This window comes from Mauremys reevesii, linkage group 3 (genome assembly GCF_016161935.1).
Source record: "Mauremys reevesii isolate NIE-2019 linkage group 3, ASM1616193v1, whole genome shotgun sequence".
NCBI lineage: Eukaryota > Metazoa > Chordata > Testudines > Geoemydidae > Mauremys > Mauremys reevesii.
The window spans coordinates 195,465,705-195,526,806 of record NC_052625.1 but is presented as its reverse complement, the minus strand read 5'-3'; the positions used below and the strand labels follow the sequence as shown (position 1 = coordinate 195,526,806).

General features: G+C 44.8%; 1 protein-coding gene across 2 annotated transcripts; it reads left to right on the top strand.

The window, feature by feature from the left end:
- The first annotated feature begins 7,965 nt into the window (after positions 1-7,965).
- LOC120401870 (serotriflin-like) lies at positions 7,966-24,137 on the top strand. 2 transcript variants are annotated; one of them, XM_039532098.1, is made up of 8 exons: positions 7,966-8,013; positions 10,886-10,944; positions 12,467-12,586; positions 13,927-14,017; positions 15,723-15,868; positions 16,612-16,706; positions 21,338-21,426; positions 23,511-24,137. In XM_039532098.1, exons 2-8 carry the CDS (start codon positions 10,888-10,890, stop codon positions 23,636-23,638), a joined length of 726 nt encoding a protein of 241 aa, XP_039388032.1. In that variant the 5' UTR covers positions 7,966-8,013; positions 10,886-10,887; the 3' UTR covers positions 23,639-24,137. The 2 variants fall into 2 exon arrangements, with proteins under 2 accessions (XP_039388032.1, XP_039388031.1); XM_039532097.1 differs by having other exon boundaries at positions 12,464-12,586.
- Positions 24,138-61,102: the final 36,965 nt, after the last annotated feature.

The window sequence follows — 61,102 nt, the reverse complement described above, 5'->3', positions numbered from 1 at the left end:
TCCCTCAGCCCACGCCACTTCCCGCAGCCTCCATTGGCCTGGAGCAGCAAACCACGGCCCGTGGGAGCTGCGATCGGCTGAACCTGGGGACATGGCAAGTGAACAAACCAGTCCGGCCCACCAGGGCACTTACCCTGGCAAGCCGCATGCCAAACGTTGCCGATCCCTGGTATAGACATACTAATGTGCATAAATGATAGAAAGACGGGAAACGATACAGTATGAGAATCATACACACAAACAAATTATGACCAATTAAACTCTGCAATACACTTTTCTAAAAGGGGACAAATCATCTAACCAAACTGAGATGGTGGCTAGCAAATTAGCATGCAAGCCACTGCTGACAACTCAGCCAGGGGCACCGGCATTACAAATGCCAAGTGAGATGAGCCTGGTGAGCACTGCCAAACTTAATTGTTCGAAATCACGAGTCAGGACCCCCCAAAATCAAGTGACTTGAAAAATATATAATATATGGGCAGATGGTCTAGTTATTTGCCTTCTAGTTTTCAACTGTCTACAATTCATGTTTGTATGCTTTTCCTCTGCAGTCATGAGGGCTAGAAACCTTTTTTTTTAACTGAAAGTTGAAATTCTCATAATCACGAGTCCAGGAGCTAGGACTTTAAGAAAAACATCAATCACTAGAGTTGCCAACAGTGAGCCTGGGCAGGGGGAAGAGTATATGGAAAGTATTTTGTAAACCTACAGTGAGAAATGAATGAGGAACAGGACATGAAAAGTTAGTTGTGGGAAATCTATGGATGCTTAAAAGTATTTAGGGGGGAAAAGGGTGTTTTTTGTTGAAATGCTCACAAACAGCATAGTGCCGTGTAACTCTCTCTCTTTTCTGATTCATTTTTCAATGACTGGCCTAGACAAAGCTTTCTGAAACTAGTAATTAAACTGAAAAGGAATTAGGGGATTTCCAGTTGGCTGCAATCTGGCAATTTACATGATGTTTTGGACCAATGTGGGTATGTACAAGTGCACTTGAGGCAGTCAGAGTAGGAGGAAAGCATATTTTTCAATGGCTAAGTGAACAAGGAAGTTGCTGAAGTCCTGTTGTTGCTCAGTTATATAGGGAAGAAAGAAGGAGATTTCTGAAAGGACAATAGGTGCAATTAAAAGCTATTAAGAAGAAACTGATCAGTGATCATTGAGACACTGTTCTAATAGAGACCCTGGAAAAGAGACTTAAGATGTGGAGAGGAAAACAAAATCAGGGGTAAAGGAAAATTTACTTTCAAGGAAAAAATTATTTGTAAGGAAACAGAGCAAAGGCATGACTATTCATCTTGAACCAGACATGTAGGAAGACACAGGGCTACCTTAAGACCCTACTCAATGCACGTCTAAGGAAGCTTGTAGATCCTGAGTAAGGAAAACATTTAAGCATATGTGTTAGCCCATCTCTGTTCACAGGAAGCCAGTTAAGCACATGCTTTAACTTTAAGCTTTTGCTTCAGTTTCACCAAAATGAGTGTCTTGAGCACATACTGACGTGCTTCTATCACGGGGTGCTCTGCTCACCACTGGGACACCTCCTCCTGGCCACTCTGGGCATTAGGTCCTTCAGGTGTTGCACCCTCGGCTCGCGGGATCTCCACCCATCTCTGCAACTCCAAGTCTTTGCAACTTGTCCCTCAAGCCAAGCCATTACACATGCTGCCTCCTCCTGGGGTGTCAAGGTCTTCCAGGGCAAATGGTTCCAGGCACTCTATTTTCCATTGCCTGGGATGTACCACTTCCCCAGTACCTAGTAATGGAACCAGGGCCTGCCCTCTGCTCTGGGGTCCAGCTCAGGGACCCTCTAATCAGCAGCCAAGGTTCATGCCTTGCTGCTTTTCCGCTGAGCCTTTCCTACATCCATGGCTCTCCCCCTTCTCTGGAGCCTGGGTTCTAGGACCCTCGCAGAGTCCTAGAGCCTGAGCTCCAGCCCAAGCCCAGACAGCAACATAGCAGCCCCACAAGTCCATCTCAGCTGGCATAGGCCAGCCACAGGTGTCTAGTTGCTGTGTAGACATACCCTATGTGTACCTTTCCCAGACCTGAGGTAAACCTCTGTGTAGCTCAAAAGCTTGTCTCTCTCTCACCCACAGAAGTTGGGCCAATAAAAATATATTACATCACCTGCCTTGTCTCTCCAATATCCTGGGACCAACAGCTACTACAACGCTGCATACCATGCTGAATATCACAGGTCCCAGTGACTCCTAAACTGAGCTCTATAACTTGCGATTAAAACACTAGAGCATAACTTTCAGAAAGGAGTTCCAAGCCTGATTTAACGTCTCCAAGTGATGAAGAATCTACCACATCCTTTGATAAACTATTCCACTGGCTAATTACCCTCACTTCAAAATGTGTGCGTTATTTTCAGTCTGAATCTTCGTAGCTGGATCTTGTTATGCCGTTGTCCATCACACTAAATATCAGTTCTCTGCATATTGTACTCAAAGACTGATCAAGTAACTTCTGAACTTTCCCTTTGACAAGTTAAATACATTGAATCCCTTCAGTCTCTCTCACTGTACGTGTTTTCCAGACCTCAACGCACTGTTGTGTCTTTTCTTGGAATCCTTTCCCATTTTTCTAAATCCTTCTAAAGTGTAGACACCAAAAATGGGACACAGTATTTCAGTAATGGTCTTACTGATGCGATATACTGAGACAACACCATTATCCTACCCCCACTCAATATTTCCTTGCTTATTCAACCAAAGATCATGTTACCTCTTTGAGCAGGGGCCGCTCTAGGAATTGCGCTGCCCCAAGCAGGGCGGGACGCCGCAGGAGGCATTCTGGCGGTCGCCAGTCCCGCGGCTCCGGGACCTCCCGCAGGTGTGCCTGCGGAGGGTCCGCTGGTCCCGTGGCTCCGGCGGACCCTCTGCCGGCACGCCTGCGGGAGGTCCACTGGAGCCATGGGACCAGCGGATCCTCCGCAGGCACACCTGCGGGAGGTCCACCGGAGCCGCCTGCCGCCCTCCCGAGGCACGCCACCCCAAGCACGCGCTTGGCGCGCTGGGGTCTGGAGCCAGCCCTGTCTTTGAGCCACAGCCTCACGCTGGGAGCTCATGAACATTTAGTTATCTACAATGATTCCTAAGTCTTTTTCAGGGTCACTGCCATTCCAGATACAATTCCCCCATCCAGTAAGTATAGTGTACACTCTTTTTTTTCCTATAAAATAAATAAATAAAAACCTTGCATTAGGTTGCATTAAAATGCATGTTTTCTGGTGGCTGTGCCCCTTTTTTCAAAGTGCTCTATATCAGTGGTCTGTCATCATCAATATTCACCACTCCCTTGATCTGTATCGTCTGCAGATTTCATCAGCCATTATTTTATATTTTCTTAAAAATCATTGATAAAAATATTGACTAGATTTGGGCTGTGAAACAATCCCTGTGGAACCCTACTAGAAATACCACCTCTTCTTGAGGGTCCTTATTAACAATTGTTTTATGAAATTCATCAGTAAACCAGTTCTCAGTCCATTGTTATTTAAGCCAGAAGAGAAACCGGTTTGGGGACATTTGTGTGAGCAGAGGGAGGTAAAAAGCCTGTTTCCAGGAGATTTATCAGTAATTGTATAGCAAAGTTCCCACATAAGATACTGGACCAAGCTGGTGTCAGGCTGTCAGACCAGAGTGAAGTGACGTTAGGCAATAATAAAAGAAATCAATAATGTTCCTGGGTCAAGATGACATTTCATTCTTCTCCTTTGCATTCATTCAGCTCCTATTTTGAGCGGGTTTCCTCCCACAAGGAGAGAGAGAGTCTCTCAAAGTATGCAATTATTAAGGAGGAAAAAATCCTAATAAATCACTCAAAGAAAACTTTTTAAAAAAAAACACACAAATACTAAACTTTACTTGGTATAAAGAGAAAAGAGTCTAGCACTGACCCAGTTTGCTTAATTCAGCTGGAGGCCCTCGCAGTTGGTTGGTTGTCTTCTTCTTCAGCAGCCACCTCTTCACAGGAGACAACTTGCTAAATTTCTTGAACAAAGATTTAGGAAATCATTATAAATATCTAAATTTCTTAGCTTTACTGTAATGGCAAAGCCATTACTGAAAAAAAATGCCCTTAGGCTTCCCTTCCTCACGCCACTAGAATGGTTATTGGTATTACTTATGGTCTGGAACAGAGCAGAAAGTTTTCACAATATTAATCCTTTTCAAATAGCCTTACAAATGCTGGCATAATCTGAGTCATGTCCTTTAGATGGCCTATAGTGCAGTCCAATACAGCAAAGAAATACCTTCCCAGAAATCACTGGTCTAGTGGCATCTGTTTTGTTAGCCTTTGTCTATATTAAGGAATAGATTGTGCCCTCAAGGATGCATATGAGACATGCTGCACCTGGAGTCTCCTGGAGGAATTTTGTCTGATTCAGCCAGATTTCCTACTGGAATGAGTGAGAAAAATTGGTTAAGTACATTATTTAATCACTGTGTGCATTATCAGGGCAAGCTCCAGGCACCAGCAGAGGAGGCACGTGCCTGGGGCGGCATATGCTAAGGGGTGGCATTCCGTCCATTCTTGGGGCAGCACAGTCCGAGCTATTTTTATTTATTTATTAATTTTATTTTATTTTGCTTGGGGCGGCAAAAATGATAGAGCCAGCCCTATGTATTATAACCTGTTACCTCTTCTAGGTTTCTCACAGTTCTTTGAGTCTGTGTTCCTTCATTAAAGTACAGAGTGGAGAATTATGAATGTATGAGTTTTAATTAGCCAAAATAGCTTTGAAAGCAAATCAGAAATTACAGCAAACAAAATAAAGAGGGTTAGATGATAGTGTTCACAATGTCCAAAATTGAATTCAACACAGGATGTTACAATTTTCAAGAGACAGGAAATCAGATCAATTAATTGTAGGTCTCACTACAGTCTTTTCCCAAAGGCCAACTTTTATCCTACCCTAGTCTAGGCGGATGATTTTAGCAACAGCACAGAAGTATTGATACTAAACACAGACACTTGTTTACTTCCAATCAAGCTTATTTGCCAATGGAGTGATGTCACTACTCATGTCACTTCAACCAGAACAGTTTCAAAGTATCAGAGGGGTAGCCGTGTTAGTCTGGATCTGTAAAAGCAGCAAAGAGTCTTGTGGCACCTTATAGACTAACAGTTTCAAAGTAGGATTTACATATTTATGACAAGGCCTCATTAGTAACCTACTTCTACAAGTTACTTTCTGTGGGCTGCTTTATGGTGTGTTCCCTTGGCCAACCTTGCACAATTCCATGTTCTTTCCATCAGCAATGTCAGCTTTCTGTAGGAAGATCTATTTTTAAGTTAGAACAGAGTTTTTATGTAAAGTCTCTTCACACTCCTGGATGGTTCTGTCTTTGTTTAGTAATTTATCACGCAGCACTATCATGTCATTTGAATCATTCACTTGGTCTATCTCCAATAACAGAACAATTAATGAAATCATACAAAAAAGAGCGATGCAAACTTCTGCACCAGTATTTGATTATTCGCCATACTTCAGTGATAGTCTGTAGGATCGCTGCATATATGGAACTTTTTCTCTGTGCAACTGCCAATCATGCAGTTAATCAGGTCTTACAGTCATTGAGGCCTTATAACATTTTGACTCACCTTAAAGATTTAACTTCACATTGGTTTCTCAACATACCATTTGAATTTATCCGCTTCTTTAATGCAAAATAAACACCTTGCTAGATATACTTTTGTTAAAGATCAGTTATATAGCTTACTAATCAATTTCTATTTTAAATAGACAACATGGTCTGAACTATTTGCAATAAATTGTGGTCAAGTTGCCTAGGTGATGAAGCTTCCTCAAACCAAAGGGGTCTGCTAGAGAATGCCTTTAACAATAAAATAAAATAAAATGCCTACCTCTTATATAACACTTTAGATCGCTTTAATTTTATGATATTGTTTCTTAAACCATAACACATTTTGAATCTATTTATCTATATCATGCCTTATGACACTGCATCGACTAGCATAGCTTGAGCTCCTATATCTCTATTACAAAGTTTAAAGCATATAAAATAGAAGAAAAAAGATAAAAGAGGAAGTTACTTCACAATTTAGCAAGAGATTGTGGTTACCTAGGCAGTTAGCTGTTGTAGTTACTCAACCTGAGTTAAACACAGAAAGAGCATCTCCTGGGTTTTTTTAACGGTGTAGGCTTAAATTATGCCAAGATATTAATCTGGGTGGGCGGGTGTCTCTTAACATTACTCAATTAACACTACTTCTGTTAATAAGCTCTATATTTCCTGCATAATCAGGATACAAGAGTGCAGCTTGCTTTTCCTCTGTGCCTTACAACAAGCTGGTTTGGAATGGCCTTATACCCACCCTGTCCCCTTTCTGGCAACTAGCAGACTGGGCAGTTTCTGGGAATGTGACTGGCTCAGCCCCCTGCTCCATTCATCAGATTTCTAAATGCTACTCCAGATCTTGTTGCTGTTTCTTCTGGACCCGTAATGCCTCATAGGGCTGAGATGCCCTAAGGGGTTCTGCAATAATCAGTGATAGAGTAGAAATGTTTTTCATGCTGTGGAAGGGAATTTAGAGTCTTGCTCCATGGGGAAAGGTGCAAACCCAAACACACATGCACCTATGTGTTGGACATTTTCCAAACACAGCCCATGATTCTTTTGCTATGTGTTTGTACAGCACCTGGCACAATGGGGCCCCAACCTCATCTCTGGAAGCTAGCATAATGAAGATGATATTTTAACATAGGAAACAGTTCCACGGAAACTCTAAGTGGGCTCTAGCACAGAGTTTTCCTTAGCAAGGAGGCTATTGCGTTAGAGAGGGGTGAGTTGGCCCAGTAATCCCCCCCCCCCACTTAATATTTATTCCATTATTTTACTAGGGCTGGAAGTGAGACTTACAAAGCAGTCATTGCCACTATAACCCTTCTTTCTTTTTTGTGAGGATCAGTGCTACATCTGCTCCCCTCCTCCCCCTTTAGCAGAAGTGCCTACGAGTCAGCTTTGTGGAACATTGGCAAGGAATTTTCACCTGCTCTGTGAAAGGACTGACCTTGCAAGGCCTGGCACATGTTAGGAGAGCCGGTTTCTGTTTTTCTTTGTGTTTTGTTTTTTTAAAGGCAAGAACAGCACAGGTGGACTAGCTTAATTTCAGTCAGCTGTTCCCTGATTAAAGATAGTTCTTTTTAAAAGAATGCTGCACTATGCTGATATATGCCATCATGTGCCAGCAATGCCCCTCTGCCATGTACATTGGCCAAACCGGACAGTCTCCATGCAAAAGAATAAATGGCCACAAATCAGACATCAAGAATTATAACATTCAAAAACCAGTCAGAGAACACTTCAACTTCCCTGGACACTCAATAACAGAGTGGCAATTCTTCAACAAAAAAACTTCAAAAACAGACTCCAGTAAGAAACTGCAGAACTGGAATTAATTTGCAAACTGGACACCATCAAATTAGGCCTGAATAAAGACTGGGAGTTGATGGGTCACTACAAGAAATAAAAAACAAAACAAAATTAATTTCCCCATGCTAATTTGCCCCTACTGTTACTCACACTTTCTTGTTAATTGTTTGAAATGAGTCACCCTGATTACCACTACAAAAGTGATTTTTCATCCTGTTGATAATAGCCCACTTTAATAGATTTCTCTCGACCCCCCACTGGGCAAGACAACTCCCATCTTTTCATGTACTGCTATATATATCTTCCTACTGTATTTTCCACTCCATGCATCTGATGAAGAGGGTTCTAGCCCATGAAAGCTTATGCCCAAATAAATTTGTTAGTCTCTAAGGTGCCACAAGTACTCCTCGTTGTTTTTGCTGATACAGACTAACACGGCTATCCATCTGAAACCTATGGTGATATTGTAATTGTTTTTAAAACCACGTGTTTATAAAACAGGAAGTAGGCGTGCTATATATACACACTTCTAGAGTGGAGATAACTTCAAACACTTACAGCCCGTCCAAAGATACAGAAAGACTCAGGCTGGAGAAAGGTAACAAATTCTTTTTTTTACAGAAATTATATTGAAGAAAACATTTATTCAGCACTGTCTCACAATGGCTATTTTATTCAGAAGCTGAATAGTACCAAAATGTCTTTACTTTTAATTGTACAATTTTAATGTACTAATCCCACAGGGAAATTATACTAATAAATAATATTGTCTGTCTATATTATTCTGATCTAAATTGCACTGGTGTAAATAAGAAATGACTCCCCTAAAATCAGTGGAGTTAATCTGATTCTCACCATTGTAATTTAGATCCAAATCTGGCCCATCATCTCAAGGCATTTTCCATGCAAGGGTCTTAAAGCACTTTGCACAGTGGGTATCTATTATCCCGCTTTGCAAATGGTTAAACTCAGTCCCTGAAAGACTGATTCTTCTCTCTTTTACATTGATTTTATGCTGGTGTAATTTCAGTGGAATTACCCCTGATTTAAACCAAGGTAACTGAGCACAGGTTTTTCTTCTTTAGAGAGACTAAACAACTTGCCCAACGTCTCATGCATACACTATATTAGACTGTATATTAAATATTTAAGTGAAAAACAGGTTATTTGTATATTCTTAGTGAATGGGGAAAAAAACCTAAAAGGCATAAATGTAAAACACATAAAAAATAGAAAATGTATTACAATGTAAACTGAATAAACAAACCCTAGCAATGACTGTTAGTCACAAAATTATCAGAAAATTCCCAGCATTTAAAAACAGGTCAGAAAAATTTCTCAGCTAGGAAAAAAAATAGTGTTGGGTTGTAAAAACGCAAATGTATGAATTTGTTTATAACTTTGTAGTTTAATAGATTTTTTTATAATTAGGAATTTTTAATATGATTACAATTTGCATAAAACGGATACAATTTTCAAACCTGGGTACCTGATGTTAGAGTTCTAGAGCTGGAATTTTCAAGAGCACTTAAGGCTCAGATCCTCCAAGGTGTTTAGGCACCTAACTTTATTAAAATTAATCCCATTTACTTGGTATAAAATTGTATTTGGGAGCACAAATATCTGTTTAAGAATCTACCTTCAGTGCCCAGGTTTCAAAATGTTGGATAATATAGTTTGATAGGGACCTATTTATTAATATGGGTGGGCTTGATTGTCAGATCTTATTGAATGCAAATGTGTATTAGTATTTTAAGTTTGTGAAACAAACATGTAATTTAATTCTACTGCTAGAAATGTTTTGTATCCCTTGCCATACATTTATCTGGGGAATTTCAAGCACTATACACTAACATGTTAGAATGAACTTTGTATCAAGCCTTGAATCATCACAAAAAATCAGCCTCCTTTGGTCTTCTTTTTAAAAGTGAAGATAGTGTGTGTTTCTTAGAGGGAAATCCAGACAACACCTCTGCAGGACTCAGACTTCAGCCTGCATTGTATGGCAGCTTTGCCACTAGCTTTATTTAGCATAGTCTCCAATCCCTGGTGTGGTTTTCTTATGTAACAAGAGGGGAGGGAGGGCACATGGGCTATGCACATGAGAGGGGCATGGAGCCCTGTTTGGTGCTGTGTGGGCTCTGTGTAGCAAGATACATGGAACATGGAAGGATAGAGCATGCCAAGGCAGAGGTTCTGACAGTATAGTCCCTCCTCAGCACAGTCAGGCTAAACTAGAGGTGCATGTGGGAAAGTAGCCTCCATGCGTGGCTCCATGAGCATACCATTGGCTGGTAGGGAAGGGGACAACGTTTCCCCAGTGCCTAGACCCTGGCTACTCAGTGTGGGCGCTGGGCAGATGATGGAACATCTTCTCATTGCTACAAAACGTGACCATATCCTGCTTGCCTCACCCACACAAACTAAGCCTTTGACTTCAGTGTAGCTACTTCTGCATATGCAGCAAGCAGAGCTTGTCCTGTGAGCAGACTTTAATATTAGAAATGCACTTTAAACCAAAATAATGTAAAACCTTTGCCTCCCACTTGGCCTGGCATTTTCCATGCTACAGGTAATGGGATCACTCATGCCTGCAGTGCAGGGAACTGTAATCATCATACTGATTATACTGTTGGTCACATCATGAAACTGTAGAATGGGAAAAGGAGAGTCCTGTGGGGCTGGACTTCAATCTTGGCAGGTAACAGGATGCTCTGTTCACGTTTAAAAGCTATTTATTGGTAATTCCTCTGCAGAAGCTGGACTCCTTTGTCACATCATAATCATTCACTGCAGCAGTTATAGATTCCTAGCAGGTCAGATCAGAAGAGATCCTTATCTGTTCTGATCTCCTGTATATCACAGGCATAGAATTTCACCCAGTTTCCCCTGCATTGCATCCTAGCTTGTGTTTAACTAAAGCAGAGCTTATGTTTACTTATTGATTTTTATGTTGACTAGTAGCAATTTGTGATAATAGCAATCTGGGGGTGTTCTTCCCACTTACACTGATGTAAATCAGGAGTAACTCCACTTGGTAGAGGACTGGGTCACCTGTGGGGGTTGATATGGGAGAGGAAGGGCAAGGAACCGAGGACTAGTATATCCATCTCAGTGCAGCATGCGTTAAAACAGCCCCTCTCTCCTGCACACAGATGTTCAATGCTATGTTCTTTGAGGAGAGCAGTGGTGAGATCCTGATCTACTGCATCAATGAACAAAGGCTCCTTTAATAAAGTGAGGAGAAGACAGGCAGAAAACTGCTGCACATTCAAGTTATTTCAAATAAGAGAAATGGAGACAAAAGAAGATTTTTCTCAGTAAAATGTTAGAACCCAAGTTGCCTTCATCCCTAATCACCCTGTCTTGCTCCAGAAATATATTCCACTAACAAAAATGCTGCTTCAGAAAAATGCTGCTCTTTGACAGAAAAAAGACTAAATGACATGGTGTTTATTTTTTCCCCTCAGAGATGGGTCTGCTAACTGTGATCATGTGCCTTGCTGCACTGCACCAAGCTGTTGGACAGGTATGAGCCTCCATTTCTACGCGGAGGAATAGAAACGGGCTGAGTTTTGTACTAAACCACCTCCAAAATAGTTAGTTGCCCAGAGTTCCATAAGTACAGATGGCGTTTGACCACCAGTACCCATTACTTCAGCATGTACTCTAAGCATCCCCGCATTTTTCCCTACCCTTATGCATTTAAATACTTTCCACAGCTAAGGTCTGCTTCTCCTCTCACATTTGTCTTATACTGGTGTAATTCCACTGAGTTCAATGGAATTATATCTAATTTAAACTGGTGCAAGCAAGAGGAGAATCAAACTTTGTCAGTATGGAAATGCTGGTGCAGTAATGATCTCACCAGGAACCACTATTTTCTGGAACTCCTTCCTAGCACTTTGCCATCCTAATGGAAACAAGCAGGGAAGCAGGTAGTTTACTGCTGGCTGCTTCTAAAGGCACTGCTTGTTCACAGAGGACAGACGTTTCATAGCTATTCACATATGGAGCCCCTTCATTTATCTGAATCTCAGCTATCCAACACTCCCTGTTGTCCATGTCCCCTGACATGTCCTCTGACACCTGTTAATAACACTGGAATTTCCCACAATGATCTGAAACATCATTTGCATGCATTCAGCATCCTCCACTGAGTGCTGATCCAGATGTGAGCTTTTCCAAAGTAGGGCAGTGTTTGGGCCCCCGCATTTTGTTCAGCCCAGTCTAGAGACAGAGGCTACTTGCAAAGTTTGATATTGGATCCACATCTGTGCTTTCCAAACATTCAGGGATGTTTGGATCTGGGGATGCAGTTCAGGCCCATCTATGCATTCCCAAAGCCAGCTCTGGGATTGAGAGGGGGCAGTTAAGGAGGAAAGGGAGAGGGGCAGGACTTCAGTAACTGTAGGAACAAAAGGGAATTCACCAGCAGGTGAAAACAAAATGGGTCACCACCGACTAGTGAAGTAGAAGGGGAGGGATCAGCAAGATAGGGACCACTGAAAATAACATGCTAAGGGAATGTGAGGGAAGGTGCTAACTAGTGGGAGTGGCAGACAGAGGTGACTAGATGGATGGGAAAGCAACAGTGTAAAGCAGCCGGGGAGCAGGGAGTTGAAGAACTGGTTGAATGGAAGGGAAAGCCAGAAAAGCCAGGGAAGCAGGAGGTAGAAGGAGCCAAATATGTGGGTATTAGGACGGACAGTGGGAGGGGGCAGAGTCAGAAGAGATTGACTGGGAGCTTGGGAATCTGCTGACTGGGGAAGCAGAAGGGAAGGCACTAACTGGAGGAGATGGGTTTTCTGCTACTCATTAAAAAGACAGAGGAAAGCGAGCCATTTACTGACAGTGCTCCATAACCCAAGGGGATGCTTCCGTCACCAGTGTGAGCCAGTTAAACAGAGCCTAAGAACATTGAGTACAGTATAATCATCAAACAGTAGTTAAAATAGTCAACTGGGATTATAGGTTAATGCATTGAGTGTGGTGGGATTTGGCAAACAAAAATGAGACACAACTTTTCCTGTGATATTTCCCTTTAGAAGCCAGCTCCGGGATTTACTGCTTTGTCTCGTCTCAATGTGGATAACCAAAAGGTGATAGTCAACAAGCATAATGAACTTCGGCGTGCGGTGAATCCCACTGCCAGAAACATGCTGAAGATGGTAAGCTACATGGCATTGCTGTACCTACAGATCTGAAATGTTTCCCGTTGTCACAGAGTGGCAAACTTGGCCATCAGAATCCTTTCCATGATAAGGTGCACTTTTCCCACTAAGCTGGGGGAGTATAAACAGAGTGGGAGAGAAGCATGTCCTTGTGGTTGGCCATTGGCCTAGGCACTGGTAGGCCAGAATCTACTCCTGTAATTGACTTGCAGCAGAGCAGAAGAATTTTTTCAAAACCACTGAAGTGATTTAGGAGCCCAAATGCTATTGAAAACCCTACCCTTCAGCTCTGTGCCTCAGTTTCCCCATCTACAGAACTGAATTAATATTCACCTACCTCCCAGGGTCACCGGTAGGGTGACCGGAGGTTCCATTTTTAAAGGGACACTCCCGGGTTTGGGGACTTTTTCTTATATGGGCGCCTATTACCCCTAGAGTGACCAGACAGCAAGTATGAAAAATCGGGACAGAGTGTGGGGGGTAATAGGTGCTCATATAAGAAAAAGCCCCAAATATTGGGATTGTCTCTATACAATCGGGACATCTGGTCACCCTAATTACCCCCCACCCCCTGTCCCGTTTTTTCACAGTTGCTATCTGTTAATCCTAGTCACCGGGAATCTTACCTCAATAATATTTCGAAAATGCATTGAGATCTTTGAATGGAAGGAGCTGTAGGAGACAAATTCCAGTTCTTTGTGCAGGAATCTAGTACATGGGCTCTGCATCACTTATGTCCCATTTTAAGCTCTCAGAATAAGGCCTGAGTGGTGCCTAGGCCTGGAATAGCAGATGCTGTCCCTCCAGAACCCCTTTGCAGGGATTGCCAGCTCCTGGATCTTTGTGTGCTGGAACTGTGCAAAAAAGGTTTGCCTTAACATATTTCTAATGTACAATACAGGTTTCATGTCCTTTATTACTGCCAAACTGTTATTAAAGCAGGCTGGAATCTGGTTTACAGACCTCTCCATTGGACTTGGACATTGCTACAGTCACAAACCACGGCACTTTTCAGGGCTAGGCTCTAAACTATAGAGATTTTGGTTTATTCATCCATAGTGACAAGAGGGTCCCCTCTTAGGCTGTGGGGCTGAGGAGTTTTCCTCTAAGGGAACAATCCACTTCAAATAGGTAGAAGAAATCTTCAGGACATTATAACATTCAGGATCCCCAGCTAACATAAACCAGCCTAGCTGCAATGACTTCCATGGGGCTGTTTTGACTGACACCCTCTGAGTAGCCAGGCCATAATCTCCAGATCTGTATTTAGTTTTACGTTCGCTATTGGATTGGTTTTACCAAAAGGTAAATATGATATTTCTCCTTGTTTCCTTAAGAAATGGAATCCTGAAGCTGCGAGCAATGCTCAGAGATGGGCAGATCAGTGTAAAATGTCCATCAGTCCTAAAAATGAGAAAGTCGCTAATGGTAAGTGAAGAGTAACTATAAAATTATGAGTGATTGAAATAACCGTCTGGAGACTTACAGGTACAACCATATTACTGCAAAAGTGTTATTTTAGCAGGGCAGGAGCACTGATATGGGACTGGTTGAGATTTCACTTCCAGATCCATATAGCTAGAGGCCTATAATGCAATAAAGGAAAAAAATCTACCTGAGTCGAAACTTGACACACACAATCTCAGCCAGAGAGTGAATGTTTTCTTCACCATGGAAAATATTGCTTCAAACTTTTTTTTCTTCCCATTTGCCCCCCACCAAAATCCATCAGGGAGAGGAATCCATTAATTCTGTGTGCAGTGTCTTGACTGCTGAGACATGAAACTCTTTGGGGAAGGGACTGTCTCCTACTATGTCATTAGAGTGCCTAACACAATTAAACCCTAATCTCTGTTAGGGCCTTTAACTGCTATTGTAATACAAATAATTAGTAAAGTGGGACTTAGAGTGATGCACAAGTTTTGAGTGAGTTTTCTGCAGAGGGATGAATTTTACAAAGAAATTTGCACAGGTGGTATGTACACCATAATCAGTTATTGGAGGGGGGAGATTATTTTAATCTAATATTTAATGGTAGCCTGTTAATCCAAGCACAAGTGATTTATTTTAATTAGAAATCAGAGTTATTTTTAATCTGCCCTTCTCAGCTAGTATTTTAATGAGGTGCTTCTAGTTTAAACAGTCTGCAAATGAATATCTCTGGGTATGCAGGGCTTGCTCCAAAGCCTATGGAAGTTAATGGGACGCTTTCTATTGTCTTCATTGGGGTTGGCTCAGGTCAATAATTCCCCCCCTTAGAGGTACTGGCTTATAGGTACAGTCAAACCTCGCAATAACGCGCCCTGCTATAATGTGAAATCGCATATAACACGATCATAGGTTGGCTCCCCTTTAAGGCATAATACAGTACTGTACCAGCAGTCCCCAACATCATGGCAGGGGAGAGACGCTGCAACCCCGCGCCTGCCGGGGACAGAGAACTCCGAGACTGTGGGCGCCAGTGCTCTCTGTCCCCAGCAGATGCGGGGCCGCAGCTTCTCTCCGGCTTCTCCAGGGCTGCGGGCGCCGGTGCTCTCTGTCCCCGGCAGGCGGGGGGCTGTGGCTCCTTCGGAAGCCCTGCTGGGCACTAGGCACTAGGGGCACTAGGTGGCGCACATCAATGCACCGTGTTGGGGACCACTGACAAACTGACTGGTTTGAAACCCTGCTATACCACGACCCTGCATTTAGCGCGATGGAAGTTTTTGGACCCCAAACATCGCATTATAGCGGGGTTTCACTGTTCTGCTTTGTTCAGACTGGAAATAAGGTGTAAATTTTCAACAGTGAGGTTAATTAAACATTGGTACACTTTGCCAAGATTGTGGTGGATTTTCCATCTCTGAAAATTTTTAATCAAGATGAATTTTTTTCCCCCCTAAAAGATCTGTTCTAATTCAAACAGGAATTACTGAGGGGAAGTTTTATGGCCTGTGCTATACAGGAGGTCAGACTGGCTGATCACAATGGTCATTCTGGCCTTGGAATCAATGAATCTCTGATTAGACACAATGTGCAGGGTGGAAATATGGTGGTTAACCTAACTGTAGGGTGCAACTCACATCTCTGCTATTCCTACAGTCTCTCTACTTGTCTTCACACTGTCTTGAAACTGCCTCATTTCTATTTTCAGGTGTCTTATGTGGTGAAAATGTTTTACAGGCAACTTATCCCCAGTCTTGGTCTGATGCAATCCAAAGCTGGTATAATCAAGTGGCTAATTTCAAATATGGTACTGGAGCAATCAAAGACAATGCCCCTATTTTTGGCTACACTCAGGTATGGAGATTAATGACAAATTTCCAACAAATGAAATATTGTTTTAGGAAGAAAAGTGATACCGTCTGGAAATAAAATATATTTATGTGAGCACCCATACATCCCCATCAAAGTCAGTGGAACTGTGTCTGTGTAATTAAGAAAGTTAAGAGTCTGTATCTTTAGAAACTTATTACTATTATCTGTCATTCCCTGCCTGATCCAAAGTCCACTGAACTAATTCAGAGTCTTTCCATTTACTTTAGAGGGCATTGGATCAGATATTTAATAAGATATATTCCAGCAGAAAATTATGATATTTTGATATTTTTCTTCTTCCCAACATGGGACCAAATGTCAAAGTATTTTAAATTACTAAGAATATACTGAATTGTGGAATGATAATTTCTGAAAAATGTTGATTTGGAAATATCAAAGCAACACATTTCAAAGCATTGATGAGAAACAAAACATTTCTTTTCGTGTCTGAAAAAATCATATAGGTGCTCTACAAAAGATGGTTGGTCACATATTTCAGTCTCCTCCTTCTCCCAACTGCTAGATTGCATTTTTCAAAAAGCTAAACATACAGAAATATTTCCTTGATATTACTTTTCCAGGTAAGCAATTGCTACAGTTCCCACAGTGATGTTATGGGTTCATGAACTGAAGGGCTGCTGTTCTGTGAGCTCATGAAGGGGCTCTCAATCCATGATTGAAACGAAGTCTTGCTGATTGAATGTACCTTATTTTCACGCCTGCAGGTGGTTTGGTATCGTTCTTACGAGATTGGATGTGCGGTTGCCTACTGTCCTCGGAATAAGTGGCAGTACTTTTATGTTTGCCACTATTGTCCCGCGTACGTATCAATATAGATTCCCTTTCAGTTGAAACACTTTGTAAGATGTTTTGAAACCTTCTAGGCAGGGCTGTCAATTAACTGCCGTTAACGCGTGCGATTAACGCACAGCAAAATTAACGCGCATTTTTTTTAACGCGCATTAATCGCAAGCCCTCTGGGCAGGAGGGCAGCATGAGCGGCTTCGAAGAACGGGTCTGGTCAGGCGCAGTAACGCAAGGCGCCACCAGGGGGTGGGAAGAGACGAGGCTACAGAAAGTAATGTAGTTCTCATCCCTGCCTTTTTAAAGTAAAAACAGGATGGCCAGGGACTCGCCAGAGCCGCTCCTCCTCCCGGGGCTGGGGCTAACTGCCCCCCACCCTGTGCCACTAGGGTGACCAGATGTCCCAATTTTATAGGGACAGTCCCAATATTTGGGTCTTTTTCTTATATAGGCTCCTATTATCCCCCACCCCTGTCCCGATTTTTCACACTTGCTGTCTGGTCACCCTATGTGCCACCCACATCTGGGGCTGAGCTCCATGCTGCCCGCAGCTGGGGCTGCCCCCCTCGAGCTCTGCACTACCCATGGTGGGGTCTCCCCCTCCCGTCCCTGTGCCACCTACATCTGGGGCTGCCCCTCTCAAGCTCTGCACTGCCCATGGCCGGGTCTCCCCCTCCCATCCCTGTGCCACCTACATCTGGGGCTGAGCTCCATGCTGCCCGCAGCTGGGGCTGCCCCCCTCGAGCTCTGCACTACCCATGGTGGGGTCTCCCCCTCCCATCCCTGTGCCACCCACATCTGGGGCTGAGCTCCATGCTGCCCGCAGCTGGGGCTGCCCCCCTCGAGCTCTGCACTACCCATGGTGGGGTCTCCCCCTCCCGTCCCTGTGCCACCTACATCTGGGGCTGCCCCTCTCAAGCTCTGCACTGCCCATGGTGGGGTCTCCCCCTCCCATCCCTGTGCCACCCACATCTGGGGCTGCCCCTCTCGAGCTCTGCACTACCCATGGCCGGGTCTCCCCCTCCAGCCCTGTGCTGCCCGCAGCTGGGGCTGCCCCCCTCGAGCTCTGCACTGCCCATGGTGGGGTCTCCCCCTCCCGTCCCTGTGCCACCCACATCTGGGGCTGCCCCTCTCGAGCTGGGCACTGCCCATGGCCGGGTCTCCCCCTCCCATCCCTGTGCCACCTACATCTGGGGCTGCCCCCCTCAAGCTCTGCGCTGCCCATGGTGGGGTCTCCCCCTCCCGTCCCTGTGCCACCCACATCTGGGGCTGCCCCCCTCAAGCTCCGCACTGCCCGTGGCGGGGTCTCCCCCTCCCGTCCCTGTGCCACCCACATCTGGGGCTGCCCCTCTCGAGCTCGGCACTGCCCATGGCCGGGTCTCCCCCTCCCATCCTTGTGCCACCTACATCTGGGGCTGCCCCCCTCGAGCTCCACACTGCCCATGGCCGGGTCTCTGTGCCACCCACATCTGGGGCTGCCCCTCCCATCCCTGTGCCACCCACATCTGGGGCTGCCCTGCCCCGTCGAGCTCTGCACTGCCCGGCGAGAGTCTCCCCTCCCTGTGCCACACACATCTGGGGCTGCCCCTCTCGAGCTCCACATCTGGGGCTGCCCCGTCGAGCTCTGCACTGCCCGGCGTCTCCCCCCTCCCTCCCTGCTGCCCCTCTCCGCCTCTGCATGGGCTGGTGGTCCCCCTCCCATCCCTGTGCCACCCACTGCCCATGGTGGGGTCTCCCCCTCCCGTCCCTGTGCCACCCACATCTGGGGCTGCCCCTCTCGAGCTCGGCACTGCCCATGGCCGGGTCTCCCCCTCCCATCCTTGTGCCACCTACATCTGGGGCTGCCCCCCTCGAGCTCCACACTGCCCATGGCCGGGTCTCCCCCTCCCTGTGCCACCCACATCTGGGGCTGCCCCCCTCGAGCTCCGCACTGCCCATGGCTGGGTCTCCCCCTCCCATCCCTGTGCCACCCACATCTGGGGCTGCCCCTCTCGAGCTCGGCACTGCCCATGGTCGGGTCTCCCCCTCCCATCCCTGTGCCACCCACATCTGGGGCTGCCCCCGTCGAGCTCTGCACTGCCCATGGCGGGGTCTCCCCCTCCCTGTGCCACTCACATCTGGGGCTGCCCCTCTCGAGCTCCACACTGCCCATGGCCGGGTCTCCCCCTCCCATCCCTGTGCCACCCACATCTGGGGCTGCCCCCGTCGAGCTCTGCACTGCCCATGGCGGGGTCTCCCCCTCCCCTCCCTGTGCCACTCACATCTGGGGCTGCCCCTCTCGAGCTCCGCACTGCCCATGGCTGGGTCTCCCCCTCCCATCCCTGTGCCACCCACATCTGGGGCTGCCCCCCTCGAGCTCCGCACTGCCCATGGCCGGGTCTCCCCCTCCCATCCCTGTGCTGCCCGCAGCTGGGGCTGCCCCCCTCGAGCTCTGCACTGCCCATGGTGGGGTCTCCCCCTCCCGTCCCGGTGCCACCCACATCTGGCATCTGGGGCTGCCCCTCAAGCTCTGCGCTGCCCATGGTGGGTCCCTCCCCGTCCTGTGCCACCCATCTGGGGGGCCCCCCCCTCAAGCTCCGCACTGCCCGTGGCGGGGTCTCCCCTCCGTCCCTGTGCCACCCACATCTGGGGCTGCCTCTCGAGCTCGGCACTGCCCATGCTCCACACTGCCCATGGCCGGGTCCCCCTCCCTGTGCCACCCACATCTGGGGCTGCCCCCTTCCCATCCCTGTGCCACCCACATCTGGGGCTGCTCTCCCATCCCTGTGCCACCCACATCTGGGGCTGCCCCCGTCGAGCTCTGCACTGCCCATGGCGGGGTCTCCCCCTCCCTGTGCCACTCACATCTGGGGCTGCCCCTCTCGAGCTCCACACTGCCCATGGCCGGGTCTCCCCCTCCCATCCCTGTGCCACCCACATCTGGGGCTGCCCCCGTCGAGCTCTGCACTGCCCATGGCGGGGTCTCCCCCTCCCCTCCCTGTGCCACTCACATCTGGGGCTGCCCCTCTCGAGCTCCGCACTGCCCATGGTGGGGTCTCCCCCTCCAGCCCTGTGCTGCCCACAGCTGGGACTGACCCCTCCCCCCCATGCCGCCCAGGGCTGGGACTGCCCCCATCCCGAGCTCAGGGGCTGACCCCCACCCCGAGCCCTGTGCCGCCCGCAGCTCAGGCAGAACCCTCCCCCAGCTCTGCACTGCCCATGGCTGGGGCTCAATCCCGCCTCCCTGCCTCCCCCCCAGTCCTGCGCTGCCCCTAGCTGAGGCTAATCCCACCCCCGAGCTCCGCGCCTCCCCTGGCTGAGGCTGATTCCTCCCTCCCCATCTCTGCGCTGCCCAGGGATCAGCTCTGAAGCCAGCACTGCCTGCCAGCAGCAAATTTCTCTGCTTTCCTGCTGGCAGGCAGTGCTGCCCTAAGATGACCCCCCCTCCCCACTCCCCCCAGCACTGCACCTCTCTCTGCTCTGCCTTGCCGGGACAAATGCCCAGTGTTGGCGAAGAAGTCGGGTTGGCTGGGACCGAGCTGAAAAAAGGGCCTGTGCTGGCCAAAACAGGACCTACCGTCACCCTAGCCAGCCCAGGCCCTATTGTTCCCGACCAGCCCCTCACTCCCGGGACCAACCCCCCCTGCATCATGGCCCATTGCCCCTAGCCAGCCGCTCGCTCTGGGGGCACCCCATAGAGAATGTGGGCCTGCCTCTCCTGCTCCTCCCCCGCAGTATGATGAGTCCCTGAGGTAAAATCCAGCCTCCCTTGCAAGCAAGGGCTCCGTCAGCTGAAGGGAGCCCAGCTAGCTCAGTAAAAGGAGGTGAGCCCAGTACCAGAAACCACCCTTCCAGAAGCAGCAGCAAGTCACCTCCCTCCCCGTCCTCCTGCACAAGTTATTGCTTGCTCCTCCCCGTTGTCACCCCCTGTCCTCGCAGACCCTCCTCCCGCACAGGGGCGGCTCTAGGAATTTTGCCGCCCCAAGCACGGCCGCACGCCGCGGGGGGCACTCTGGCTGTCGCCGGTCCCACGGCTCCGGTGGACCTCCTGCAGACGTGCCTGCGGAGGGTCCGCTGGTCCCGCGGCTCCGGTGGAGCATCCGCAGACACGCCTGCGGGAGGTCCACCAAAGCCGCCTGCTGCCCTCCCGGCGACAGGCAGAGCACCCCCCACGGCATGCCGCCCCAAGCGCGCGCTTGGCGCACAGGGGTCTGGAGCCGCCCCTGCTCCCGCACAAGTTATTGCTTACTTCCCCCCGCTTTTGATTTAGTTGTAAATGTATATTCAGAGGGAGAAGGGGGTATTTTAGTATTTGTACACCTCAAATACTGACCTACCCCAAAGGGGTGCTGTAAGGGTTATTTCCTTCCTGCCCACAACATATTTGGAGGTCTTTGAATGGAAGGTGCAGAGGATTAATTGTGTTACTGTATATTATATACAAGGACCAAATTATTATATTGAATTAAAAAAATATATATAACCACAGAAAAGTATGTCTTTCTTTCCTTTCAACTAGACTATCCTATATCCAAAGCATCATTTGAAGTAAAACAGGATTGTTTAGGAGCAGGTTTCACACAATCTGTGGAATTAGTTCTACGTTATACAGTATGTTAATTTTATTTTAAAGGGATGTATCATGTCTGGGTTGCTTTTTAATTTCAGAGGAAATAATGCAGCAGACTTATCTAAGCCGTACAAACAGGGCCCAACGTGTGGCGATTGCCCTAATGCCTGCGACCAAGGACTCTGCAGTAAGTTAATGGGGTTTTTGTTCTTTCCAAATCTTTCCTGAAGAGATAAATACAAATGGTAGATTACCTTGGACAATAACGAAGGGTAAGATTTTGTCACAGTTATTTTTAATAAATGACCGGACAGGTCACAGGCAACGAACAAAAATCACGGGAGCCCGTGACCTGTCTGTGACTTTCCTAAAAATAACCAGGGGGCAGAGCTAGGTAAGAGGGAAGAATGACAGCTGGAGTCCCATGGGGGGAGACTGACAGGCCGAGTCCCACAACCATGGCAGGGAGAGCCTGCCCCCGGCTCCAGCGGCCTCAGCCATGGAGGAGGCGCACAGCCCTGGATCCTGAGCTGGTGGCAGCTGTGGGGCAGGGACACATAGTCCCAGCTCCAACCCCAGCCCCAGCTGCAGCTACAGGGGGTGGGGAGAGTTGCACGGCCCTGGGAAGCCACGAAGGGGGGTGCATGGCCCAGGCTGCAGCCCCCATCGCAAACTGTACAATAAAACCCTCTGGACTCTCTCAGACCAGGGGTCCCCAACGTGGTGCCCGCGGGGGCATCTAAATGCGCTCACATCCTGGCCAGCGGTGGAGCATCCGCCGAAATGCCGCCGAATTTCAGCAGCATTTCGGCGGCGGCGCCTCTCGATGACGTCACTTGTCGGCGGCAAGCGGCGTCATCGAGAGGCATCACCCCCGAATTTCTGCGGCATTTCGGCGGATGCTCCACCGCTGCCACGGTCCTTCGTCTGGCGCCTGCCCGACGAAAAGGTTGGGGACCACTGTCTCAGACTATACAAGTAGCTATTCTGGACAATATTTAATAAATAAGAGTCCCTTTAAAACAGCCATGGGTAAAATAAATCCCACCAGCTCTGTTCTAGCGCTAGACACACATCAGTGGACTATGTAATCTAGGTAGTGCTAGCAGTGCCCTCTGTTGGAGACCTCAGTACCCTATATTAAGTATTCAATCTAAAGTTTTTCAGCCCTGTATACTTAGGGAGGGACACAAACACCCAATACACACACGAGCTGGTGAGTTACACATATGCATAGAGCTCTGCATAGGCACTGGGGCTTTGCAGGCTGCAACTAAGTGTGAGTAAAAGTGTGTATATGGTTAAGTGTGCAAATAGTTTCACCTTCCAGTTTGCATTCACCCCCCTCCCACTCCAGTCCTGAAACTGAGAAAAATAATAATTCTCTACTTCGCTGTACTTTGTTGTGGAGCTTAATCTATTAAAGCTTAAAGAACACTTTGAGATCTTCAGAGGAAAGGTGCTTATTATTATACCAACGACGATTTGTGTTCAGAACAATAAATTCCTAATAAATATGAAAATAAACTGTCCTATTCTTGGTACAACCTTACAGTCAAGTCCTTTTATATCTCCACTAACTTCAGTTGATTTGTAACATGGTTGATTTTGGCTTGTTACACTGTATGATATGGCTGATCTTCTGTTTCAAAGTGATATTCAGTGAATGCCAGTGACTAAAACCTACTTTGGCCTAAGCACAACTTTGATTCTACTTTCACTTACATCAGTGTAATTCCACTGAAGCTAGTTTAATGGAGCGCAGATGAGGCCCACCAGGTTATTGCAGGTACAAAAACAGAGAGCGAAAACAAGACTACATAGGTTTATGAAGACAGTGGATTGAAAAATACATTTTGAAAGGGAAACAATTAACGGATCAGGGCCAGCTTTAAGCCGATTCCCCTGATTCCCTGGAATCGGGCCCCGCACCTAAAAATTAATTAAAAAAATTTTTTTTACATACCCGGCGGGGGGGGGAGTCTGCTGCGGACCTTCTGGGGCATTTTGGTGGCGGCGGGGGGTGTCCACTCCGGGATTTCGGCGGTGGGGGGTCCACTCCAGGTCTTCAGGGGCATTTCGGCGGCGGGGGGTCCTTCAGTGCCACAGAAGACCCGGAGTGGACCCCCTACTGCTGAAGTGCCGCCGAAGCCCCAGACCGCCGCTGGATATTCGAATCAGGCCCCATCGTTCATAGAGCCGGCCCTGTAACTGATTTAGGACTGACTTATCCATTTATCATCTAACTGTTTACCATTTGGTTTATTTCAGCCAACCCTTGCAAATATACGGATAACTACACAAACTGTGCCACCTTAAAAGACCTCTTTGGCTGTACTCATTCTCTGGTGAAGGAACAATGTCCAGCTTCCTGCAAATGCACCGATGAAATAAAATAATATCCTGCTATCCATCACTTTCTCTTCCTTGAGATTGTTTGTTTTATTTGATAGAGAAAAGAACCCAGGATAAAACAAAAACAAAAAACATTCCCAATATTTTCATAACCGCTTGAATTCTGGATAAAACAATTATTAAGTTGTGCTCTGCCTCATGTGTTAGATATCCTGAATATTATTCAGTAGTTGAAACTATTTCCATAATTACTTTAGATTATTCAAAAATCTTATTTTAGCAATTAATGGGCATAGGTCTATTCCAGGAGTGGGTGGGTGAGGTTCTGTGTCCTGCAATGTGCATAATGGGTCCCTTCTGGTCTTAAAGTCTATATGAGTCTACTTCAAAGCATGGAACGCCCGCTGAATTTTATTCTTAAACTGGAAATAGAGTCATAATCTACTTGACTATTTTTTTGTATTGCACATTAAATTTCAGTTGATTTGCCACTGAATTTTTCTTTAGTTATAAAATGAATATAATCCTGCTAAATAAAAGCATCGTTTAACACCATCATTGCAAAGTAATTCTTGCCTGTAATTCTTTGCCACTGTGCATGTAATATTCCACAAAGAATTTAAGCCAAAGAATGCTTTCAATTAAGCTTTACTTATGAAAATTACCTCTCCTTCATAACAGCAACCGATTCACCGAAAATATTATGTTGAAGCCATTGAAAAAGTAGCAAACAGGACAAATACATGTATTACTCATATACATTTAATTATAATAATGATCAGACATCAATGTTTCATGTTCTTCGTGCACCTTCTACAGGGCCGGTGCAACCCATTAAGTGACCTAGTCGGTTGCCTAGGGTGCTAGCATTTGGGGGGCAGAATTTTGGGTCCTTCGGCAGCGATCGCGGTAGCCGGATCTTCGGCCGCCCCACTCGTCGTCGGCATTTAGGTGGAAGGACCTAGGGCAGGGAGGCGTGGGGAGGGCTGCCTGCAGCAAGTAAGGGGGGGGGACGCGGCACACAGGGGAACCACTCCCTGCCCCAGTTCACCTCTGCTCCTCCTCCTCCCCCGAGCATGCCACCCCACTCTGCTTCTCTGCCTCCCAGGCTTGCGGCACCAAACAGCTGATTGGCACTGCAAGCCTGGGAGGTGGGAGAAGTGGAGCGGCGATGGCATGCTCGGGGAGGAGGCGGAGCTGGGGGGAGCTGCCGTGGGGGGGGCGCCTCAGCGTGGAGAGGGGGCGGAGAGCTGCCTCAGGGCGGAGGGGTGGTGGGGAGCTGCCCCGGGAGGGGGGGGCCTTAGGGCGGAGAGCTGCCACAGGGCTCAGGGGGTGGGGTGCGAGGTGGAAGTTTTGCCTAGGGCGCGAAACATCCTTGCACCCGCCCTGACTATATTGTAGTTGATCATTAGATGGAAATAGTGTTACACCTGAGCAATGGTTACAAACCGACACATGGGTATTAAACAGATTGCATTAAAGTATGAAGTATTCCAAAATTTTAATATCTGGTATCACTGAGGATCTGATGCCTGATACGCAGGGTGTGTTGCTGTGCAGTGCTTTGTATTTTGACGAGAGAGTAGTGTATGGTAAAATAAGATTCTGCTGTGGTTGGCTCTTTCCAATTGGAAATTTTCCCCATATCTCACATTCTTCACGTGCTATAGGAGCTGCATGGGGAGGTAGGGTGACCAGACAGCAAGTGTGAAAAATCAGGACAGGGGGTAGGGGGTAATAGGAGCCTATATAAGAAAAAGACCCAAAAATCTGGACCAACCCTATAAAATTGGGACAGCTGGTCACCCTATGGGGATGAGTTCTGAAAAGGGCGCACAGAGGAGAGAAATTAAGTTATTCCACCCTCCTTTTCCAGATATACCCGTACAGACAAGATCAGGGAGGTCCATTGACTTTGTCCATTGTTAGATCAAGTTTAAGCTCAGGCCCTAGGCCGCTGATGTGCCTTACAAGTTGTCCAAGCTGGTATGGAGAGGCATATGGCCCCATACCCACCTTACCCTCATCTAGGAAACTAGCAGCTGCAAGGACCTTAGAATGGGACAAGATTTGTGCTCCTCTACAAGAGATAAGTCCCCATCACATAGCACCCAAGCACCTCACATTCCCTTGAGATCAAGAAATATCATTGTCCCCCTTTTTATCAATGGGGAACTGAAGGCTAGACAAACTTGTGGGCCAATTCTGTAGCCACTGAATTCAATGAGACCCCTTCTATTGTCTTCAGTGGGAGAGGCCCAGGTCCTAAGACAATGAACCAAGACCACGCAGTAAGGCTGAGATGAGGCTGGGAACTGTACAGTGGTCTCCCAAGCCACAGACCAACGCCTTAATCTCAAAACCATTTTTCCATACGATGGCGGAGCCACGTACAGGCAAACAAGAAATAAGCCCTTCTTGTAAAATGTTGCTCTGACAATAAAATGGATGCCAGAGAAATGTAATCCCCATGCTCGGTAACAGTTTCTAACTTTCGACCGCAGAAAGGAGATAAGCACCACATTGAAACCCGAGATAAAAATCAAACCAATAGAGGGTGAGAGGATTTTTGTCTGTTTGAAGGAACTCGACCCTTTGGCTTGACTGACACTAGTGTGGGTCAGGAGCAACTCCACTGACCTCAACTGAATTTAAACCAATGTAAGCGAGAGCCACCTTCTCTGATAAGAGGCCAAGACTTCCAAAAGCAAGTCATGATTTGGAGTGCCTCAGTATTTGGCACCCCCCTTCTGTACCCTCAAAGGGTTTTAATGTTCAGAAAGACTGAACCCCTAGCCTCTGAAAAATCAGACCCCTTCAAAGTGACTCAAATTGAACACCCAATGACTGATACACCCAAAATTGCTAGTCACTTTTGAAAATGCTGGCCAGAGTCTGAGACTAATAGCTTAAATCTGATAGCAGATTTGTCCATCCAGCTGGTTTTAAGGGCTAAAAGGAACATCGGATCCAGTCATATGAAAAATCTCATCCCAACGTGATCAGGGCAGAGATCATCCCCACAGGGTGAGCAGTAGGACACGACACAACACCGTCCGCTTTCCATGTCAAAGACCGGAGAAGAGACTTAATCATTAAAATAAAAGCTTATGGGGAAATTTATTGAGACTTAATCACAGACTTTCAGAAAGATGGTTAGTGGGAACAAGAGAGGGATATTCACGCCCCCCCCCCAGTCTGTTCAACCCAAAACAGAGAATATTACACTGATCCCAATCTAATCATCTTTATTACTCAGTTACTCCCCTGCTCAGCTTACCACGTCACTGAGTAGATCTTTTGGTAGTGTACAGTACCGAAGATATTCAGAGATCTTAAGGCCAGAAAGGACCATTATTAGTTCATCAAGCCTGACCTCCTGTACCATACTCTGACAAAGCCTGAAACAGACAGGAAAGGGTTACACACCAGACGTACACTTGATTAGCTCTGCTCTGCTCCACCTGTGCTGGGCATTAGGCCTGGGAGATGGACTTAAAAAGAGGGGAGGCCACTAGTTGGGGCCTGATGGGGAAGGAGGGCAGAGAGGCTGCTCCTGTGTGGGGCAAGAAACATGGCTGGGTCTAGGAGCTTTCTGAAGATTGCAGCCTGCCAGAGCCCCTGTGTAGAAGGGGGGGCCTGGCCAAGGTTCAGTGGAGTCCAGGAGCCTGTTAAGTGTTAGGACAGGCTGTTGCAGCTGGGGGCCTGCCTGCCTGCCAGGAAGTAGGTTGAAAGCTGAGCCGGGCTGGGCTCAAGATTCTTTTTGTCTGGTCTCTCGGTTGGTTTTTGACTGAGGGACTTAGTTAATCTGTAAGGAGTTGAATTCTCTGAAACAACTTGGCTGGAGGGCTAAGCCACCTCTCCAGTGCAAGTGGGCTGAAGACTATGTAGAGAAACTGAGGCAGATCTTCTGTATCACCACTCCAAGAGGGGGCACATTAGGCTGGCATCTCTGCTACACACTCACCATAGAACTTTGTTATTCCTGTACGGAACTCAATAACCTCTGACCGACTAAAGCATATCACCCAGAAAGGCACCTCGTCTTGATCTGAAATAGGGTGGAATACAAAATGTGGCTGGTGAGTAGGAAACTCTCTCCCTTTCCCCAGCTCTAGTCATGTACTACCTCTGAGAGTGTACATTTACCAGTAGGATCCCTGTTAGGGAGCTGTGTAGGATAAGGGTTATGTGTAGGATGCACCACATTTCCCAACTCTTGTCAGACATGTTCCTGCTACATGCAATGCCTGATAGTGTCACCCCAATGCAAAGCATTTAAGATTCCAAAAGTGGAGGGGCCTCCTTTCCTCACAAAATATCATAATTAAATGTCTGGAAAATTAGAATAATTACAAAGGAAACAAGACATCCCCAGCAAAAATTGGTTCAAATTTAAAAAAAAAAAATACACAGAAGAATGTGAGGGTCCATTGGCAGACTTGTGAAAATGGGTAATTGGGAATGAGACTGAATATATGCTCCTGGCTCTAGGTAAATCTAAACAAATAAAAAATATAGAGCAGAATTTTGGGGTCTAGTATAAGGCTAGTGGGAAAAAATGGGACAATTAAGAATGAAACAGAATAGTCCAACCACCAACAAGTTAGGGTCCAACAAATTCTCATCCAGCAGACTGTGACCACCCACTTCTAAAACATTAGTTCTCCATTTTATCCTACATGTCATTGAGTAAATCCCCGGGTTGAGTGCAGCGCAGACGATAAATAGGTGATACATAGGAAACACAACACAAATCTCAACTCTCTAAATCAGGGATCGGCAACCTTTGGCGTGCAGCCCATCAGGGAAATCTGCTGGTGGGCTGGGATGGTTTGTTTACCTGCAGTGTCCGCAGGTTCAGCCAATCGCCCCTCACTCTCAGCTCCCACTGGCCCACAATCGCAGCTCCCACTGGCCGCAGTTCGCCATTCCAGGCCAATGGGGACTGCGGGAAGTGACCTGGGCCAAGGGATGTGCAGGCCGCCACTTCCCGCTTTGAACCTTGGCTGGCTTGGGCAGGGGAGGGCTGCAAGGAGGAGCCATGTTGCATTATGAGCCCCTGGGAAACTCCTAGCTGACACAACCAGAGTTCTTCCTGAAGTTGTGGGGGGAGCATACACCGTGTTTCATTAGCAAACAGTGAAGCAGAATGCACATTGTGTTGAACAAGTGGAACTTTATTAAAAGCTGTGCACTACTCTGTCCATGTGGCCAAGTTGGTTCCAGCTTAGCTACACCCTTTCCCCTGGTGTCCCATCAAATAACAGCCCCTCCAGGGAACACGGGCTTTCTGACTCCAGTTCCACAGATCATTGTACATGCGGCAACAGAAGGAGTTCTTGCAAGGCTGCAGCATGCATTCTCCCTCGGCTCCAGGAAGAATTCTACCGAAGCCAGCATGCATCTCCCATGAATTTCTGCAGCCATAAGGCAATTCCTTGTCACCCCTCCAGCATAATCAGCTTCGGATGGAGGAGCCATGGCCCCAGTTGTTTTATGTACCACGTGCTGGGTAATAACATGAGAGGACTCAGTGTTTGTTGAACTGAACTGGCTCTTTATCAAACAAATGACTTCCCGAGCTGCTGCAGCTGAACATTGTAACTATCTGCATGCAGACTGATTTCTTGGTGCCTTTTCTAAACTCTTCCATCCAAGTTCCATGTGTAACCCACACACCTTTTGAGTGTGGTGTTCTGTCCCATCTGTTGGAGATGCTCTTAATCTCACCTGTTGGAGCTGTTGCACTCTATAACTCATTACATAGTCATTAGAATAGGGACTTGACGTGCGGTCTCCCACTTTGCCAGTGAGTGCCACAACCACCAAGTTAAAGTAGTTCTCACTTGTGTGCTCTGGCCCAGTGACTATTCATTGTCATTATGAATGACTATGAATTGCTACTATGAATGACAGTGAATAGTAACATAAGAGGTATCTTTTTTAAACCACAAAGTGTGAAAAAATGCCAAAACATCTGTCCCACAAAAAACACATTTCCTCAACCCAGTCATGATGAAACAAATACAAAAACATCTAAGCAGGTGAGATCCAGTTTTCATCTCCACAGCATCTCTCTATGCCAGTAAGCTGCAATTCCTATTACAAGCACCTGGGGGCAGGTTATGCACAGAGAGTGAACCTTGTTGGAATTCCCTGACTTTGGTATCTTAAAGAAGGCCCTTCCTATAATTTGGAATTTAAATTCTGGGTTTATTGCTACCTGATTATAATACTTTGTGGCATTGAATTACTTAATTAAAACTACATAAATACAGCATAATCCAATCAGTGGGGAATCCTTTGTTCCATTTCATTATTTTCATTCCCTCTTCTTGATCAAACTTAGCTATTTTGAAGCTAGTGTATCTTCTATCAAGGGTGCTGAGGGAGTTGGCTGATGTGATTACAGAGCCATTGGTCATTATCTTTGAAAATTCATGGTGATTGGGGAAGGTCCCGGATGATTGGAAAAAGGCAAATATAGTGCCCATATTTTAAAAAGGGAAGAAAAAGAACCCGGGGAACTACAGACCGGTCAGCCTCACTTCAGTCCCCAGCCAAAATAATGGAGCAGGTCCTCAAAGAATCCATTTTGTAGCACTTGGAGGAGAGGAAGGTGATCAGGAACAATCAACATGGATTCACCAAGGGCAAGTCATGCCTGACTAACCTGATTGCCTTCTATGATGAGATAACTGGCTCTGTGGATATGAGGAAAGTAGTGGATGTGATATATCTTGACTTTAGCAAAGCTTTTGATACGGTCTCCCACAGTATTCTTGCCAGCGAGTTAAAGGAGTATGGATTGGATGAATGGACTATAAGGTGGATAGAAATCTGGCTAGATGGTTAGATGGCTAGATGTCTAGAGAAATTTGAGGATTGGGCCAAAAGAAATCTGATGAGGTTCAACAAGGACAAGTGCAGAGTCCTGCACTTAGGACAGAAGAATCCCATGCACTGCTACAGACTGGGGACCAACTGACTAAGCAGCAGTTCTGCAGAAACAGACCTGGGGATTACAGTGGATGAGAAGCTGGATATGAGTCAGCAGTGTGCCCTTGTTGCCAAGAAGGCCAATGGCATATTGGCTGTATTAGTAGGGGCACTGCCAGCAGATCGATGGAAGTGATTATTCCCCTCTATTAGACACTGGTGAGGCCACACCTGGAGTATTGTGTCCAGTTTTGGCTACAGAAGGTATGAGACAAATTGAAGAGAGTCCAGCGGAAGGCAACAAAAATTATTAGGGGGCTGGGGCACATGACTTACGAGGAGAGGCTAAGGGAACTGGGCTTGTTTAGTCTGCAGAAGAGAAGAGTGAGGGGGGATTTGATAGCAGCCTTCAACAACCTGAAGAGGGGTTCCAAAGAGGATGGAGCTAGGCTGTTCTCAGTGGTGGCAGATGATAGAACAAGAAGCAATGGTCTCAAGTTGCAGTGGGGAAGGTCTAGGCTGGATATTAGGAAACACTATTTCACTAGGAGGGTGGTGAAGCACTGGACTCGGTTACCTAGGGAGGTGGTGGAATTGGACTTGATGACCTCCTGAGGTCTCTTCCAACCCTAATCTTCTATGGTTCTATGATTCTTGAAGGTCATTTACTCTATCCAGAAAAGAATGTACTCTATTCACTAGCTAATGCTGCTTATACTTAGTAGCAATGATTTTCCTACCCATCTGAAACCCAGTTTGAAGCTTGAGACTCCTGTGTAAGAATCTAGTTTCTATATTTACTTGTATGTAGGAGCAGAGGTGAAAGTGGGCTGGTACAGGCCAGAATGGCATACTGGTAAGAAGTGGCTGCCGGTACCAGCCCATACACAGCCCATGTTAAAGCGCTGCCACAGCAATGGCTGGAGCCACAGGCCCTTTAAATCGCTGCCAGAGCCCCGGGCGGCACTGGACAGGCAGCATGGAAGGGCTAGCTGGGGGAGACTGACCCCCCAACCCCACTCTTTCTGCCCGAGGCCCCACCACTTCCAGGGTGCCAGAGTGAGGCTCCGTACCGCTAAGTAATTCATCTTACTTTCATCCCTGTGTAGGAGGGCCTATTTGGGAGTGCCAGTGGTGGCATGAAGATATTGCCATTATAGTTCTGCTTTTACTATGTGCAGAGGGCCATTCTGGAGTAGGTAACCATAGTATTCTTACATCATATGAGATTTTTGCCTCCTAACTGGGACTTTTGCACATGGATCATGAATTCTGTGTTGTACTATCTCCTGGGTGTCTCTGCCTTGTGCTCATTTTACAGGGAGGGGAACATCGGAGGCTAATGCTCTCAACAAACTATGAAAAACTTCTGCCAAAAGAGAATCTTGTTTTCCTTTGCAAAGTCCCTTAGGAGCTATCAGACCCTATTCCGGTTGGTCTGATGCCTGATAACTTTTAATAGTACTAAATGCTACCATCTTCTCTGTTGTTATAAGGGCTCTGGACAGCTTACTTCCTCCCCAGGAAAATGAATCCTTTAGGATGTGACTTTTAAGTTAAGTTCTTATAACAACTGAGCCAGAAAACCCACCTCGTCTATATTTTATCCGGCTCGTATCATTTAACAGCTTCTAAAATGTATGACTTTTCCCCTCCAAGCTACTTGTTTTTTTGATATTTTCTCTGGACTCTGTTATCTACAAGCAAACGAAAAGCCTAATGAACTGAAAGACGTCAATGCCAAAATGTCCCATTTACTCATTTTTGGCATGAAACATTTAGCGTTTTCATTTTGAAGCCACTTGTTGTTTTGAATGTTTTAATTTTTTTTTTATTACCTCATCTGTCACTTTATCGGGCTCATGTCCCTTAATGCCTTCTAAAATTTATGACTTTTTCTCTCCAAGCTCCTTGGGTTTTTTTTAATCTTTTTTCTGGACTCTACAACCTAGTATTTCATTTGTGTCTCCTCCATGACCCAATGACAAAAAGTGATCCGGGTGGAGCTCTGCTTTATTTACCTTTGCTCTCGTTTGGATTGTGATGTTAGTCGTATGGATGGGCTCAAGCTGTGAAAATCAGAAAATCCCCTGCATTCAGAGTTGTTCAGATTCAGGATTATGTTTTGGTCTGTTAAGGAGATAGGGGCACAACCGTGAAATCTGGATGTGAACATTCTGACAAACTGGGAAAGCATCTGTATTGTTTCTTATTTAATATTGCATGTGACCCTGTTCAGTTTGGTATTGTTACCTGTATGAATGCATAGTCAAATCAAAGAAGGCTTTAAAGGGTTAAGAAACCCAGGAAGGGTAAATGATGACCCCGCTTCAAAGGAATTAAGATCACCATGGCTGGGCCATTGAGGAAGAACCTACCTGGCTCCATCCAAATGAGGATGTTTTTATCTGCCCAAGATTTGGGCTGAGAGAAAAAGACCATGAGTGGTTGAAAAGATGCCCCTGGCAGGAAGGGATGGGGGAGATGGTCAGCTCAGTAGGAAACTGACAGAGACACAGAGTCAGCATGTAGTGGGGGATGATACGTAGACTGACTGGTTGAGAATCAGGTTTGGCAGCAAGCAAGCTGTAACTTCAAGACTAAGTCATGTCTAACTAGGGGCTGGAGAGGACTGCCAAGAATTGGTTAGAGCAGGGATCGGCGACCTTTGGCATGCAGCCCATCAGGGAAATCCATTGGCGGGCTGGGATGGATTGTTTACCTGCAGCCTCTGCAGGTTCGGCCGATCGCAGTTCACACTGGCTGTGGTTCGCCATCCCCGGCCAATGGGGGCTGTGGGAAGTGGCCCCAATTGGCTGCAGCCCCGATTGGCTGGGGATGGTGAACCGCGGCCAGTGGGAGCTGTGATCGGCTGAACCTCCAGTTGCTGCAGGTAAACAAACTATCCTGGCCCGCCAGTGTGTCAAAGGTTGCCGATCCCTGGGTTAGAGAATATGGCTATAGGTGTGCTTGTTATTTTAAATCTGCTTTTCTGAGCGTTGTGTACCATTTGGGGAAAATAAATCATACTTTATTTTGGAGAAACTGCTTGTGTGTCACTGCTTGCCATTACTGACCACAGGGTTCTGGCCCAATTGGACCTGCTAGGTAACATGGTTGTCACCCAGGTAGTGTAACACAGAGACCCAGTTGAGGAGTGATTGGATGGCACTCCAGATTCCTCCCACCCCCACCCCATCAAAGAGAAATGGACGCACAGGCCTGCCACTGGAAAGAGATGCACTCAGGTGACTGGAAAAGGGTCGCAGAATGGGAAGACTACCCAGGGACCATGACAAACATAGGTTTCATTTTAAAACATTCCTCCCACCATGATAATCTCAAGCACCCAAAGACATCCTAGGAACCTGCTTTAAAGTTGGGAGTTACATAGAGAGGTTCCTTCTACAAATGAGTCCATAGTATCTCCTAAACCAACAATCACTCACATCTTTGTTTTGAATTTTTTTTAAAACAAAATGGACTGTGGATGGGATTTTAAATACCTTTACACTGAATGGCCTTAATACAGCCTTTAAAAAACAGTAGCTGTGTTAAAAAAAAAAAAACTTACTATGAATCTGCTGCAAAGTTAAACATACCCACTTAACAAGAGTTGTTTGTACAACAGAAAAGGCTTAGATACTTTTGAATACGAGTTGCAGGTAAAATAATTAAAAAAAACAAAACATTCTTTGAAACATTAGATTCAGTATAGCATCTTGAGAAATGAGTTCCAGGGATTTTTGTTCTCTGTTCATTGTTTACTAGACTGTATTTTTATGTACTTACTTTCTAAATAACTGCATGCATATCATTTTTCATGGGGATCTGTGATGTATGTGTCGGTATGTGTCAAAATTATAACTACATAATTCTGCCTCCTACGAGGCCCTGATTCAACAGAAAAATTAATAGCACCGAGACTTTCCTATATAGTTCTGTTTTAGCTATAGATACATTTACACCAGGCACATGTGCTGAGAGATAAGAGCAAGTATGGGAGAAAACTAAGTCTTATCTGTGGAAGCTTATGGAAGAGCTCTTAAGTTTTGTGGTCTTTTAAACTAAATAAGTAACGCACTTAAATTGTAAGAATTTTACATGTCAAGTTTTGAACATATGCCTTAAAGTAACCTACGAGTCTGATGGCTTATGTCCAATTAAGAGCATTTTGAATTTTTAAAATACACCAAGGACTGTACCAACTCCCCTCCCAAAAATCAAACGAGCAGAAAACCCAATGATCTGAGAAAGAAAACTGTTGGGGTTTTTGCCATAGTTTCCAGTATAAGTTCCTTTATCCCAGGCTTGGGATCCAGGAACTACTGAGTTCTAAATCCATCTCTGACTGGGATTTCTGCCTCATGTCCCATTCCTTTTTTGTTGTTTTGAATCAGTTAGAACTTTTGGTTCATTTCTACATTGCTGTGTCTATTTCCACCTATTTCGCCTGTCTCTTAACTCCTACCATTCCCTATGTAATGGTGCACAGCATGCTTTTAAGTGGGGGATAGGTAGCAATGTTTAAGAAAATGGAATTAAAACCATGATTTTTGACTGCATTAGCACCTGCTGGCTCCCCACTGCCACTGTAATAGATGCAGACCTAATGTCACAACAACACACTGACTCACTGAGAGTAACCCAATGATCTTGATATACCATCTAATTACCATATATAGTATCAGAGAGTGCTCATAAATATCCACTTTGAATGCATTTGAGCATATCATGGTAGATAGCAGAGCTGAAGAAACATCAATGATACCATATTCCATTGGAATATGCAGGTCTGCTGAAGTCAAAATGCTTTATAATATCAAGTCAATTTGCCAACATTTTGGTTTAAGAAGAGGGAGTGCGGGGGCAGGACCCACAGGGGGATGCCAACAATGTCAAAATGGCCCGGTTCATCTTTTTTGTATTGCCATATTTAAAATTTCATTTTGAAGCTGCTTTTTGTTTTGAATTTTAGTTTTTAAATTAAAAAGTCAAAATCAAAACAAAACATTTTGATTTTTTGTCCAAAGAAACAAGACTCAAGACAAATTGGGGGGGGGGGGCATGGGGGTGGAAGGATTTTCCTTCATGGAGAATTTTGAAATTTTTGGTTTTAGGACTGGTTTGGAACTAACCCAGACTTTAAAATCTTGAAATCCTTTGCAAAATAGAACTCCAATCCTCTGGTACCTGTCCATTAGAGCTGTGCAATCAGGGAACAAATTCCAGTCAAGTAATAGCAGCAGAATATATCAGTAACACAAATGGCTGAATTTCAAGAGTGGGAGAGGTGAGCATGTGTGTGTATGTGTATATATAAAATTTATACGTTTTTGGCATCCTCCAGGGTAAAGATTCCACAGAAAGCATGCAATAAGGCTGAATGTACAAAATCTTAGAACAAAACTACCTTAGCTGAATATATACTCCACTATTGTGGTAGTGATCTCAAACAACTCCTCCATAGTTTATTATATCTAACTTCAGTGGAGCCTTTTGTTTTATAGTGAACTTTAGCCTAGTAGAGCTCAGAGTACCATAAACATCTAGAATTGTTCTGATCTCTGTCACATGCAAACTATTTTTCTGGATATAATGAAGCTGCTCCGTAAAAAGAATTCTATAGAATGAGTTCACTACATCTTTTTTAAAAAGTAATGATAGCATTGTTCATGTGTTGTATAAACATGAACCGATTATCCTCCACACACCCTTGAGCAGTAGTTATAATGTGCCTACGAGTTCGTCAATGAGGCTTGCATTTGCTTAAGTAAATTTAAAATCCAGGATGTGGTAAAATCAACCATTTGTTGACAGGAAACCGACAAAAATATCCAAATAAACCAACAGTAGTCCACAGCTGAACTCTCCAGGAGGCTTAATACTGCCATCCGCATGTGTGTGGACTTGAGAGTGATAAACTCCAACATTGTGATGGATGGCCATCTTCTGCCTAACCAATTAAATGCTGCTTATCTTGAAGGAAGCAAGAGTCTTTACGACCCTTGCTGGTATCCTCTGTGTACCAGTTCCCCTTAATGGAAGGATCCCACAAGCACGCAGCTTTCAGCATTTGAAGGTTTGTTCCAATTCAAATGGATGCTGTGTGGACTAACCTCTGCAGTGTCTCTATTCCAATGATTAAATGGGTTTTGAGAATTATTCATCTTGGGCCTACACTTCTAAAAGAAATATTGATTCACCTTGCACATGAAAGACATCTAGGGATGACTTTAATGAAAAGGCAATTGTGATAAGACTTCTGGTGGCCATGGATGAACAACCAAGTTGAGGAAATAATCACAAATTGAATGGCTCGGGCTAATAGTGATAAGTCATAGAAAACCTTCAGCATCCCTTTCATACCAGTTGACTATCTCAACTGTCCATGGGAGAAACTGCCTCTCAATACAATAGGACCTTGTGAAGATCATTCTATTATGCAAAGGTTTTCCATAGTAATGGCAAAGTAGCCAGAAGTTACATTCACTGGAAAGGTTTCCACTGAAATAGAGATTATGTTCATGTTATCAATCTTCACCTGAGAAGGATTCCCCAAGGAACTGGTAACTGACAATGGAATGCAAATGACCTCTGCTGAAATGTAGCAATACCTCAGTAACAATGGTATCAAACACAAAATGGTTTATTTATACCATCCAAGACCTAATGGTCTAGCTGAGAAAATGAACAGAGCGCTGAAAGATGTTTGCAAGTGACATCATGGAAAGAAGCTTTACATGAACCACGGTTTGCTTTACAGGACCTCCTCACACTCAACAACAGGAGTATCCCCTTTGAACGGTTAAGATGGCGCAAGGCCTATACCCGACTTACTAACTGGCAAGGGCTTACCAGTTTCCCTTTTTCAACCAAACCTTCAGATGAAAGTATTAATGAACATGTAAAGAACAAACAAGAGCAGAGCTAGAATGAAGATCTCAAGAAAAGTGGTAAACCTCACAAGTTTCAAATTAGAGATTTTGTTCATGTGAAGCTGACATATAGAGTAAAAAAGGGACATTTAAGATATTCATGTCCATTACAGATAAGGGAAATCTGAGGAGATTCTGCTGTGTTAATAGATGGAAAGAAATGGAACACTTCAAGATTGTCCGCAACTCATCAATGAGCAGTTGAAGAAGAGAATGCTGATTTCCACGCTGGAAAGGATAACATCAATGACTCCAATAGATGATGGTCAATCTATAGTAGTCGGAATTGCTCCACAGCTTACTCTTATTCCTGCCTCTTATGGTGTTAGAGCTATGAGAAAAAGGAGACTGCCTAAAAGATTGGAGGACTTTGTTACTCAAGTGATACAATGGTTGCTCTAATGGTGGAGGTTGTGTTGTATCTAGCTAGGTACAGATACCTGCACTTGATTTCTGTTCTTGCCACTGGCCTACTGGGTGACCCTACATAAGTCTCTGTACCTCAGTGCCCCAGTACAGATAATGATACTGATTTCCTTTGTAAAAGATCTTGAAGTCTGTAGATGAAAAGGCTATATAGGAGGTTTATTATTATTATTACTCTGTTTATTCTTTATTGTACCTGCATTTGTCTTTAAAATGCAAGCTGTTTGGAGCAGGATTTGCTATTGCTTGGTACAGGTTTTACAACGTCAGGTACTCTTGTCGCACTATCTTGAAAAAAGGCATTATCAATTGATGCAGTCAAGGCAATTTTGTATTCCATCCATAGTTCTGAAAACTGAACCATGGGGTGAATCTTTCTTTAAAATGTCTACTGTACAATCACAGTTATTCTAAAGCCTGTGCTGACTTCTAAAGCTTTGACATAAATAGGGGAAGCTGGTGACCTGTGCTCTGAGTCTCCAACCCAAAGGCGCAGTGGACAGAACACCTTTGGCTTTATGATCAGGTCTAAAAACATGCACTAGTTGGGATTATGAGTGTGCTGCCTTTACCCAGCCTACCTGCGAAACTGGCTAGTATTCGTATTCCATACCACCCTGGAAGACATAAAACTCTAGTTAACCTGCAATTTCACTTAAAAAGAGCTTGCTTATTGTGAGTTGCACTGTATTAGAAAATTATTTTTAAAAAATAATTAAGCAATTGGTAAAAGGTGAAAAGTTTATATAATCAAATGAGGTTCTCAGACCTTTTGAATCATTCTTGTAAGTTTCCATGGTAAAATAGATTGTGTGTTATAACCATAGGGTCTGGAATTTTTAGCATATATAAATTTACATGCCTTGATTTTGTGTTCTTTTCTACAGGACAAACCGGATACCGAAATTACAAAAAAAAAATCATATATGCTCATTACTGTGTATTTTATTATATAAACTAAAAACAGCTAATCAGTGTTTGAATAACAAAGATAATTAGATTTCCTTCTGACTTTTGATTAAAACCGAACATAAGGTTTCTATTCTCTTTGTTTTGTTTTTCCTGTAAGATGATTGATTTCATGTTGCAACTCCCTAGCTTTGGAGGTCACAATGTTTAGAGATACTCCTTTACTTCCCCGTGGTCTCATTCCTGCAGTGCTTCTGCAGATAAAACTCACAAGGGCTTCAACTGCCCCTGATTGAACTAATTTTGATCATCAGGTCATCACTTTGCAGAAACATGGGACATCACATAACTCAATTCTAAGTATGATATGTATCCCTAATGAAAAAAGAACACAGTTCAATATACATGAAGTACACTAGATCATAAAAGGTATCCATAGGATATTGCACTGGGAAAGGATAATGATGCTTTCACCCAGCGGTTCCCAAACTTTAACAGCCTCACAAACCCCTTTCACAAAAATATCAAATCTTGTGAACCCCCTCCTAAAAGTGAATATTTCCAGGGATTTTCTCCCTTAAAGTCATGGTCAGGGGAGTCGGGTTGCCAGCCCCTGTGCCCGGGGTCCCTCGGGACAGCTCTGTCCACCATTACAGATGTTTTTTCTGAGAACCCCCTGATACATTTCGCAAGGGTTCATAAATTATAGAAGCAGTGATCTTTGAAATATTTTTTGTGTGACACACTTATTGCACACTATTTATCATTACATTATTATTTATCATTATTAATTTTATTACATTATGAAAACAGCAACACTCTTCCAAGATTTCACTTGTAGCTCATATCACTTTCATTAAGCCTGTTATAGGACATGGCTCCTACACATTTCATCAAGGAGTACCAGACATGAAACAGCATGAAGGTATTTAAGAAGCCAACTCAAATAAAGAGTTCCTCCCACAAGCATTCGGGTCTTGAGCAGTCCAGGCAAACAACGCACAACTACAACAAAGCTTAAACTTGTTCTGCCAGGAAGTCATGGTCAGGGGGGTCGGGTTGCCGGCCCCCATGCCCAGGGTCCCTCGGTTCAGGTCTGTCCACCATTACAGATGTTTTTTCTGAGAACCCCCTGATACATTTCTTAAACCTCCAAGGGTTCATGAACTGCAGTTTGGGAACCACTGCCCTAACCTATTCCCACTGATTTAAATAGAAGCTGGATTAGGTCCTACCAGCATACCTAGGAATCCCCATCTGAGACTGAGGCCTCTTTATAACTAGACATTGTACAAACACTGTAAAAAGTAAAGTAATACAGTGGAACCTGTCTCAAACTAAGTGCGGAGTCAGTCCTATTCCCAGCCAAGTTAATGGGAATGTTGCCATTGACTTTGGTAGCCACAAGACTGGATCCTAAACTTGGGGACCTTTCGTGAAGGGCTACTAAGGTAACTGTTTGCCCTCGGACAAGTTTCATCATATTCCTTTACAACAGAGGTCTTACCACCTCAAAATATTGCTCCCATGTTACTGTAAGGGCTATACTGTTTTTTCCGACTATAACAGAGGTAATGCTCATTCAAATCTGTGCTTGATTTAAGGGGGGAAATATAAATGGAAAGGTTGACTTTATTGTGCCTATTTAATAGCCTGAACATTATCTGTAGTAATTTACTACACAAGGCAGTTTAATAACTCAAGTTATGGATATGCTTTATAGTACAGTATAATTTAAGAGTTCATGGGGTCTCCTTCTGCTGCAAAGAACTAAGTTTCTGTTTCCGAAGATCAAAGCAACATGACTGTAGAGGAGGAGAAATATCTACAGGGATGAAGGTTTCAAAACGCTGGGTCAAATTCTTCTGCCACAAAGGTGCAACTCCATGGATTTAAGGGAGCTGCGTGGGTGTTACAGATATCCGAATTTGGCCATATGGATCTACAGTAGGGAGAAAGACTCATTAGTGCAGAGGTGAACGGGAGGTGGTGATGGTGTAGATCTTCATAGCTGTTTTCCTCACTGTGTGCGGGATTGTGTTCCAGAGTTGGTAAACTGCCAGATTTTTCCAACATTTCACTCTGTGATTATCGTCATAAAAGATCCATTGTTACTGCACTGTTCCAAGTTTTATTTACTGCTTAGCATACTCAGAGGCACTTTGAACCCCTGACCTTTTCTATCCCCCAGCATCCCAAGCTAACTGGATTGCTCACAGTAATGAATAACAGTAAATAGTGTCCTATAATCTTGGCTGATCTCTGTACCTAGCAGTCAGACTATCCAAGATACAGCCTTTTTGGACTTTCAAGGGACACTACTGAAGTCAGTGGAATGATTGAATCTCCCCAGATAAGACTATGCCCATATGTGAAGCTATCGAGTGTCTTGTTTAGTCTGAAAAGCTGTGTGTCTTGTCTAATTTTGTGCTCTAAATTTCACTCTGCAGCAGCATCATTTGTTTGGCATTTTTTTTAAAAATGTACACAAGTCCTTGCCCCTTACCTGGGCTCTTTGCTTTAAAGCTCTAGAGCTGCTTGCGTGATTAAAGACTCCTCTCTGAAGGGCTGGGCTCTTGGCTCCCTAGGCAATTATTCTTTTAAAAGAAACACAGCTGCAATCTGCCAAATCTGAAAGAACACCCTATGCCATTACACCCGTCCTGTATATATTTTCTATTGTGTATAACTGGGAATAGAAACATTTCTGCCTTCTATTCACAATGAAATTTTCCCATGAGGCTGTTTTATATCTGAATGGAGCCATGACTTCAAGAATTTAAGAGTAGCTGGAGTCTGATATTGGCATGACAGTATTTCTTGCAGCTGGAGACCTGTCAAAATATAGAATGGCCCTTCCTAGCCCCATTTACCTCTGCAGAGGAAGGATGGCCTTTTGGTTAAGGCACTGAACTGGGATACAGGAAATTAGAGTTCTGGTCCCAATCAGCTCATCTGTCTTGAAGCATGTCACCCAGGGCCTGGTCCACAGACTAGTGAAGTCAGTATCTATCTGTGCTTCAGTTCCCCCTCTGTGAGATAGGAATAATGCTGCTTCTCACCCTCATGGGGGTGTTGTGTGGCTAGATTCATTAAAGCCTGTGAGATATTGTCGGGGACTTGAACCCCAACAGCAAAGTTCGTTGTCTGACCGCAGTGAGACAGGCAACACCAGCAAGGTCCGATTAAAAGTTCTTTATTGACAAGTGCACGTATCAGTAAAGAACAGCTTGTATCTGAAAAGAACCAGCCCCCTCTTTACAGCTTAGTATTAGCTTATATAGACAGTTTTATTACGTTATAAATTATTCAGTTCACACAACCCATATCCCACCCCCCTTTGGTTAGTAACAAACCCTAATAACAAAGCACATCTGTCTTTCTTTATAATGTAAGCAAGTTGTGATGCCCCAGCAACTTTCTTATCAGCATAGTTGCCAAGCACCAGACACTGGAAGACAGGAGTTAACGCAGCTGGTAACTTGAGGAATGCACCTTTTCTTTGTATTTCAATTTTTCCCAGGGCTTTATGAAACATGCTGACTTCAGTCAGATTGACATAACTGGTTTTTGTGCTACATCTTTATTTAGGCCTAACAATATTCAGATGTTACAGAATCATGGGAACGTATGGCTGGAAAGGACCTTGAGAAGTCATCAAGTCCAGGCAGGACCAAGTAAACCTAGACCATCCTTGACAGGTGTTTGTCCAAACTGTTTTTAAAACCCTCCAATGCTGGGGATTCTACAGCCTCCCTTGGAACCATATTCCAGAGCTTACCTACCCTCATAGTTAGAAAGTTTTTCTTAATATCTAACTATAATGATAGCAGCCACATAGAATTAGGAGCCTCCTGGCTAACTCTTTGCTTTGAATACTGTGTGATGTTATTGGTATAGTGCTACCATTAGTAACACTAAGGGAAAGGTTTATCACAGCTTGATAGCACTTATCTAAGAGTTGTATGCAGCCCCAAGAGAAGAAATACCAGAATAAAGTCTATCTCCAGTATGGAGTATTGTACTTGTTGATGGTGCCCATTGTACTTTGTATTCAATTCCTTTTACCTAGTGATGATTTTGCCTTTCCTGTATGTGTATTTTGCTCTTATAAAAACAAATTACTAAAGAAAACCCACAGCTGTTCGATCTCTGTTGATTATTTCTTTCTGACTGTTCTTTAACCATCCATAATACACATAGGTTCACAGCCTGTTTGCTCTCCATCTCATCATTTGGACCAGCAATCTTTCAGTTATTTATAATATCTTTAGAATAAAAAATAAAGACAGTATATAGGACAAATAGGTATCTGTCTCATCCCAGTATTGTGTGGTACAATAGTCACTATACTGGGGTACAATAGTCACTATATGTGAACTGCACCCTTTTTTCAGTGGTGTGTAGGGTACATACACATGTAGTCTCCCTAGCACTAGCAATAATAACAGTGTTGACAGTGAGACACAGCTGAAGCAAGCAGAGTAAAGACCGGCCTGAAGGGTGTGGGTATGTACTTGTGTACACACCTCACATAGTTTTCTACTCACCCAAGCTGTGACTCCCCAGCTATTTCTAGCAGTGCAGTGTCTTGCTTCCTCCCTGATGCTGGTGCCTTTCCTCACCACAGGCAAAGACTCCAGTCATCGGGAAAGGCTCTGTGTGATGGACTATTTACCCCACACTTGCCCAGAAAGGGTTCATGTGGCTTGAGAAGGGGGCTAATTAACCCAACAAGCCACAGCTGAGGGGAATCAGGGGGCTAAGTAATCCCCTGAGTGAGGGAGTCCTGCTGAGAGGGAAATGAGCTGGCCTGGGATTTATAAAGACAGGAAGCTGAGGGGAGAGGGGCCTGCAGGGAAATAGGCCACAGTCACTCTCTGGCAGGGGAAGTGCTGGGAGGCTACAGAGTTGCAGCTTGTAGTTGCTTCCTGGGAGGAGGGAGTGGTGAAGTTGGCAAACCAGGGAGTCCCAGGTGGTAAGGAAAGGGCTCTGGGGAAAGCAGTAAGGCCCAGGAGGGAAAAGACCTTGGCTGCTGACTAGAGGGGTCCTGAGCTGAAATCTGGAGTGGAGGGTGCACCTGGGTTCCTCTGCCAGCCACTGAGGGAGTAGCAGTGAATGGGAAGACTGCCTAGGATGGCCAAAGGAAGACTTTGGTGCTCCAGAAGAGGAAAATATATATAGTGACCTAGCCAGAGGGCTGAGTCATGAAGAGGTAGCAGCAGTTCATGGAGTGAGGCAGGGGTTGCAGACCCAGAGAGAGAGGTGGAAAGATGGTGTGCAACAGTGGGAAAGTTCATTGGCCTTGTGAAGCTAATCCCTAGCATGGGGAGGAGGGAGCACCATCCTTGCAGTGAGTGCAGCATCCTGTCACACCTCCAGCAGAGGGAAAAGGCTCTAGCAGCAGGTGTCTCCCCCAAGTTTCCCAGGTGTCGCCCCCAAGTCAGAGCCTGTTGCTACACGCCACAGTGTGGATGTGGTGCGCTTTTCACTGCGGCGTGTGGCTACGCATATGCTATGTACCGCCACCAGTGGTGTGTAATGTAGACATAGCCACAGGGTAAGCAGTTACAAGCAACTTCAGATCAGAACCTATGCTGTTCTGAAACAATTAATACAAAGTAAATTCTCCCTTATTGTCAGAAGGAGGCATGGTCTAGCACATGAGTGGGAGCCAGAGCTCCTAACATTTAACCCCAGCACTAACTCATGTGATCTGGAGAAAGTCTCCTACTCTCTCTGCCTCAATGGCAAAGTGATCTCCCAGTAGCTCAGTGGTTTGTGCATTGGCCTGCTAAACCCAGAATTGTGAGTTCAATCCTTGTGGGGGCTGCATAGGGGGCTGGGGCAAAATCAGTGCTTGGTCCTGCTAGCGAAGGCAGGGGGTTGGACTCAATGACCCTTTGGGGGTCCCTTCCAGTTCTATGAGATAAGTATATCTCCATATATTATTAATGTACAGGATCTGTTTGCTGATAATATGCAGGAAAATACATGTCATGAGTGTTGGTTGAGTTGCTAGAGTTTTACAATTACAAGATTTGCACGCCTGCTCCTGCTCCCATTTGAGTTTTGCAATACAGCTAATGGGAGGTTTACAGTCAGACCAATGGCTGCATTAAGAGCTAGATGATGACACTACACAGGATAGGAGGGAGTACAAGGAGTTCACCTTTTCCCACACCAAATGGCTGGCCCAAATTGTAATCTCTTCACCCTCCTGACTCTCCGGGGTGCAAGTGGGCTGGGTTTGCGGTCTGCTGTGTAAAGAAGCATGTGCTGCACTCTAAGGAGGCGCAGCAAGCAAGCTCCTCTTGAGGAATAGAGAGCTCCAACACATGCCTCCAGGCACAGCTCCTCCCAGGGCTCTTACTCTCCACCACTCTTGGGGCAGGGCAGTATCTCTGAAGCAGGGTTTCTCAAACTTCATTGCACCGCGATCCCCTTCTAACAACAAAAATTACTACGTGGCCCTGGGAAGGGGGACTGAAGCCCAAACCCCACCACCCAGGCCAGGGGGGCCAAAGCCAAAACCCAAGCCCCGTCTCCCTGGGAGGTGCCAAAGCTTCAGGGCTTCAGCCCTGGGCAGTGGGGCTTGGACTTTGGCTTCAATCCCAAGCCCCAGCAAGTCTCACACCAGCCCTGGCAACCCCATTAAAATGGGGTCCCGACCCACAGTTTGAGAACCCTGCTCTAGAGTACAGTCGAGGCTTAAACTTTTAGTTTAAATAATGAAGAGAATCACTGTTGGATAGAGGCCAGTTCCTTGTCTCTGGCATCATTCTCCCATATCCTTCTGATGATGATGGTTCATGTCTATTACAATAGTGTCTACAAGCCACCCGAGAATGGTACCCCACTGTGCAAGGCACTGCACAGACACAGAGTAATACACACTTGATGCCCTGAAGAGCTTACAATTTAAACTGACAAAACAGACACGGGGTGAGGGGGGAAAGGTGGAACACACAAGCAGCCTGAAAAATGTCATGGGGCACACATGTGTTAGCTTGACATTGTTGCGTTCTGTTTTGGTGTGGGTTTGTTTTTTTGGCGGGAGGGTATCAGTTAGGAAAGAAAAGTGAAGTAAGAAATGGGACATAGGCCAGGGAGAAAAGTGAAGCTCAGGTGAAAAGATTTTGAAGGAGGGGAAGAATTGGAGCAAAACTGTAGACAGTTCTGTGAATGTCCAGAGGGTCCCTCTTTTGCCAGCTTCTGCTCCTGACAGCTGGCATTTGGCTGTCTCCTCCCTGCCATTTTTCTCCAAGGCCACATGGGAGGGGAGACAAGTGAAGGTGAGGCACCACCTGGGCCCAGTCTGTCACCAGAGTATGCAAACTCACCTGCACAGCTCTGGGTTCATAGAATCATAGAATCTCAGGGTTGAAAGAGACCTCAGGAGGTCATCTAATCCAACCTCCTGCTCAAAGCAGGACCAACCCAACTAAATCATCCCAGCCAGGGCTTTGTCAAGCCGGGCCTTAAAAACCTCTAAGGATGGAGATTCTGTGGGGATACTGTGGGAATGGTGATGCAGCTGAGCTCCATTTTACCCTGCAAGGGCAGCAGTCCTTGCTTTGGCTGCTACTCTCTGGCGGGTTCCCGCTTTGCTGTTTCCCCCCCAAGGTCACATGGAAGGGGGAGGACAGGCACAGTGTGGATCCCATTTCCCCATATTGGCAATACAATAAGAGTTGTCAGGTCATCACTTGGGATTGGACCCTGAGACTTCCAGAGATAAGGGTCTGAACCTTAAGGACTATGTCTACGTGGTAGCTGTAGTAGATTTTTTTTGTCCTGTGTGAATCAGGCACAGTGGGGATGTATAATCTGCAGTGAGCTGGGGTTACACTAGCCAGCAAAGTGAAATCATTAGGTGTTTTACATGAGGAAGAATGGAAGAATTTATCCCTATGTCATTAAATCTGCCTCAATTCCTATACCATGTACCATGAAATGCTTCACCTTTATGTGAACTTTCCTAATGCCAAGCTGTAAACTAATATCAGGGTTGCAGATTCATCTTGTGAGAGACAGTTGGCTGGTTATCAAGAAGCCTTTCTGAGATAGGAGCAGTTCCAACAAGCAAGAGGTTACAGCCTGAACTGGAGAAAGGGTTGTTCAAATAAGCTTTAGTCATCTATTTTGTTTGTTTGTTTTCAGTAAAGCCACACACAAGGCAATTTGCAATGCAGAGCACAGTCAGTGATCCAAGTCATCAACTCAGGAGGGAAACAGATACATCTGAGGAGAAGGAAACAACACATACCACTGCTAACTAGCAGTCTGAAATAAAACAGGTTTTGATTAGTATTAGGGGTCATGAGGTTTGATGCACCCTGAACCACCATCTTCTTCTCCTGACTCTTGCTGATCTTTCTAGGAGCCGTACAGAGAGCCATTAATTTGCCCTTGTGTTTTTGTTGGCTTGCCTGTTAATCCAACCTATCAGCATAAAAACAGATAACTGCTGAAATTCAAGTTATTTTCAGTTAAAACATTTTTGCGGCAGGACAGAGCTGCCTCCTTCCACAGAAAAATGCATGGGGCACAGGTCTCACAGGGAAGAATCATCATGCGTTTCCTCTGCATTATTCCTTTGAGGGTTGAAGTTAAGTCACTTCTTATTAAGCAAAACTCCCTCTGCCTTCATGGATGGCAATGGGACATTTGTCTGAGTCAGAAGTGCAGGATTTGGTACATACATTTTCAATTGGCATTTCATATTCTCACAGTAATTTTATACGCTGGTGTAATTCCACCAGTTTCAGTCGTCTTATTCCTTCCAGTGCCCAGAGTCTTCGATCCCGTTGTAAAATGTGCTGACTGGAGGAAATACAAGGAATCCTGAATAGTAACATGTCTCCTAATCTGTTATCTTTTTCCTTCCCCCCACCTCCAACCACCACCACCTCTCTTATCATTTCTCTATGTTATTGTTTATTGTTCAGCTTCTGTTTTACACATTGTGTGATGAACTGAAAAAAGCTAGCTAACTGATAGGCCTCAAAATGTAACTTATAAATGGGGACTCATCGAGCAGGTATCAGTTCTTGGGATCAGTTCTTGGCTCTATGCTCTTTAACATTTAACATATCGATGAGCTGGAAGAAAACATAAAATCATCACTGATAAAGTTTGCAGATGACACAAATTGGGAGAGTGGTAAATAATGAAGAGGACAGGTGACTGAAACAGAGTGACCTGAATTACTTGGTAAGCTGGGCACAAGCAAACAATCTGCATTTTAATACAGCTAAATGTAAAGGTCTATGTCTAGGAACAAAGAATGTAGGCCTAACCTACATAATGGAGGACTCTACCCTGAAAAGCAGTGACTCTGAAAAAGATTCGGGGGTGGTGATGGATAATCAGCTGAACATGAGCTCCCTGTGTGATGCTGTGGCCAAAATGGTGCAATTCTTGGATGCATAAACAGGGGAAATCTCAGGTAGGAGTAGAGAGGTTATTTTACCTCTATATGTGGCGCTGTTGCAATCACTGCTGGAAAACTGGGTCCAGTTCTGGTATCCACAATTCAAAAAGGATGTTGAAAAATTGGAGAGATTTCAGAGAAAAGCCACAAGAATGATTAAAGGATTAAAAAACCTGCTTTATAGTGGCAGCCTCAAGGAGCTCAATCTATTTAGTTTAACAAAGAGAAGGTTAAGGGGTGACTTGATCACAGTTTGTAAGTAGCTACATACGGAACAAATATTTGATAATGGGGACTTCAGTCTAGCAGAGAAGGTATAACATGATCCAAAGGCCGGAAGTTGAAACTAGATGGATTCAGACTGGAAATAAGGCATAGATTTTTATCAGTGAGTAATTAATCTTTGGAAACAATTTACCAACGGTTATGGTGGATTCTCCATCACTGGCAACTTTTAGAAAAACATGCAATCTTGATTTAAAAGCTTTTCGCTAAGAATTATTTTTGGGGGGTTCCATGGTCTGTGTTATAGGAGGTCAGAGCAGATGATCTCAAAGGTTCTGTCTCATTTTGGCATCTACAGATATATGCCATGTTATGTGACTGCACCATAATCTCATGGGGAGGCTGATGGAGTTCATTATCATAATTCATGTTTTCTTCATGTCATTCTGCTGAGTATTATCACTTTTAAATGCATTTATAATGGAAAGAAAAAGACACTAGTCTCACATAGACTAGCTGCATCAGTCAGTTTTGGTTAATTACATGACAGCTAATTTATCCTTTTTATAATCAGTAAGTCCCAGGAAATGCCCTTTTAAATAAAATAGTAAACAAACAAAACACTGTTAGCTCTGAATTTGGACATGGTGAATGATAACATTAGTTTTACATTATGGGCCAGATGCTTAAATCTATGGCACTTCAAATACTTCAATGGGGCCATACTGATTTATACCTACTGGAGATCTGGCCAAATATATCTAGCTAAGGATCCGATATGACAGGCCTTCGTAGAGCTTTTTAGAAGCTATTTAATGTTAGTGAACATTTACTCTCGAGGCATCTGGAAGATGTCTGAAATGGATGTGGGTGGGATAGACTCTATCTGAAGGGATGTGGGATGGAAACTTTGTACCTTTCACAGACTGGTGCAACTTGTTCAGAAAACAGATTATTAATTGAAATACATTAATGTTGAAAATAGCGTATGTCTATGTACGCACGTACCCATACACAAGGAAACATTCCAAGATGTTTTTTTTTCTCTGTTCTACAAATGTCAGTTCAGCGTAGGAATATTCTAAATGGCCGTGTTGCAGGTTTTAAGCATATTTTGAAAGCAATGAGGTTAAAGATGAATAGAAAAGTTGTCAGGTTATGGTTAGGTTGACAATCTTCTCCCCATTTCTGTATTGTTTCCTGGAGATCTGATATAAACTAAAAAGTTCCATGCCAGTCTTTCCCTGAGGTGGGAGTCAAACTATGGGGATCACTCTCTGTTTTCTATAACCTTCAAGGATTGTAACAAAAATATTCTGTGCAGTGGAGATATTAGTAATGAATATTTAAATAGAATGAGCCAATTCTGGCATCATTTAAAGAAATTTCAGAATGCTAAAAACAGATCCTGAGACAAGTCGCCAGCATGAACTTTAAAACTTCTATATATGTGTTCTTGTGTATCAAGCATCCTCAGCAACACTAACAGCTTGTGATTAATCACTGGTTGCATGTCGGAGCAATTGACCCCTTTGTCCAAGTACCTCCAGTCTCAGTTTGGGCTGGAAGAGGTCCTGTATTTTAGCTATTATATTGGATTACTGTCGTGCAAGGAATCTGTGCCTGACCCGTTGCAAGGAAGTAATAAATTCATCTTGTCAGTTCAAAAGAACTAGGCCACTACTGACTATTCCATGATTTAATATGTACTTCCTGGTAACTAAGAAAAGTGTTCTAAATATATTTTGCAGCTAGGTCACTTTGGACACAGGTCAAACTTTCTCAGTCTTGATAGCCATCCTGGGTTAACAGTGAAGTCTGTATAAAATAAATAATTGTACTTTATTCCAATCACATGCATCTCATGGATGTGGCCTAGAGCCCATACTACCCAATGACCTGAGACTACAAGTTTGGAAGATTAAGGGAATAGCGCAGATGCAATAAACTTAGATATCTGTAAGGCGTTTGATTTGGCACCACACATGATTAAAAAACTAGAACTATTAATATCAACATGGCACATACTAAGTGGATTAAAAACTGGCAGAGAGGTCTCAGAATGTAATTATAAATGGGGAATCATCAAGCAGTTGTGTTTCAAGTGGGGTCCACGGGGTTTGTTCTTGACCCTACACTGTTTAACATCTTTATCAGTGACATGGAAGAAACATAAAATCATTCCTGATAAATGTTGCAGAAGACACGAAAAATGACAGAGTGGTAAATAATGAAGAGGACAGGTCACAGATACAGAGTGATCTGAATTTTTGGATAGGCTGGACCCAAGCAATCAATATGCATTTTAATACGGCTAAATGTAAACGTGTATACTGCTAGCAATAAGGACTGTCGGCTATACCTACAAGATAGGGGACACTATCCTGGGAAGCAGTGACTTTGAAATGAACTTGAGGTTCTGGGTGGATCCTGGTGGATTATCAGTTGATCATGAGCACTAAGTGAAATATTGTGACCAAAAGGGCTAACATCATCCTGGGATGAATAAACAGGGGAATGTCGAGTAGGAGTAAAGTCAATTCACGAAGGATGTTGATACATTGGAAAGGGTTCAGAGAAGAGCCACAAGAATGATTAAAGGATTGAAAAACATGTTTTATAGTGCTAGACTCAAGGAGCTTGATCTGTTCATTTTAACAAAGAGAAGGTTAAGGGGCGACTTGATCGCACTCTATAAGTAGGTACATTGGAAACAGAAATTTGATAATAGAGGACTCTTCAATCTAGCAGATAAAAGTATAACAAAGTCCATTGGCTGGATGTTGAAATTAGACAAATTCAGAGTAGAAATTAGGCACATGTTTTTAACAGAGTAATTAACCATTGGAACAATTTACCAAGCATTGTGGTGGATTGTCCATCACTGAAAACGTTAAAGATAATTCCGGTTTGAACTAAAGCATAATTCAGGGAGGTCCTATGGCCTGTGATACAGAAGGTCAGTTTAGATGATCACAGTGGTCCCTCCTGACTATATAATCCATGAATGCCAACATCAGTCTCTCTCTATATAATATTCTGCTTGCAGTGCACACTTGTAGGGTTTATCAGTATTTTAATGTGTTTGCATTTAGCTGCCATGCTTTCAGTTTTACTATCTAGCTGTTGTTCCATTAAACATTTTGATTCCAAGTGGGTGATAGCAATGTAAACCGTTATAACAACACTCTCTTAGAAGGGGGTCTTCTGGGATCCACTCCTTGGACCCAAGCTCATGGGCACACAGGGGCGGCTCCAGGCCCCAGCATGCCAAGCGTGTGCTGGTCCCGCGGCTTCCCACCGAAGCCACAGAACCAGCGGACCCTCCGCAGGCACGCCTGCGGGAGGTCCACTGGAGCCGCAGGACCGGCGAGCGGCAGAGCGTCTCCCGCGGCATGACGCTGAGCTTGGGGCGGCGAAATGTCTAGAGCCGCCCCTGTGGGCACAGCATGAAGAAACCATTTTAGGAAGTAGTTTCTAGGGATGGATTATTCTCCAAAGGTAATATCAGCCTCGGAGAGCCATATGAAGCCAGACAAGCTGAAAGCAGCATGTATTTGTGATGGAAATATCCCCCTAAACATTCACCTTGACTCCTCATGCATGCATTGCCACGATAGCTTCAGAATTTGTATTATTTAGCTCAACTAGAATTTAGCACACTCTGTAAAATGCCAGGGAAAGGAGTTTAGAGAGATGCTAAAGACTTTCACATGGGAGGTGCAATGAAGTGGCTGCGATAAAAACATGCTCTATCACTGAAAAGCGAAAAGAAGTAATACTGCTATAACCATTACTCCAGCCTTTTAGCCATTTGCTATAGCTAATGGAGCAAATATGCACCTGTGCAGGAAGGTAGTGGTGCAGAGTAGTATTGATTAAGAGAGGCTTGGCTGTGGGGTCCCCAAAAACCATCTGTAAAAAGAGAGGAGGAATAAACCAGGATAAGGCAGCCTCTGTGGACAAGGGAGGAGGGATCTAAGTGACAGCCAAGCGACAAATGCAAATTAGCTCCCTATTTTACAGAAAGGTAGCTTGAGGCCTAGAGAAATTAAGTGACTTGCCCAGTGCCATGCTGCTAATTAGCAGCAGACCTGAAGCTAGAAGTCAGACATTCCTGGGCCAAGTTCACTAAGTCACATTGCTTCTCGCAAGTATTTTCCTTTGTCTCTCATCCTCCAAGATCAGCAGCTCTCCATCCCCAAACTTAATTATGTAGTAAAAGGGACAATCTTGCATTGGGAGGGAGGTGGGCTAGAAGACCAGATAGGTTTTTTGCACCCTTAATTTCTATGATTCATTGTCTGTCATATTTCATAATACTTAAAAGCACTCCTCCATCCACAGTTTCTTGCAGACCCGGCGGCTGCTTCTTGGCCATGATTTTCACTGCCTGTTTCAGAACAGGACTTGATTAGGACGCTTTCCACTGATGGCGACATAAGGAGTTTCCTTGTCACACCCAACTGAAGAGTTCAGATAAGACTCAGCATGGAGGCATGGTGGGGAACTATCTGGTACGGTAACAAAGGGAACATAAGCCTGTAATTTTGCATGAGCACTTATGGCTTTAGACCTGATTCTCGTTTACACTCAACCCACGTTACGCTGCTCTGGCAATCTGAAGGGGCCTTAATGTGGGAGTCAGTTGTATTTGCACCCACTTTTAGGCCCCTTTCAATGACTAGACTGTTGCAAAGTGGCCCTTATGTAAATGAGAATCGGAGGCGTTATCTCTAGTGAACAGCTTGCTAGATCTCTCCCAGTGGCTTTGCGATACTCCTCTGCCTATGCTTTTGTTCCGTCTGCACAGTTCTAACCCAGCAAGAGCAAAATGCAGGGCAGTGATCTCTTTTAACGTTTGACAAAGCTCTAGGATCAGGTATCCAACAAACAGTAACAGAGGAGGAGGCTGGAAATGCCAGGAGCTTCTTTTCCTTAATGTGAATAAACATTTTCTGGAACTGCAGCGTCAGGATGTCATATCCATTATCAATATTTCTCAGGAATAAAACAGACCATTCCTGCTGTCATTGAAGTCAATGGCAATTTCCATTGACTTCCATGGAAGCAAGATAATACTGCCCAGCTGTTATATAAAAATGTTCAGCGGTAGATTCCAAAGAACTTTACAAAGGAGGTCAGTTTGATTGTTGGGAAACTGAGGCACAGGCAAGTGACATAATGTGCCCAAGGTCACCCAGCAGGCCAGTACCAGAGCCAGGAATAGGATCCAGATCTCCCCAGATCCCCAGTGCTCTATCCACTATGTCATATTGCCTCATGTAGATATGCTGCAAAGCTAAATTTGGGTCTCAAATGCATGAAGTGTCCTACGACAAGGCACTGCTGACAGCTACAGGTCCAAGCTTCCCGAGGCTGGAAACAACCTGAAGTGATTTAAGTCCTTCCTCTCAAACCCAGTCCAGAGACTAATTAAGGTCAGCTGTTCTTCCAGAGCCCTCACCTGTGGAGTCCCACCAGGGTCAGTTCTGTCCCTGTTCTTATTCAGCATCTAAAGGAAGCCTCTAGGGAGCTGGCTGACACCCAGCTCTGTACCCGCTCCCTGAGGCTAGCACCTGGGCAAAGAGCAGCTGACTAAAAATGAGCCCAGGCAAGCTGGAGGCGATGCTGGTACGAAGTGAGAAGCAGATGGAAGAACCCTTCTGCATAGCTTCTAAAGGGGCTAACGCGCACTGTAGTCCAACAAACACAGACATAACAAGCACCAGTGGCTGGAAGTTAAAGCCAGACAAATTCAAATGAGAAATAAGGCACAATTTTTTCACAGTGAAGCTGACAAGATTGGAACAAGCTCCGAAGGGAAGTGGTGGATTCTCCAACTCACAATGTGTTCAAATCAAAACTGGATACCTTTCTGGGAGAGATGCTTTAGCCAAACCCACATTACTGGGCTCAATGCAGAATAACTGGATGAAATTACATGATCTGTATTATGTAGGAAGTCCGATTAGATTATCTAATGGTCCCTTTGAGAGTTAAATCTGCGACTCTCCTTCAGATTGTTGGGGGAAGTGCTAATCAAGAAATTATTTCTACAGACTGAGAAAGGAAACAAATATTATTTCTGTTTTTTAAATAGGAGGCACTCAGGGATAGTGGCTCTATATTACTTAGATTAAATAGTGGTGTGGTTTCAGGGAGGCCGTGGTTTGTGTTTATCCATCAAACAATAGCATTTCTCTCCATTTGTGTTGAGAATTTTGATGTTGGTGATATCTTCCCTGTTAAAAATATAAAGGAATATACTGGTGGGTGACTTGGTACTCAGAATTCTGAGGAAACAGGAATCCAGATTCAATACACCTTTCCTTTCCAGGCCAATTGAGTTCAGGGAAGCTGCTGAAGTAAACGAGTGAAAGAATTGCCTATGTTCACTTGAGCCTTGTATCTTAGACTGAGCAGGTGTTTACGGACTCACTGGATGATGGTAGGGTTAACAAAAATTGGAAATAGTTATTTCTCTATAAAATGTCTATTTTCTTTTATTACACAAGAGGGAAAAGGGATCAGAGCTTGAGTCATGCCGAAACGCTCCAAAAAGCTATTCTGGTACTTTTTGGGGGGAGCCAGAATGGTGTTCCGGTACTTCTGGTACTATCACTCAGGTACCGGAAGTGCCCTTTGGCACTTCGTTTTTTACTACTCAAGCACTGAATGCGATAAGTGTGGAGGTTTCCTCAAATAACGAACGAGCCCTCAGAGGATATGGTCAGGGTGATCCAAATAACATATGTGTCACAATTGCAGGGCTATCTGCACCTCAATCCCTTCCCTGCTCTCTTTGAGAGCACCCACTCAGGTGTTAGGCCTCTTGTCATTACCCGTCTCAGGAATTCTTTGTAGGTGCTCGAACTAGCAGTGCGGAGGGTGCTGCAGCACCTCCTGGCTTGAAGTGGTTTCCATCATATACAGGGTTAACAGTTTGGTTCAATGGCTCTCAGCACCTTCACTATACAACTGGTTTCAGCACCCCTGGTATTCTTCCACTCTTAGACCAGGGCCTGTATTTTCCTTCTGTAAATATAGTTTCCATCTTGTTATTAATGTTGTTCATGTGAAGTCTAACTTTTAAGTCTAACATCTTAACTTTTAGACCTACACGTACACTTAATTTCCCTCACCTCGTGGCTAGTGTTTCTTAAATAGGAACAGTCTTATTAGGAAGGGGTAACCCTAACATGACTGTTGACTGTATGTGTGACTATTTATTATATCATATGGATGGCTCATAGAGAAAGCCCTGAGCATTTCATAGAGATAGGTATTATTTTGCAGAAGGCACTAAAATGGTAGACAATTCCCACTATCTATCTCCTATTTCTCTTATTCTGGCCTGTCTGGGGGGCTGGAGGAGCCATCATATACTTTTAAACAGGGTTTCTCAAACTGGGGTCGCCGCTTGTGTACGGAAAGCCCCTGGCAGGCCGGGTTGGTTTGTTTACCTGCCCCGTCCGCAGGTCCGGCCGATCGTGGCTCCCACTGGCCGCGGTTCGCCGCTGCAGGCCAATGGGGGCTGCTGGAAGCGGTGGCCAGTAAGTCCCTCGGCCTGTGCCACTTCCAGCAGCTCCCATTGGCCTGGAGCAGTGAACCATGGCCAGTGGGAGCTGCGATCGGCCGGACCTGCGGATGGGGCAGTCAAACAAACCGGCCCGGCCCACCAGGGGCTTTCCCTACACAAGCAGCAACCCTAGTTTGAGAAACACTGATATAAGGGATATTTTCAAAGGCAATTACACAGCATGCAATGTGAAAAAAACATTCTCTCCTGCTTTATATTTTATGGAAAGGAAAGATACAGCTAAAGTCTCAGCTTGACGACCCCCACAGTTGAACTGGCTCACAGGGTTAAGCACTTGGATGATTCACTTTGAACTTAACTTTTCCTCTTTAGAGCCCCATCTCCCAGTGCCCCTTTCCCACCTGCCCCCAAGTACAACAGGGTCCCAGACAGAAAGCCTATGTTTTATTGCCATCATTTTGTTTCAAGATTCCCAAAAGAACAGCAGTGTTGGATCATTTCTGGAGCACAGCATTTCGTAATGTGACTAATAGTGGACTAGTGGAGCATACGTTACTGGCCAATAAAGCTATAAAATGGTGCATGTTCCTTCACAAGATTCCCAGATGGAGACCTCCTGCTTGACAATTTGCACAGATTCTCCAGACACATTGTTTCAGCTTTGTTCTCCCAAAACTCAGTTTATGTGAGATGCCAAGGCTAATGTCTGCCTGTCATTTTAAATTGTGCCAACTCGCAGCAACAGGATGGTTTTCTCAATGGAAGATTTATGCAGAAGACTGCAGTGGAGTTACTCCTGACTAACACCAGTGAAAGTGAAAAAAGAATCAGGCCCTCACTTTTTCTATGATTAGCCGAGAAATGGGCCAACAATGATCATGTTTTATATTGTTCCCTCTTTTAGGCATCTTAGTGCATCCTCTGTCCTTGTGACTATCTTGTAAATTGCACACTCTTTGGGAGGGGCTGTCTTCATTTTGGGTCTGATCCAATGTTCAAGAAGTCCATGGATGTCTTTTCTTTGACTGCCAGGAACTTGGTCCCAGTCTCTATGTGTCTTGTGCAGCACCAATCCTAGTGTTGGTGCTGAATGAAATAGCATTTGTTTCCATTTTTCTATATGAATTATTATTATCCATGGAAGATTTTCAGTGTGTCCACACTAGCTCATTGCAGCTACTCACATCATGAAAGTAAATGTTGGTAGGCTATGGTATTCTAGGATATGTAGCCATGTAATTGTTAAATGACTTAAAGGGACACTGTCAAGGTAGGCTCATTTGAACATTTATTACAGGCAAAGGCAAGGTCATACATCTAAGATCAAAAAATGTAGGTCACGCATACAGGATGGGGGACTCCGTCTTGGAAAGTAGTGACTCTGAAAAGGATTTAGGTGTCCTGGCAGATAACCAATTGAACATGAGGTCCCAGTGAGCTGCTATAGCTAAGAGGGTTAATGCAATCCTTGGATGTATAAGCAGGGAAATATCAAGAAGGGGTAGGATGATGGCATTGATCATCTTCACCTTGTCCCATCAGTCGAAGTTGGTTGCTCTTGTTCTTCATCTCCAAATGTTCTTGTCAAGTGTGTCTTCCAAGCTGATATCAATCTTCTTCAAGTCCTCCTTTGGCACTTCAGACCACCTTTTTCTAGGTCTTCCTTGTGGTCTTTCTCCAATGACTACTAACTTTCATACTCCTCTGGTCAAAATGTTCCCATCTCATCATGCCATATTACCCATCCATCTCAGTCAATACAGATTTTCCATGATGGGGGCTACCTGCATCATAGCTCATTCTGTTTCATGACATAGTCGACCAGCTCTCATCTTACCCAGCATCAGCCTGAGCATTCTCATTTTGGCAGTGTGGAGTAGTTTTTCTATCTTCCTCGTTGGCCATCATTCCAACATGTATGCCATGGCCAGCCTAGTAATAATTTTATATACTGTGATTTTTAGTTTACTTGACATATTCTTGTCAGAGAATTCCTGTCAACACCCTCCATTTACACCGAGCACCCTGCCTGTGACTCCTAACATCTGCATCCATGTTCCCATCAGGGATCAACATTGAACCAAAGTATTTAATTCTATACAATCTAGTTTTACTGGCTTCTTAGTGTCCCTCTCAATGAAGCATTGCATGTATTCTGAGCCCTCTCCGCTGATTATAAGCCATTTTCTTTTAATGCAGCCCTCCATAGTTCTAGGTCCCTTTTCAGTTTGTATTTATCTCCACAGCACAAAATAGTGTGTTTGATGAAAAGTATGATTCATGGAGCCCCACCCCTAATTTCCTGTATCAAGGTGTCCATTGCAATCACAAATACAAATGAGCTTTCGGCTGATCCTTGATGTAAACCTATCCTCACAGTGAATGACTCACTGTAGTCACAACTACTTCTCACTACTCTTGTGCTACCCTCATACATGTCCATTACAGTCTGAATATGTGTCTCTGGAAGATTGCATGGCTGCTGACTCCACCAGAACAATTATCTAGGAACTCTGCCATAAGCCTTCTCTAAATGCACGAACACCAAGGGCAATTCCTCGCATTTCCTCTGTACTACTTCCACAATAGTCAGACTACAAACATTGCATCCATTATTGACCTTCCTGGCACAAACCTGAATTGGCTGTTGCTTGCTTGATGCTCCAACTCCTCTCTACGTTTTTCTGGATGATTCTTTCCAGCCATTTCATTGTGTGATCCATTAGCTGGATAGGTCAGTAATTACTACATTATTTCACATCTCTTTTATGCTTGAAGGTCAAGACCAATTTGCTGCTTTTTGTCCACTCATCAGGCATTTTCCAGTCTGGAGACATAAGTTGAAGAAGTCTGATGTCTTCACCACTTCTTCACCACCTAATGCTTTAAATGCGTTGATTGGTAAACTGCCTTCCCATGTTGCATCACCTTTAGTGCTGTCTGAGCCTCCATCTCTGCTGTGGTGATAAGTCTTGTGAAGTTGTACATATTGCACTCAATGGTTTTTTTCACATGCTCTCCACTGACATAAAACAGCTACCTCCTGATGAGGGGGGTTGAGCATTGGCCTGCTAAACCCATAGTTGTGAGCTCAATCCTTGAGGGGGCCATTTAGGGAACTGGGGTAAAAATCTGCCTAAGGATTTGTCCTGCTTTGTGCAGTTGGTCTAGATGACCTACTGAGGTCCCTTCCAACCTTGACATTCTATTTCACTGTCTTTCACCAGCACTCCTCTATTTTCATCTTTGACACACTTCACGCTCCCTAGTCCTCCGTGCTTCTTTCCCTAATTTTGGCTAATCTATATATTCCTTTTCCTCCTTCCCTCATTAATAGTCCTGCATATAAGATACCTGACCTTTAGCATCTACCATTACTCTTTTCACAGTTTTCTTTACCAGCTTGTATTCCTCATAACTTTCCCTGTTCTCATTTTCTGCCATCGCTTAAACATTTCCTCCTCCTTCCTTGCTGCCTCCTGTACATCTATTCCCTCCTTTTGTTTAGCCACAGACAGCTTGTAGACTTTCTTTAATATGTTTGGATTTTTTTTTCACACCTTCTTGGTATCATTGTGGTTGGTTTGGTCATTGTCCAAGCTCCATGGAACCTGATTGTTAAATCTCAGACTAACTTCCCTATTGGAGAACCTCCACCGTTCTGTTCTTAGTTCCATAACTCGTCTCTTCCCATGAAGAGCAATGTCTATAAAGACCTGGTGAGGCGATTACTAGAATACTGTGCCTGCTGGAATCCACACATCAAAAAGAATGTTGAAAAATGGACAAGTGTTCAGAAAGGAACTACAAGAATGATTCAAAGTCTGGAAAACAAGCCTTATAGTAAGAGGCTTAAGAAGCTCAGTCTATTTAGTTTATCTAAGAGAAGGTCAAGAGGTGATTTGATCACCACAGTCTACAAGAGCCTGCATGGAGAAGATATTTCTGACAGAGATTTCTGAAGTAGATGGCTCTTAAATCTAGGTGAAAAGGGCATAATGAGATCCAATGGTTGTAAATCATAGATAGACAAATTCGGACTAAAAATACGAAGCTGCTTTTTCAACCAAGGCTAATTAACCTCTGGAACAATTTACCTAAGGATGTGGTGGCTTCTCTATCACTTGATACCTTTACATGGAGACTGGATCTGGCAGTCTTCTGTCAAACAGACATTATGGGCTTGACAGAGAAATCACCAGGTGAAATCCTCTAGACTGGGTTATTCAGGAAATCAGACTAGATTATCATACTGTTCCCTTTTGGCCTTAAAATCTATAAATCTATGTTGCATGAAAGCTCCATAATGAACTCCTGGCATCCATCCTATCTCCTGTCTCAGTTCCGTTCAATCCAGCCTCTCATTTATTAAATCTTCTGCAGAGGCTGACTTTCTCCCAAGCAGCAAGCTTCCACTCTGCTGCAGAAGAACAATTGGAGGATACAGTGATTGTGTTCGTGGCTTTAAAATGTTTGGCATATTGTACTATTCACAAAGGGTGCCTACAGAGCCCAGTAGAGTCAGTGGGAGTCTTTCCATTTAGTGGGCACTGGATCAGGCCCTTATTTCACATTACAGTAGAAGTGACTCTCCCACCTGAAACATGCAGTTCACTTCATGCTCGTGTAGCCATGCTCCTATCTCTAGTGCCCTCACAGTGTATATGGAGAGCTCTTTAAGCTGATCAAATACTGAATTAGGCCAGGATTCAGGAGAGGACTTCAGCATGTGCTTAAAGTTAAGTGGTGCCAGTGGCTAATCCCCACTCTGGGGGCAATACATGGGGCAGGAGCTCTTCCAGCACCAGGAGTGGGACAAAAGAGGGAGCCCCAGGCTGGGCTGGGCTGCCCCCTGACAGCCCCCAACAGCGCAGTCTGCACTCTAGGAAAACAACCTTCTCCTGCGGGTAGTTAGCCTGGTTAGTGCTGTAGCTCAGGTAGTAGCTGTGCCAGGGCCGCCCGGGGGGGGGGGGGGGCAATTGGGGCAATTTGCCCCAGGCCCAGCAGGGGCCCCCATGAGAGTTTTTCGGGGGCCCTGGAGTGGGGTCCTTCACTCGCTCCGGGGGCCCCAGAAAACTCTCGCGGGGCC

Coding starts and splice junctions, on each gene's coding strand:
- LOC120401870 (XM_039532097.1), top strand. CDS start 10,888: ATGGGTCTGCTAACTGTGATCATGTGCCTTGCTGCACTGCACCAAGCT. Junction 10,945..12,463: donor TGCACCAAGCTGTTGGACAG/GTATGAGCCTCC, acceptor ATTTCCCTTTAG/AAGCCAGCTCCGGGATTTAC. Junction 21,427..23,510: donor CTGCGACCAAGGACTCTGCA/GTAAGTTAATGG, acceptor GGTTTATTTCAG/CCAACCCTTGCAAATATACG.